The sequence below is a fragment of the Trachypithecus francoisi genome, unplaced genomic scaffold, assembly GCF_009764315.1.
Source record: "Trachypithecus francoisi isolate TF-2019V2 unplaced genomic scaffold, Tfra_2.0 Lachesis_group12, whole genome shotgun sequence".
Taxonomy (NCBI): Eukaryota; Metazoa; Chordata; class Mammalia; order Primates; family Cercopithecidae; genus Trachypithecus; species Trachypithecus francoisi.
Window position 1 is genome coordinate 66164919 of NW_022681457.1, and position 71829 is coordinate 66236747.

At 43.9% G+C, this 71829-nt stretch overlaps 1 protein-coding gene across 5 annotated transcripts; it reads left to right on the forward strand.

Annotated features, from left to right (window-relative positions):
- The first annotated feature begins 886 nt into the window (after positions 1 to 886).
- Positions 887 to 47340, forward strand: ZFP14 (ZFP14 zinc finger protein). 5 transcript variants are annotated; one of them, XM_033225975.1, is made up of 6 exons: positions 888 to 1167; positions 12519 to 12606; positions 19167 to 19293; positions 20862 to 20963; positions 42099 to 43205; positions 46982 to 47340. In XM_033225975.1, the coding sequence occupies exons 2-6, from the start codon at positions 12598 to 12600 to the stop codon at positions 46993 to 46995; spliced, it is 1359 nt and encodes a 452-aa protein (XP_033081866.1). In that variant the 5' UTR covers positions 888 to 1167; positions 12519 to 12597; the 3' UTR covers positions 46996 to 47340. The 5 variants fall into 5 exon arrangements, with proteins under 5 accessions (XP_033081862.1, XP_033081864.1, XP_033081866.1 ...); XM_033225971.1 differs by lacking the exon at positions 46982 to 47340 and having other exon boundaries at positions 887 to 1167; positions 42099 to 45199; XM_033225973.1 differs by lacking the exon at positions 46982 to 47340 and having other exon boundaries at positions 887 to 1167; positions 20865 to 20963; positions 42099 to 45199.
- The last annotated feature ends 24489 nt before the right edge of the window (positions 47341 to 71829 follow it).

The window sequence follows — 71829 nt, forward strand, 5'->3', positions numbered from 1 at the left end:
TAGGCATTTTCAAATACCTTCTAAAGTTTTATATTCTTAAGGAAAGAACAAATTATTTCATGTATTAACTAATATATCAAATAATTTGGGATACAGAAGATGCCTCAGGGTGGTCCCTGGTGGGCTTATCCCATTTCTTTCCTGAAGGAACGCAGGGCAGGACAAATTCAATCTTATCTGAGACCTCTCCAGTTAGTCTTTTTCTTTTGGAACGGAGTTCTGCTCTTGTTGCCCAAGCTTGGGTGCAATGGCGGATCTCAGCTTAATGCAACCTCCGCTACCCGGGTTCAAGCGATTCTCCTGCCTCAGCCTCCCCAGTAGCTGGGATTACAGGCGCGCGCGACCACGCTCGGCTAATTTTTTGTAATTCTAGTAGAACGATACATTCACAATTGCAGGAGATACGAGATAGAGAGAGAGAGAGAGAGAAAGAGAGAAAGGGAGAGCGCAGTGAGCACGAGCGACCTTTCTAGGTCTAGGTCCTGCTCCAGGTTCTGGTGGGCTTTGAGAGTATTTTCATTGCATGCCTGATGTGTGCCCACACCTCGCTTGGGTGTATGCAGTGAGTAACTGCTAGGTGTTTAGTACACGTATTAGGCACCTGCTGGTGCCAAAACTTCTTTCTAAATCCTCCGCAGCTGAGCCTGGTGCCTCACGCCTGTAGTCCCAGCACTTTGGGAGGCTCAGGCGGGAGGATCTTTTAAGCCCAGGAGTTCGACACCGGCTTGAGTAACATCGGGAGCTCTGGTCTCTATAAAAATTTAAAAAATTAGTTGGGCGTGGTGGCGCGCGCCTGCAGTCCCAGCTACTCTGGAGTCTCAGGTGGGAGGGTAGCTTGAGCCGGGGAGGTCGAGGCTGCAGTGAGCTGTAACTAATCACGCCACTGCACTCTACCCTGGGCGACAGAGCGAGACCCTGCCTCAAGAAAAAAATAAATAAATAAGTATTCCTCAGCGACAAAAACAAACGCAAGCCCGAGCTCGCCTCAGCCCCAGGAAGCCTGGAAAGCCCTCCCGCCCAGAACTTCCAAAGTTCCAGCGCCCGCGCATGCGCACTCCGCGCAGCCTGTTGTGGCTGGAACCAGTCCCTCCCATCGGCGGACTACATTTCCCACAGGCCTCCGCGCGCAGTTCTTTCCGGCTTCCCTGCTGGTGTCGGCTCCAAGAGGTGAGTTGGTCGCGTGCACCCAGGCAATGGGCGCGGGGGCGGCGCGGGGGCGGCGCGGACCTCTGTGTGAGCCAGGAGGCCGTAGCTGTGGAGTTTGTGGCGCTGACTGGGCGCCGGGTGCCGTGTTGCGTCCTCTGCCTTACCGCTTCAGAGCCGCGCAGGTCCAGCGGCCCGGAATGGCTCCGAGTTAGATGCAGGAACCCCGGAGTGAATGAAGGCCCCCAAACAAAAAGACGCAGTCTGAAGAAGGAGTGCAGATTGCACAGCTTTTCCCGAGCTCCCTCCCATGGAAACTGCGGGGAACTCGGAGACAGATTCCAGCCCCTTCTTCGTGTACCTGGCCTTTCTCTCTGATACGGGAAAGGGTCAGCTTTATTCCAGGCTCCCTGTTATTTCCATCGGGTTTTGCGCGCAGTAGACGGAGGGAGCAAGTGAGCTAGCGGGGGTGTGTCCTGATCATCCAAGGCCGGCTGCAGGAAAGGCCTGGGGTCTCAAGATTCCCGTCTCCTTTCCCAGTCCTGCTGTTCTTTAGGAAGGCAGCGGGGAGAGGAGGAAATGATTACTGTTGCATATACACAAGTCAACATCCAGATGAGTTTGTGTTTCCTTTTTGTTCCATGAAGTGTAATTTTTATTTTTCTGGGCGTGGGGACGTTTGCTTTCCTCTTCTGTGAAGGGGTGAAAATCAGCTCGGACTGAACAATGAAGCAGCTCTGTCATTAATCAGGCTAGGAAGGAAGAGACAGATAAAGCCAGCTGCAAAATTAATAGAAAACATGATTTCTTCCCAGATGGTGCAGTAGTTGTAAAATGGCATAATGACTCCCTCTTTGAGAGATTACAGTTTTCTTACCAGTGATGTTCTAGACTTGCTTTGCTGTTTTCGTTCTATTACTGGGGATACCCTCCTGATTACACTCATGATTGCATTCAATATCTCATTAATTCCTGCCTCTCATAATCTCACCTTGGAAACAACAGCTATTCCAGATCGCAGCTGTCATTAGATCCTCCTTAGAATCCTTCAGCTGGAACTCAACCGTTTACAAAAAGAGCTTTTCTCCTCTCTCTCGTCCATCCTATTCCAACCCTTCCTGTGGAATTTTCTCCCTTTCTACCAGTCAATAGATATGATTTTGTCGGGCTATGCGGGCTTGTTCCCATTAATCTTCAGCTGGTTAGGCTTTAACTCCTGAAATGTCCTGTCCACTGCCTGGTGCTTTGGCCTTCCTTCCCAGTGAATGATGGGTTGATCAGGGTAGATTCCAACTTCCTACCCCTTTCCAGTAGGTTTTTGTTTTGTTTTGTTTTGTTTTTGAGATGGACTCTGGGTCTTTTTTTTTTTTTTTTTTTGAGACGGAGTCTTGCTCTGTCGCCCGGGCTGGAGTGGAGTGCAGTGGCCGGATCTCAGCTCACTGCAAGCTCCGCCTCCCGGGTTTACGCCATTCTCCTGCCTCAGCCTCCGGAGTAGCTGGGACTACAGGCGCCCGCCACCTCGCCCGGCTAGTTTTTTGTATTTTTAGTAGAGACGGGGTTTCACCGTGTTAGCCAGGATGGTCTCGATCTCCTGACCTCGTGATCCGCCCGTCTCGGCCTCCCAAAGTGCTGGGATTACAGGCTTGAGCCACCGCGCCCGGCCTGGGTCTTTTTTTTGAGACGGAGCCTGGGTGTGTTACTCAGGCTGGAGTGCAGTGACAGGATGGGCTCACTGCAACTTCCGCCTCCTGGGTTCAAGGGATTCTCCTGCCTCAGCCTCTCCAGTAGCTAGGATTACAGGGATGAGTCACCGCGCCCGACTTCCAGTAGGTATTGACGTGAGCATTTGGCAGTTATTTAGTTTCTCTTATGAGCTGCCTCTTTCTAATCATTGGATGGTCTGGAAGTAAACCTCCTGAAGAGAAGCTAACTGCAGAGCTTTATTTTATTACTTAATTTTTTTTTTTTTTTTTTTTTTGGTGGGGGACAGAGTCTCACTCTGTCCCTCAGGCTGGAGTGCAGTGAGGTGATCTCGCTCCCTGCAGCCTGGACCTCCCTGGCTCAAGTGATCCTCCCACCTCAGCCTCCTGAGTAGCTGAGACCACAGGTAGGTGGCCCCACGCCCAATTTTTAAAATTTTTTGTAGAAATGAGGTCTCCCTGTGTTGCACAGGCTGACCTCAAACTCCTGGACTCAAGGAATTCTTCCACCTCAGCCTCCCAAAGTGTTGAGATTACAGGCATGAGCCACCATGCAGAACTTTCATTCGATGGTGATTAGTTGAGGAGTTTACAGTTTAGATGGAATTACACACTAGGTCTCTTTGATCCCCACCGCCCTAAGTTCAAAAGCAGGGAAAGGTAAGGAGGTGGTTTGGCGACAGGATCTTTTCTGCTTTTGAGGCTTTTAAGGAGTGATAATATGATAGGGTTTTTAGTGGCGAGGTCTGTGTTAACAAGGGAAGGGGTTATTAGAAGGGAAGGGAAGACAGTAGAAATTCGGAAAGTGGTTTGAAGTTTTTGACAGGGTGAGTTTGTTTCAGGCCACGTATTTATCAGGTCTCATGAGATGCAGTTTACTATAGTGACAGTCGTATGGGTTATGGAGCTAAAGTAGCAGGGTTCTAGTCCTCAACCTGCCACTTAGAGCTGCCTGAGCTTGGGACAATTTATTTCATCTCTCTGTGCCATAGTTTCATCATCTGCAAAATGAGGATAATGATAGAGCCTACTATATAGGATGGCTCTGAGTAGAGGAATTAATATATGCAAAACCCTTAGCTAATGCTTGGTACATAATAAATGCTCAGTAGATTTGTTGTTTGTTTTTTTTTTTTTTTTGAGATGGAGTCTCGCTCTGTCACCCAGGCTGGAGTGCAGTGGCCGGATCTCAGCTCACTGCAAGCTCCGCCTCCCGGGTTCACGCCATTCTCTTGCCTCAGCCTTCAAGTAGCTGGGACTACAGGTGCGCACCACCACGCCCAGATAATTTTTTGTATTTTTAGTAGAGACGGGGTTTCACCATGTTAGCCAGGATGGTCTTGATCTCCTGACCTCATGATCCGCCCGCCTCAGCCTCCCAAAGTGCTGGGATTACAGGCGTGAGCCACTGCGCCCGGCCAATGCTCAGTAGATTTGTTACCGTTAGGTTGTAATTTAATATTTTTCCTCATCACCCGTATCCAAAAATTAGTATCCTGCCACATTTGTCTTATCTATGTATCCTCCTTTCGTAAACTGTTGATCATCAAGAAGGATTGCCTATCAAGAGCAGGGCTGTGAAGAATGTTTTTTAAAAGTTTGTTTGTTTTTTGAGACAGTTTTGCTCTGTCATCCAGGCTGTAGTGCATTGGCACTATCTTGGCTGACTGCAACCACCACCCCCCAGGTTCAAGCCATTCTCGTGCCTCAGCCTCCCAAGTAGCTGGGATTACAGGTATGCATCACCGTGCCTGGCTAATTTTTGTATTTTTAGTAGAGACAGGGTTTCACCATGTTGACCAGGCTGGTCTTGAACTCCTGACGTAAGTGATCCGCCTGCGTTGGCCTCCCAAAGTGCTGGGAAGAATTCTAAAAATAATTGTGGGAAGAAGCATATGTAGTATTCTTCATCTTTAGTAATATAGCTGACTTATGAAATGCTTATTTACTATTCTAAGTGCCTTATATGTAGTATCTTATTTATTTCTCATAACAATTCTTTCAGGTAGGAACTGTAGTTCTCACCATTTCATATGGGGGAACTGGAAAGTAACCTAATATCATGCAGTTAAAAAAAAAAAGCGCGGCCGGGCGCGGTGGCTCAAGCCTGTAATCCCAGCACTTTGGGAGGCCGAGGCGGGCGGATCACGAGGTCAGGAGATCGAGTCCATCCTGGCTAACATGGTGAAACCCCGTCTCTACTAAAAAATACAAAAAACTAGCCGGGCGATGTGGCGGGCACCTGTAGTCCCAGCTACGTGGGAGGCTGAGGCAGGAGAATGGCGTGAACCCAGGAGGCGGAGCTTGCAGTGAGCTGAGATCCGGCCACTGCACTCCAGCCTGGGCGACAGAGCGAGACTCCGTCTCAAAAAAAAAAAAGCGCATATATTGGTAATTACAAGAGTATACCAAATATCATCATTATACATACTTAAAAAAAAAAATCTGTCTGGGCATGGTGTCTCATGCCTGTAATCCCAGCACTTTGGGAGGCCAAGGCAGGTGCATTACCCGAGGTCAGGAGTTTGAGACCAGCCTGGCCAAAATGGTGAAACCCCATCTCTACTGAAAATACAAAAATGAGCTGGGCATGGTGGCACACGCCTGTGGTCCCAACTACTCGGGAGGCTGAGAATCGCTTGAACCCAGGAGGTGGAAGTTGCAGTGAGCTGAGATCGTGCCACTGCACTCCAGCCTGGGTGACAAAGCGAGACCTTGTCTCAAAAAAAAAAAAAAATTCCTTCCTGCTTTATTCAGCAATCTCATAATGAAGGGAAGAGATATCAATCTAATAGATATCGATCTGATGATGGCACGCACTGTCAAGTTTTGTCCAGATTATACTGAAGCTATAGGGTCTTTATGGAGGTAACTGGATTTCATACAGATGTATACCTTACAGTTTTTATTTTAATGATGTTATATGCAAAGTGAGACCAGTTGGTCAAGGAGACCCAACATCTGCTGGAGGGCTTCATAGGCATCTTAGCCAAAAGAACTGGTTCAGACGGGAAATAAACCTGTTTGTCTGGAAGATGTAAAAGGAAGCAGCATGGGGCTGCCTTCAGTGCTTAGAAGACATCAGTCAGGGACTTTTTGCCATTCTTTTCTAGGCCATACTCCAACACACATGGGCAAATTAAATCATAGAGTTGGTTCATGAATGGGAAGCTGAAGTGAAAAAAAAAGCCACTCAGGAAAAACAGCATCTGTTTTTACAGTATCCTTAGCTTTTTTTCTCAGTTAAAGGGAAGACTGAAAGAAAAACTTGAGCCGGGAAAGTCTTATTTGGAGTATTTGGGTATTTCAGGCTCACACTGTATTTAATGTGGTGATGCGTGTTGCTGGCTGTGACTGTAAACATTTTAACTGGTCCTGCTAGGGAAACATGATTTTTTTTTTTTCTGTCAAAATAGTTTCACACTACACATGCTGGTATTTTCTTTTTTTAACACACTGGCTTAACCCATTCAAAATTAAGGCAACATCATTTTTAATAGTTGCATCCTTTTCAATGGTATGGATAAGCAACAGGTTATTGAATCATTCTGAAATTAGGTTCCTTTCAGCTTTAATTCATTATAAACCATGCCGTCAGCATAGCTCTGCATACATTTTTTTTTCTTTTTTTCTTTTTTTGAGACGGAGTCTCCCTCTGTCAGCCAGGCTGCAGTGCAATGGCACAATCTCAGCTCACTGCAACCTCTGTCTCCTGGGTTCAAGCAATTCTTCTGCCCTAACCTCCCAAGTAGCTGGGATTACAGGCACCTGCCATCATGCCCGGCTAATTTTTGTATTTTTGTAGAGACAGGGTTTCACCATGTTGGCCAGGCTGGTCTTGAACTCCTGACCTCAGGTGATCCGCCCACCTCAGCCTTCCAAAGTGCTGGGATTACAGGCATGAGCCAGTGCCTCTGGCCATAGCTCTGCATAATCTTTATGTACAGATACAAACAGTCCCTTTAGTGTCGGAAGTGGAGCTTCTGATTCAGAGTTTACAGGGTTGAAATGCTGCTTCACATAGCTCTAAATGTGGACTGACCTAGTGTCGGCGTCCCCATGACCTTGCTAATATAGGGCATCATCCGTCTTTGAGGTCTCCCAATGCAGTCCTTGTAAAAAGGTACATTTTGTTTGCTTTAACACTCATTTTTTTCTTTTCTTTTCTTTTTTCTTTTCTTTTCTTTTCCTTTCCTTTCTTTTCCTTTCTCTCTTTCTCTCTTTCTTTCTTTCTTTCACAGGCTCTTACTCTGTTGCCCAGGCTTGAGTGCAGTGGCATGATCTCAGCTCACTGCAACCTCTGCTTCCCAGGCTCAAGCCATCCTCCTGCCTCAACCTCCTGAGTAACTGAGACTACAGGTGTATACGCTACCATGCCTGGCTAATTTTTAAATTTTTTTTTGTAGAGACGAGGTCTCGTCATGTTGCCCAGATTCTGATAACTACCATTCTACTCTCTACCTCTATGAGATCAAGTTTGTTTGTTTGTTTGTTTGTTTATTTATTTTGAGACAGAGTTTTGCTCTTGTTGCCCAGACTGGAGTGCAGTGGTGTTATCTCAGCTCACTACAACCTCCTCCACCTCCCGGGTTTAAGTGATTCTCCTGCCTTAGCCTCCCAAGTAACTGGATTACAGGTGTACACCACCATGCTCGGCTAATTTTGTATTTTTAGTAGAGATGGGGTTTCTCCATGTTGGTAAGGCTGGTCTTGAACTGCCAACCTCAGGTGATCCGCCCACCTCGGCCTCCCAAAGTGCTGGGATTACAGGCGTGAGCTACCACCCCTGGCCGAGATCAACTTTTTAAGATTCCATTTATGAGTGAGATCATGTGGTGTTTATCTTTCTGTTTCTGGCTTATTTCTCTTAACATAATGTCCTTCCAGGTTCATCCATGTTGTCACAAATGACAGGTTTTGTTTCTTCATCATAGCTAAATAGTATTACATTTTATATACATAGCACATTTTCTTTGTCTTTTATCCATTGATGGACACTTAGGTTGATTCCATGTGTTGGCCATTGTAATAATGCTATAATAAATGTGAGAGTGCAGAGATCTCTTTGACATTCTAATTTCATTTCCTTTGGATATATATAGTAGCGTGATTGCTAGATCATATGGTAGTTCTATTTTTAATTTTTTGAGGCCTTTCCATACTGTTTGTCATAATGACTGGCTTCCCAAAGTGTTGGGGTTACAGGCATGAGCCACCATGCCCAGCCTGTTCAGATTTTTTATTTCTTCATAATTCAATCTTGGTAGGTTGTATGTGTCAGGGAATTAATCATTATTCTAGGTTATCCAATTTCCTGGTGTATATTTGTTCGTAATAGTCTCTTGTATTTTTGTTGTATCAGTTGTAATGTCTCCTTTTTCATTTCTGGTTTTATTTGAATATTTTCTTTTCTTTTTTTTTGAATATTTTCTTTTTTTTTTTTTTCGAGACGGAGTTTCGCTCTGTCGCCCAGGCTGGAGTGCAGTGGCCGGATCTCAGCTCACTGCAAGCTCCGCCTCCCGGGTTTACGCCATTCTCCTGCCTCAGCCTCCCGAGTAGCTGGGACTACAGGCGCCCGCCACCTCGCCCGGCTAGTTTTTTGTATTTTTTAGTAGAGACGGGGTTTCACCATGTTAGCCAGGATGGTCTCGATCTCCTGACCTTGTGATCCGCCCGTCTCGGCCTCCCAAAGTGCTGGGATTACAGGCTTGAGCCACCGCACCCGGTCTGAATATTTTCAATATTTTCTGTTTTCTCTTGGTTAGTATAGCTTAGTTAGGTTTGTCAATTTTGTGGGGTTTTTTTTTCTTTTTTCAAAAAGAAAAAAAAACCTTTATTTTATTGATGCTTTCTAATGGCTTTCTAGTCTGTGTCATTTATTTCTGCCCTAATCTTTATTATTTTCTTCCTTCTAACTTGGGGCTATACCCGGATATTTACCTTTCGTCAGGTTTGGAAAGTTTTTTTGCTACTCTTTTTTTCTCTTTCCTTTCTTTTTTTTCCTTCCTTCCTTCCTTCCTTCCTTCCTTCCTTCCCTCCTTCCCTCCTTCCCTCCTTCCCTCCTTCCCTCCTTCCCTCCCAACCTCCCTCCCTCCCTCCCTCCTTCCTTCTTATCTCCCTTCCTTTCCTTTCATCTCACTCTGTTGCCCAGGCTGGAGTGTAGTGGCATGATCATAGCTCACTGCAACCTTGAACTTCTGGGCCCAAGTGATCCTCCTGCCTCAGCCTCCTGAGTAGCTGGGACTACAGGCACCCACCACGACGCCACCTATTTTTTTTGTATTTTCTAGTAGAGACGGGGTTTCACCACGTTAGCCAGGATGGTCTCGATCTCCTGACCTCGTGATCCACCTGCCTCGGCCTCCCAAAGTGCCGGGATTACAAGCGTGAGCTACCGCGCCTGGCCTATTTGAATTCTTTATCAGGCAGTTCAGACACCTCCATTTTTTTAGAGTCAATCAGTGGCACTTTATGTTGTCCTATTGGTGATGTCACGTTTCCCTGATTGTTGTTGATCCTTGTGACCGTGCGTTGATGTCTGCACACTTGAAAGGACTGTGTACTTATTCCAGTCTTTGCAGAATGAGTTTCATCTAGGATAGCCCATCAGTAGTCAGCCCATCCAGTGATTCTGGGGAGCCTGTCTGGTTTGGTTCTTAAGGCCGGGGCTGCTATGGTGGGTATAGTGCTGGGATGCTCCAAAAGGCTGGAACCACATTCTCTGATGTTGCACATAGCATGCCCCAAGGCCAGGGCCAATCTGGCCAGTGCAGTGCTGGGGCACGCTCAAAGCCTGAGACCACTGTGACTGGTGCCATACTGTTATGTGCCTGATTGCAGAGGCCACTGAGGCTTGCCTGTTGCTGAGGGCTGTTGGAGCCCAGGGCCTCTGATGTCAGCCTGATGGTGGTGGCAGCCTGGAGGTGGAGTTCATCATGATAGCCTGAAGCCTGGGCGGCATGATCTTTCCTGATGCCAGAGCAGGTCTAGAGGGTTAGTCTGTGGCTACTGGCCTGGAGTCTGGGGTTGGAAGTCTCCCTGTTGCTGGGCGGGTCGGGCCTGGTGTTAGGGAACAGGCAAAAGTTCTGTGTTCACTTCCCTGACTTTCCCAAATGGGCAATACCTTTGTCTACACTGTGCTGCCTTGAGTTGGGGAGGCGTGACATGGGTAATGTTGAACTGTCCTTCCTGCATTCTTCAGTGCTTCTTTTCTTATTATTGTGCTACAACCCAGTACTGCAATCTCTCACCTGGTTGCCTTAGCTATTGTGAAGGCATTTTTGCTCATGGATAATTGCTCAAACTGATGTTTCTGCAGGTGGACCATAGATGGAGAGAACTATTTTGCTATCTTCTGAGATTTAATATTTTTTGAAAGATTATTAGCTGGGCATGGTGGTGCCCACCTATAGTCCCAGTTACTTGGGAATCTGAGGTGGGAGGCTGCTATGAGCCAAGATCATGCCTCTGCAGTCCAGCCTGGGTAACAGAGTGAGACCCTGTTTCTGAAAAACAAAACAAAATCTACTGTTAGTTATTCCTCTTTTTTTTTAGTGAATTGCTGATGGTCAGATTTCTCCTGGTGAAGTAGAAATCCTTGCTTCAGAAACAAATACCTGAGTTGAAAGAGAAACTGGCTTTTAGGCTGGGTGTGGTGGCTCACGCCTGTAATCCCAGCATTTTAGGAGGCTGAGGCGGGCGGATCAGTTGAGATCAGGAGTTCGAGACCAGCCTGGGCAACATGGTGAAACCCTGTCTTTACTATAAATACAAAAATTAGCCGAGCATAGTGGCAGGCGCCTATAATCCCAGCTACTCGGGAGACTGAGGCAGGAGAATTGCTTGAACCCTGGAGGCAGAGGTTACAGTGAGCCATGGTCATGCCACTGCAGTTCAGCCTGGGTGACAGAACAAGACTCCGTCTGCAACTTAACTGATTTTACCCTTGAGCATTAGTTTCCTGAGCTATTAAAAGGAGAGCAGTACATTGCAGAGCAGTGCTGAGGACAACTGACAGTGTGTATAAAGTACCTAACACATAGAGGTTCTCAGTGAATGTTGTTGACCAACTGCAGGAATCATGAATCCCTTCCGTCCCCAGCTTGGATACTAAAAGGAAAGTGGGACCATGCGCGGTGGCTCACGCCTGTAATCCCAGCCCTTTGGGAGGCTGAGGCAGGAGGATCACCTGAGGTCAGGAGTTCAAGACAAGCCTGGTCAACATGGCGAAACTCCGTCTCTACTAAAAATATAAAAATTAGCTGGGCGTGGTGGCATGTACCTGTAATCCCAGCTACTCAGGAGACTAAGGCAGGAGAATCACTTGAACCCGGGAGCTGGAGGTTGCAGTGAGCTGAGATCATGCCATTGCCCTCCAGCCTGGGTGACAGAGTGAAATTCCATCTTAAAAAAAAAAAATCAATAAAAGAGAAGGAGTGGTGAAGGATGTCATGGTATGGGAGGCCCTGATTGGAAAACTGGAGTGGTGAGCTTCCTGGCTGGAGAAGGCAAGGGTAGCCTCACATTGGTGGAAGCTGCCAGGTTCAATCTGTGTGGTCTTTTAGGTGTTGTGTTTAGGCAGTTCAGGCAGGATTCTAGGGGCAGGATTCAGGGCCCATCTCAGTCCTGAAAAGTTGTCTTACCGTGAGGAGGAGCTGCTTAGAACAAATCTGAGTAATCCAGTGCCTGGACCAGATCCACATTGCCAGAGGGCGACATGGTCAGAAATCCTCTTGCAGAAGTAGCTAGCCTTCTACACCAAGTTCATCATTTGTCACCTATTTCTTTTTTTTTTTTTTTTTTTTTTTTTGAGACGGAGTCTTGCTCTGCCACCCAGGCTGGAGTGCAGTGGCCGGATCTCAGCTCACTGCAAGCTCCGCCTCCCGGGTTTATGCCATTCTCCTGCCTCAGCCTCCCGAGTAGCTGGGACTACAGGCGCCCGCCTCGTCGCCCAGCTAGTTTTTTGTATTTTTAAGTAGAGACAGGGTTTCACCGTATTAGCCAGGATGGTCTCGATCTCCTGACCTCGTGATCCGCCCGTCTCGGCCTCCCAAAGTGCTGGGATTACAGGCTTGAGCCACCACGCCCGGCCTTTGTCACCTATTTCTTCAGAGCTTTTCTTTCTCTTTTCTCCCGTTCCCCTTCCCCTTCCCCTTCCCCTTCCCCTTCCCCTTCCCCTTCCCCTTCCCCTCCTGCTCTTGTTGCCCAGGCTGGAGTACAATGGCATAATCTCGGCTCACTGCAACCTCTGCCTCCTGGGTTCAAGCAATTCTCCTGCCTCAGCCTCCCGAGTAGCTGGAATTACAAGCATGTGCCACCACGCCCGGCTAATTTTGTATTTTTAGTAGAGGTGGGGTTTCTCCATGTTCGTCAGGCTGGTGTCGAACTCCTGACCTCAGGTGATCCGGCTGCCTCGGCCTCCCAAAGTGCTGAGATTACAGGCGAGAGCCACTGCACCTGGCGAGAGCTTATATTTCTTTAGACTCCCTATACTTTTCCCCAGTTTATGTGGGTATAGCATAGGATGGGCATAGTAGTAGGTAGTAGTTTGGAAGAGCCAATGGAAGTAGTTTGGGAGAAGGAATGGAAGAGAAAAAAGTTTTCATATTTATGATGTACATCATTTTGGGAGCTCTGTGGCGCAGCTTATTTCATGGTTTCTTTTTTTTCTTTCAGCTCTGGCTTATCAGGATTCCGTAGTTCTCCAACAGAGAAATCTTGAAAAGGACTGACCAGTTTTTGCACTTCTAAAACCATGGCCCATGTAAGTTAACGTTTCTCTGTCCTTTTCGAAATACTGTCAATTTCTGTATCATGTACATAGATTCTTTTTTTATTCTGAAACTTCCTGCTTACCAGAGCTTCATCCAAGAACCTGCTCCATGGCTAGGCATGGTGACTCACGCCTGTAATCCCAGCACTTTGGGAGGCCGAGGTGGGCGGATCACTTGAGGTCAGGAGTTCGAGACTAGCCTGGCCAAGATGGCGAAACCCCGTCTCTACTAAAAATACAAAAATTAGCCGGTGTGGTGGCAGGCGCCCAGGAGGCTGAGGCAGGAGAATCGCTGGAACCTGGGAGGTAGTTGCTGCAGTGAGCTGAGATCACGCCACCGCACTCCAGCTGGGGCGACAGAACCTGCTCCAGTCCTTTTCCCTCCTGGGAGGACTGGGGACAGATAGCCCAGTGTTCCCATAGCCCAGTGTTCTATGTGGCTATGCCTTCTCCCACTAGTGTTGAGCATCTCCTACCTACAAAATCTTCTGTCAATAGCTGTGAGAGAGCGGAAATGAGATGTCTTGAGAAAACTGAAGGCATTCTCTGCAGAATGTCCTCCTGTTAACATCTTCCAGTGGAACCGCTTTTCATTTTAAAACTTAAACTCCAGAAAAAAAATATTTTTCTCAGTACAGTGATTTTTGGCTTAGTTTTACATAGGAAAAATGGGTGTCCCCAATACATAATATGACTTTTTTTTTTTGAGACAGAGTTTCACTCTTATCGCCTAGGCTGGAGTGCAGTGGCATGATCTTGGCTCACTGCAACCTCCACCTTCCAGGTTCAAGCAATTCTCCTGCCTCAGCCTGCCAAGTAGCTGGGATTACAGGTGCCCACCACCAAGCCTGGCTAATTTTTGTATTTTTAGTAGAGATGGGGTTTCACCATGTTGGCCAGACTCGTCTTGAACTCCTCACCTCAGGTGATCCACCTGCCTCGGCCTCCCAAAGGGCTGAGATTACAGGTGTGAGCCACTGCGCCCGGCCACAAGATGATATTTTTAAAACGTTTTTCAAATTTTTTGTGGATATATGACATATATACAAAAAAATACACAAACCATAAGTATATGGCTGAATGAATTTTCATAAATTGAGTACATCTATGCTATCAGGTCAAGAAAGGAAAGCACCTCAGATGCTTTCAGTCACTCCCCACCCACCCACTGCCCAGGGTAACCACTATCCTGATGTCAAACACTATAATGTAATTTTGCTTATTTTTGGAACCTTGTTCAAGTGTGGCAAGTGTGTTAGTTCATGCCTATAATCCCAGCACTTGGGGAGGCTGAGGTGGGTGGATTGCTTAAGCTCAGGAGTTCCAGACCATCCTGAGCAACAAAGCAAATCCATATCTCTACAAACAATACAAAACCTAGCTGGGCATGGTGGCACACCTGTAGACACAGCTACTCAGGAGGCTGAGGTGGGAGAATAACTAGAGCTCGGGAGGTGGAGGTTACAGTGAACCGAGATCGTAGCATTGCACTCCAGCCTGGATGAAAGAGCCAATCTCGGGCCGGGCGCGGTGGCTCAAGCCTGTAATCCCAGCACTTTGGGAGGCCGAGACGGGCGGATCACGAAGTCAGGAGATCAAGACCATCCTGGCTAACACGGTGAAACCCCGTCTCTACTAAAAAAATACAAAAATCTAGCCGGGCGAGGTGGCGGGCGCCTGTAGTCCCAGCTACTCAGGAGGCTGAGGCAGGAGAATGGCGTAACCCGGGAGGCGGAGCTTGCAGTGAGCTGAGATCCGGCCACTGCACTCCAGCCTGGGCGATAGAGTGAGACTCCGTCTCAAAAAAAAAAAAAAAAAAAGGCCGGGCGCGGTGGCTCAAGCCTGTAATCCCAGCACTTTGGGAGGCCGAGACGGCGGATCACGAGGTCAGGAGATCGAGACCATCCTGGCTAACATGGTGAAACCCCGTCTCTACTAAAAAAATACAAAAAACTAGCCGGGCGACATGGCGGGCGCCTGTAGTCCCAGCTGCTTGGGAGGCTGAGGCAGGAGAATGGCGTGAACCCAGGAGGCGGAGCTTGCAGTGAGCTGAGACCCGGCCACTGCACTCCAGCCTGGGCGGCAGAGCGAGACTCCGTCTCAAAAAAAAAAAAAAAAAAAAAAAAAAAAAAAAAAAAAGAAAGAGCCTATCTCAAAAAGTCAAAACAAAACAAGAACTTTGTTCAAGTGGAATCATCATATAGTTCAATATAATTTCTTTTTTTTTTTTTTTTTGAGATGGAGTCTGGCTCTGTCACCCAGGCTGGAGTGCAGTGGTGTGATCTCACTGCAATCTCTACCCCCCAGGTTCAAGCGATTCTTGTGCCTCAGCTTCCCAAGTAGCTGGGATTACAGGTGGCCGCCACCATGCCCAGCTAATTTTTTTTTTTTTTTTTTTTTTTGTAGAGATGGGGTTTTACCATGTTGGCCAGGCTAGTCTCGAACTCCTGACTTCAAGTGATCCACCTGCCTTGACCTCCCAAAGTGCTGGGATTACAGGCATGAGACACCATCCACCATGACACCCAGCCTTTTTTTTTTTTCTTTTCTTTTTTTTTTTTTTTGACACAAGGTCTCACTTGGTCACCCAGGCTGGAATGCAGTGGCATGATCCCAACTAACTGCAGCCCCAACCTCCCAGGCTCAGGTGATCCTCCCACCTCAGCCTCCTGAGTACTGGGGACTACAGGCACATGCCGCCACTCCTGGCTAATTTCTAAAATTTGTTGTAGAGATGGGGTCCCACTATGTTGCCTGCTGAACTTGAACTCCTGGGCTCAAGTGATTCTCCCACTTCAGCCCCCCAAAATATTGGCATTATAGGTGTGATCCACCGTCCTGATCCAATGCTTTTTTTTTTTGTTTAAACAAAAATAACATCCAGGAAGAATCTTGTTATATCCCAAATACAGTTGTTAGACCAATGGAACCATCTGCAGATGTTTTGAAATGTGTGTAACTGTCATTCAAGGGCATATGTGTACCTTGTGCTGCTAGTGACTGAGGAGGTAACAGAGCACCATCCTGAGTGTCAGCTGTTCCTGCTGTTACGTTCTTGTTGGAAACAATTTTCCACACTGTGCTTCATATGTAGCCCTCGTTTTTGTCTAGTGTAAAATGAGTTCCTAAAAGGTTGGAAAAGTATTGAAGAAAATTGTGGAGAAAGAAACAAAGCAAGTGAGAAAAATGAATTTAGTAAAAGAGATGATTAAAATACTAAAAGCAGGCTGGGCATGGTGGCTCATGCCTGTAATCCCAGCACTTTGGGAGGCTGAGGTGAGCGGATCACAAGGTCAGGAGATCGAGACCATCCTGGCTAACATGGTGAAACCCCGTCTCTACTTAAAAAATAAAAAAAATTAGCCGGGCGTGGTGGCGGGTGCCTGTAGTCCCAGCTACTTGGGAGGCTGAGGCAGGAGAATGACGTGAACCCGGGAGGTGGAGCTTGCAGTGAGCTGAGATCCTGCCACTGCACTCCAGCCTGGGTGACAGAGCGAGACTCCATCTCAAAAAAAAAAAAAAATACTAAAAGCAAAGATGTTGTGTGTGCACTGACCCACTGTGTCCCATAGTTCTATATTGGCGGAAAATGTGCGAAGCTAGTTGGAGGGATGGAATTGACATACAACACATTATAATGCTCTGATTTAGCATAATGGGAGGCCATGTGTAGTGGCTCACGCCTGTAATCCCTTCTTTGGGAGGCCATTGCTTGAGGCCAGGAATTCAAGGTTGCAGTGAGCTGTGATCACACTACTGCACTCCAGCCTAGGCAACAGCCTGGGCAGCAGAGTGAGACCTTGTCAAAAAAAAAAAAAAGAAAAGAAAAGAAAGAAAAGGGAAGGAAGGAAGAAAAGAAAGAAAATAGAAAATACATTATGGAAAAATAGGTACCTGGTTAATCATTAAAATGTCTGATTTTCAGGAATTGATTACTGATATTAAGTGGGAGGTCCCTATTTTGAGCTTTCCTTAAGATCTGTGATTTGATGACAAAGAGAATTTGGTCTTATCTGATTGCTTATGGGGAAAACTCTAAACTTCTCCACGGATCTGAGTTTTTCAAGTATATAAGATAGGATTTAGTGTTGACTGACCTTAGTTTTTATGTGTGTTGAGACCCTGTGCTATGTAAGGCTTTTAGGGTTAGCTGGATTGGGTAGGGATGTAATTGGGCCTTATAAGGTAAGGCCTAAACTTTCATGTGTGTCTTGACAGCTTTGTCAAGACCCTAAAGGCCTAACCATGAGTTTCCCTGCTCTTACCCGACATGCCCACACCCAGCGGGAAAGGCTTCCTACTCAGCTAGTTCCCCTATGAGCTGGACAAGTTACACCCCTCGGGGTCCTCAACCTGATGGGTTTCACCTCCCTCCTAGCCTATGGAATTATTCAAACAAGCCAATCACATACCACTACAGGAACCAGGGAACACCTCACCTTGTTATTACTGTAAAGCCTGCCTCCCACACCCCTGCTTGTTCATGCTGTTCTTGAATGCAACCCCTTTGTGCCCCTGCGTGATGTATGATGTCCTCTCTCAGGCTCTGAATATATGCATCTAACAAATTGCTGTCAATCTCATCTGTTGGGCGTGGGCTATTTGATTGTCTTGTACTTTTTAGGGCAGGGATCCCTCCTTCACCAATAGGGTGAATAGGATGTGATCAGAATAGGACTGCAAATAGATACATCAATCAATGGAGATTTCCTCCTGTGGAGAAGAATGCCAGGAACGAGGTCCATTGTGTATTTTTACAGGATGTGCTGGTCTAAAGCAGGATTTCTCAACCTTGGAACTATTGACTTTTTTTTTTTTTTTTGAGACCAAGTCTTACTCTGTTGCCTAGGCTGGAGTGCAGTGGTCTCAGCTCACTGCAACCTCCGTCTCCTGGGTTCAAGTGATTCTACTGCGTCAGCCTCCTGTAGCTGAGATTACAGGCTCCCACCATCACACCCAGCTGATTTTTGTATCTTTAGTAGAGACAGGGCTTCACCATGTTGACTAGGTTGGTCTCAAACTCCTGACCTCAAGTGATCTGCCCACCTTGGCCTCCCAAAGTGTTGGGATTACAGGCATGAGTCACTGCACCTAGCCTGAACTATTAACATTTTGCTGGAGAGTCTTGTATTGTAGGAGGCTGTTCTGTGCATTGTAGGATGTCTAACAGTGTCCTTGGCCTCTACCCATTAGATGCCTATAACACTCACACCCTTTCCTCCAATTGTGACAACCAAAGTTGTCTCCAGATATGGCCAGATAGCTTTTGGGGAGCAAAATGACTCTTCATGAAAATGACTGATACAGGGGGCCAGGCGTGGTAGCTCACGTCTGTAATCCCAGCACTTTGGGAAGCCGAGGCGGGTGCATCACGAGGTCAGGAGATTGAGACCATCCTGACTAACATGGTAAAACCCTGTCTCTACTAAAAATACAAAAAAATTTAGCCGGGCATGGGAGTGGGCGCCTGTAGTCCCAGCTACTCGGGAGACTGAGGCAGGAGAATGGTGTGAACCTGGGAGGCGGAGCTTGCAGTGAGCTGAGATCAAGCCACTGCACTTCTGCCTGGGCGACAGAGCGAGACTCTGTCTCAAAAAAAAAAAAAGAAAGAAAGAAAATGATTGATACTGGTGTCCGGATGATATCTTTATAATATCTTCATGATTCAGTATCCTGTAACTCAGCAACAAAAAAACGATGTTCGAGAGATGATAGATGGTGACAAGCAAGATGATTCACATCCGTAAGGATTAGATATTGTAGACATTGAGAATTGGGGAAGACTTTCAAGATTTTATTGAATTAAAATATCTATAGAAAAAAGAATCTAATATATTAAAAACGTAGACTGCCATCGAACAAATTTTTGAAAGTTTGCTAAAGAATTGGTTATAAAAGGGAAAGTGTTTATAATAAAACCCGAGTTTGTGATGAATTTGAATCTATCTTCTTAGAGATTTTGTAGCACATGTGAGATAATTTTTATCAATGTTTTTAAATGATCATTAAAGGGAAAAAGAGAGCCCAAGACCTCATATTTCTTTTTTTAAAATTTTTAAATTTTTAAATTTCTTTTTTTGTAGAGACAGGGTCTTGCTAATGTTGATCAAGCTGGTCTTGAACTTCTGGGCTCAAGTGATTCTCTCATCTGGGCCTCCCAGAGTGCTAGGATTATAGGCATGAGTCTCTGTACTTTGCCTCAAGACCTCATATTTTTAAAGAATTTATGGTGGAGGCACATAGTATTCAAAAGGCTTGTGTGCGATATTTCATTTAATTAGGATTTTTTGGGTTACGTACTCATTTCTAGATATGTTTGGATGAAAATGTCATCATATCTGTAGCCACAGGACTATTTAAGAACATGTAGGCTCAATGCTTCAGAAAAACTGATTTTCTTACTGGCCCCTCCTTGTGTCACAAGTTTTCAGCCCAGTGCTGTTTGCATGCCATATTACCCCTCTCTGCAATGCAATCCTCAATCTCCCCTCTTTCCATTGTAAAAGTATTTAATTTATTTTCACAAATAATAACTGAGTTTGTTTTTTCAGGGTTCAGTGACATTCAGGGATGTGGCCATAGACTTTTCACAGGAAGAATGGGAATTCCTGGATCCTGCTCAGAGGGACTTATATAGGGATGTAATGTGGGAGAACTACAACAACTTCATTTCACTAGGTAAGGTTATTTATCCCAAATGATGTTAGCTTTCTCTGCTGTCAATTTCAGGGCTATATTTAGAAAAACGATCTAAAACTTCTACTTTCTGTTCCCAAAGGAATGATTTAAGCTTTGTTAGGTTGGAACTAAGCCTCTCCATTTCATCATGTCCAGTCAGCTATGCCCTTCAGGCTTCCTTCAGACTCTGTAATTCCTGATTTCCTTAGTATCCAAGGGGATGGATTTGAATATGAAAAAAGCATTGTTCAAGAAACCAGACTTCACCATATATTGGAGCTCGGAATTGACATAAATGCTTCACACCACTTTCTAGTCCATCTGCAAGTAGAATACCTAGACTTAGGGGTTCTGAGTTTCTCTAAAAATCAAAGGAGTCTGTAGAACATAAAGAGTGTGAGATGGATCCAGAAAGGTTGTTTAGAACTCATAGCCGGGAATGGCGCCTGTAATCCCAGCTACTTGGGAGGCTGAGGTAGGAGAATCACTTAAACCCAGGAGGCGGAGGTTGCAGTGAGCTGAGATCATGCCACTGCATTCCAGCCTGGGTGACAGAGCAAGACTCCATTCCAAAAACAACCCCTCAAGGCCAGGCATGGTGGCTCATGCCTGTAATCCCAGCACTTTGTGACTTGAGGTCAGGAGCTCGAGACCAGCCTGGCCAATGTGGTGAAACCCCATCTCTACTAAAAATACAAAAATTAGCCAGGCATGGTGGTGTGTGCCTGTAATCCCAGCTACTTGGGAGGTTGAGGCAGGGAGAATTGCTTGAAGCTGGGAGGCTGAGGTTGCAGTGAGTTGAGATCGCGCCACTGCACTCCAGCCTGGGTGACAGAGCGAGACTCCGTCTCAAACAGAAAAAACCCTGAAACACATTCTGTTTCCTATAACAGACGTATTCAGTTCTATCTACTTCATAATTGAAAATTGAAATCTAAAAGCCTGGCATTTAACATTGAATAAATATCCTAGAAAAGATTGAGAATGTCTTAGTATACCTTTTATTATGCACTCATCAAAATGATAACAGTAAATAGCTAATAGCTAATACATATATTATGTGTATATGTTAATAAACATCACCATATATTTGGGCTTAAACATTATTCTAAGCATTGTTCATTATTAATTAATCCTCACAACTCTATGAAAAGATACTATTATCTTCATTTTATTTGAGGAAACATAGACACAAAAGGTTAATAATTTGCTAGGTAACACAGAAACAAAGGCAGGATGTAAAGCCAGACAGTCTGGACCCAGTCTGTGTTCTTCCTTCTATACAATACTGCCTTTCAGCAGAGCCTGTGTGAGGTTAAATTATATTAAGGCCTGTTCTTGACCAGATGGCTAATATAATAGCCTTAGTATAATTAATTTAACCTCACATAGGCTATTCCTTGTGACCCTCAAGTTACCTTAATATGAGCATTCTTCAACTGCCTTGCAATTCTTTGCTCTTAGGCTTTATAAAGTGTCATATTGAGTTATAGTTAATTATAAATTTAACCAAATCTGAATCTAAAGATTTTCGGGTGTATAATTTCATGTCACATTTTTCTTTTAAGCAGGACCTTCCATTTCTAAACCAGATGTGATTACCTTATTGGATGAAGAAGGGAAGGAACCCGGGATGGTTGTAAGGGAAGGGACAAGAAGATGCTGCCCTGGTGAGTGAGGGCTGAGCAGGCATTGAGAAATCATTACTGCAGGTAATAGCTAAACTGACTAGGGTGGAGGCACACCCTTGAGATGTTGGGATCTCTCTTCAAAAAGTCCCTGGCCTATGGAGGAAGGGCTTGGGACTTGAAGCAAATTAAGATCTTTTAAGCCTGGACTAGCAAAGGAACTTTCTATTGACCTTGATTGCAACACTGTTTCTCATCTTTCATACTTCTGTCTCACTTTAAAGAGAAGAACTATTCCTGATAGAAGAAAAAAATAATTAAATATAAGAGCAGAAATCAGCAAAATAGAAAAGAAATAAAATTAATAAAGCCAAAAATTGATTTCTTGAAAAGATCAACAAAGATGGTTAACACCTAGTAATTTATGTTCTCTCTTTTTAAAGAACATAAATTACTAATATCAGGAATGAAAGAGGGATTTTCACTTTAGAACCAATAGCCATTAAAAGAATAATAAGAGGCCGGGTGTGGTGGCTCATACCTGTAATCCCAGCATTTTGGGAGGCTGAGGCAGGCTGGACACTTGAGGTCAGGGGTTCCAAACCAGTCTGGCCAACACAGCAAAACACTGTCTCTACTAAAAATACAAAAATTAGCTGGGCATGGTGACAGGCGCCTGTAGTCCCAGCTACTCTGGAAGTTGAGACACAAGAGTCGCTTGAACCTGGGAGGCAGAGGTTGCAGTGAGCCAAGATCGCGCCATTGCACTCCAGCCTGAGTGACAGAGTGAGACTCTACCCCTACTCCAAAAAAAAGAATAATTTAAGAGAATGCCGTGAATTACTTTATGCCAGTAAATTTGATAACTTAAATTTTAAAATTTCTGGAAAAATACAACTTACCGGAACTGACACAAGATATAAAAGAAATTGAATACCCTTATGCTATTAAAGTAATTGAATTCATTATCAGAAATCTCCACAAAGAAAATGCCAGCCCCAGATGGTTTCACTGGTGAATTCCATTAAATATCTAAGGAAGAAGTAGCAGCAGTATTGTACAAACTCCTTCAGAAAAGGAATGCATTTTATGAGGCCGACATAACTCATACCATAACCCGAAAAAGAAATTACAAAAAAAGCATAAACCCATATCTTTTCCATACATAGATAAAAAAATTTTAACCAAATATTAACAAATCAGGCCGGGCGCGGTGGCTCAAGCCTGTAATCCCAGCACTTTGGGAGGCCGAGATGGGCGGATCACGAGGTCAGGAGATCGAGACCATCCTGGCTAACACGGTGAAACCCCGTCTCTACTAAAAATACAAAAACTAGCCGGGCGAGGTGGCGGGCGCCTGTAGTCCCAGCTACTCAGGAGGCTGAGGCAGGAGAATGGCGTAAACCTGGGAGACAGAGCTTGCAGTGAGCTGAGATCCGGCCACTGCACTCCAGTCCAGGCGACAGAGCGAGACTCCACCTCAAAAAAAAAAAAAAAAAAAAAAAAAACAAATCAAATATAATGATATACAAAATGATGATTAAGTAGGATTTCTTTCTACCTGTTAATTCACCATATTAACAGAAAAAGTGAAAAAACATATGATCATTATCTTAGTTCATTTTCTGTTGCTTATAACAGAATACCTTGAAATTCAGTAATGTATAAGGAAAAGGAATTTATTTCTTACAGTTTTGGAGGCTGAGAAGTCCAGCATCAAGGGGCTGTGTCTAGTGAGGGCCTTCTTGCTGTTGGGGACTCTGCTGAGTTCCGAGGCTTTGCAGGGCATCACATGGCAAGGGGGCTGAACATGCAGATGTGCTAGTTCAGGCCTCCCTTCTTGTACAGTCATCAGTCCCAATCCTGTGATAACCCATTAATCGATTAACTCACCAATCCATGAATAGGTTCATCCATTCATGAGAGCAGAGCCCTCATGGCCCAGTCACCTCTTAAAAACCCCACTCTCAATAAAAAACCTAATATTGCCATTAGGAATTAATTTTCAACATGAGTTTTGGAGGCAACAAACATTCAAACCATAGCAGTCATCTTCATATATGTAAAAATAGCATATGACAAAATCCACCATCCATTCATGATAAAAAGCTCTCAGCAAACAAGAAATTGAAGGGAACGCTGGGCGCGGTGGCTCAAGCCTGTAATCCCAGCACTTTGGGAGGCCGAGACGGGCGGATCACGAGGTCAGGAGATCGAGACCATCCTGGCTAACACGGTGAAACCCCGTCTCTACTAAAAAATACAAAAAATGGCCGGGCGCGGTGGCTCAAGCCTGTAATCCCAGCACTTTGGGAGGCCGAGACGGGTGGATCACGAGGTCAGGAGATCGAGACCATCCTGGCTAACACGGTGAAACCCCGTCTCTACTAAAAAATACAAAAAAATTAGCCGGGCGAGATGGCGGGCGCCTGTAGTCCCAGCTACTCGGGAGGCTGAGGCAGGAGAATGGCGTCAACCCGGGAGGCGGAGCTTGCAGTGAGCCGAGATCGCGCCACTGCACTCCAGCCTGGGTGACAGAGCGAGACTCCGTCTCAAAAAAAAAAAAAAAAAAAACAAAAAAACAAAAAAAAAACTAGCTGGGCGCGGTGGCGGGCGCCTGTAGTCCCAGCTACTCCGGAGGCGGAGGCAGGAGAATGGCGTAAACCCGGGAGGCGGAGCTTGCAGTGAGCTGAGATCCAGCCACTGCACTCCAGCCTGGGCCACAGAGCAAGACTCCGTCTCAAAAAAAAAAAAAAAAAAAATACACTATAAACTATAAAAATCCATTATCAATAAGAAAAAGAAATGAGACATAAAGATCAAAAAAGGAAGACGTCAGTCTGCATTTGGAGATGACATGATTGTATACATAGAAAGTCCTAAGGAATCAAGACAACAACTATTCGAAATAATAATTGAAAAATCACAATAAGGCCACAGGCTGTAAGGTTAATGTTAAAAAATCAGGCCGGGTGCAGTGGCTCACACATATAATCCCAGCACTTTCGGAGGTCAAGGCAGGCAGATCACTTGAGGTCAGGAGTTCAAGACCAGCCTGACCAACATGGTGAAACCCCATCTCTACTAAAAATACAAAAATTAACTGGATATAGTGGCGCATGCCTGTAATCCCAGCTACTCAGGAGCTGAGGTGGGAGAATTGGTTGAACTCGGGAGGCAGAGTTTGCAGTGAGCCAAGATCATGCCACTGCACTTCAGCTCAGACGATAGAGCAAGACTCCATCTCCAAAAATAAAATAGATAGATAGATAGATAGATAGATAGATCGATCGATCGATCAGGGCTGGGCATGATGGCTCATGCCTGGAATTCCTGCACTGTGGGAGGCCGAGGTGGGTGGATCACCTGAGGTCAGGAGTTCAAGACCTGCCTGGTCAGCATGGTGAAACCCCATCTCTACTAAAAATATAAAAATTAGCCAGGCATAGTGGTACGAGCCTGTAGTCCCAGCTACTGGGGAGGGTGAGGCATGAGAATCGCTTGAACCTGGGAAGTGGAGGTTGCAGTGAGCTAAGATCACACCACTGCACTCTACCCTAGGTGACAGAGTGAGTGAGACTCTGAGTCATAAATAAATAAATAACAAAATCAATTGTGTTTTTATATACTAGAAGCAAAAAAAAAAAAAAAAAACAGAAAAGTAAATAACAATTTATGGGAGTGTCAAAAAACATAAAATACTAAGAAATGAGTTTGATAAAACATATGCAAGACATCTACGCTAAAAACCATAGACCATTGCTGAGAGAAATTAAATAAGGCCTAAATAAATAGAAATAATCATTTTTGGAATGGGAAGACTCAGTATTATTAAAATTTCAATTTTATTAATTCAAAATAATTCCAGTCATAATCCTAGCAGGATTTTTTTTTTTTTGGTAGAAATTAGCAAGCAGATTCTAAGATTTATACAAAATAACAAATGACTTAGCATATCCCAAGCAACTTGAAAACATAAGAGCATATTATAGGACTTAGATGACATGACATCAAGATATTTCAGGATTTAAAATTACCCGGGTGTTGGCGTGGCACATGCCTGTAGTCCCAGTTACTCAAGAGGCCGAGGAAGGAGAATTGCGTGAATCTGGGAGGCGGAGGTTGCAGGGAGCCAAGATCGCGCCACTGCACTCCAGCCTGGGTGACAGAGTGAGACTCTATCTCAAAAAAAAAAAAAAAAAAAAAAAAAACTTCAGGATTTATTAAAACTACAATGATCAAGACGGTATGTTATTGGCAAAGATCACCGAACAAAACAGAACAGAGGTCCTAGAAACATACCCTGCCACACACACACTTAAAGGGTCATTTGTTGTTTGACAAAGATGCCAAAACATTCCAATGGGGAGAAGAAAGTCTTTTCAACAAATAGTACTGGAATAACTGGGGAAACAAATAAACCTCTCAACCTTTACCTCATACCAAAATTAATTTGAGATGGTTTTTAGACCTACATATAAACGCTAAAATCATAAAGTTTTTCGAGGGAAACAGGACAGTGATGAGTATCCCAACTTATGACTTGGGAGTAAGCAAAGGTTTCTTGAGTGAAAACAATAACCATAAAAATAAAAAAATCAGGCCGGGCGAGGTGGCTTACACCTGTAATCGTAGTACTTTGGGAGGCCAAGGCGGACAGATTGCCTGATATTGGGAGTTTGAGACCAGCCTGGCCAACATGGCGAAACCTGATCTCTACTGAAAATATAAAAATTAGCAGGGCGTGGTGGCATGCCTGTAATCCCAGCTACTTGGGAGGCAGGACAGTCACTTGAACCCAGGAGGTGGAGGTTCCAGTGAGCCAAGATTGCACCACTGCACACCAGCTTGGGTGACAGAGCGGGACTCTGTCTCAAAATAAATAAAAAATCAATACATTAGACTTTATCCAAATTGAAAACTTTGTCTCATCAGAATATACCAATAAGCAGATGAATGGGTAAGTCATAGACTGGGAGAGTAATAGTGGTAAAACATATCTGACAAGGGACCAGTCTCTAGTGTATATACAACTCAGTGCTAAAATGATAAGTAGCCCAGTTAAAACTGAGTGAAAGGCACACCAATACCATGAATAGACTGATCAACAGCAAGGAATAAACTCTTGATACATGCAACAACTTGGGTGAATTTCAAGGAAATTATGCTGAGTGACAAAATCAATCACAAATGGTTATGCACCACATGACTTTACATATGTAATATTTGCAAAATAACATAGAGATGGAAAAACAAATTAGTGGTTTCCAAGGATAGGGATGTAGGGAGGAGAGGATGGTTTGGGTTAGAAAGGGGTAATACAAGGTAGTCTTGCAGTCATGGTACGGGTGAGTATCTTGATTGTGGTGGTGGTTTTGCCAGGCTACCTGTGATAAAATTGCATAGAGCTATGCACGTAAACACACATGAGTGCACACAGAACTGGTGAAGTCTAAGTAAGCCTTATGGAATATACCAACATTAATTTCTTTCTTTATCTTTATTTTTTTGAGACACAGTCTCACTCTGTCGCCCAGGCTAAAGTACAGTGGTGGGATCTCTGCTCACTGCAACCTCCACCTCCCGGGTTTATGTGATTCTCCCACCTCAGCCTCTCAAGTAGCTGGGATTACAGGCATGTGCCACCGCACCTGGCTAATTTTGTATTTTTAGTGGAAAAGGAGTTTAACCATGTTGGCCAGTCTGGTTTCGAACTCCTGACCTCAGGTGATCCACCCGTCTTGGCCTCCCAAAGTGCTGGGATTAGAGGCATGAGCCACCGCGCCCGGCCCCATGAATTTCTTGATTTGAATATTGTACTATACTTGCCTAAGATGTTAACACTGGGAGGGGCTGGGTGAAGTCTACACAAGACTTTTCTGTACATTTCTGTGCAACTTCCATTTGCTCTGTAATTATTTTAAAATAAAAAAGTTTTTTTTTAAGGATGTTGTTGAGGGGAAAGGGGAAAAGATTTGACAAAGAGAGGGGCTACTCTTTTTTTGGATCGGTGACTACAGTTTCATCTCTATCTAAATCTGTATTAGTCATCTTGAGCTGCCATAACAGAATACCGTAGTCTGGGTGGCTTAAACACCAGATATGTATTTTCTCACAATTCTAGAGGCTGGAAGTCCGAAATCAGGGTGCCAGGTTCTGGTGAAGTCTCTTTTCCTGGCTTGCAGGCAGCTGCCTTCTTGCTGTGTGGCACAGAGAGAGAAAGAGGCCACTCTCTTCCTTTTTTTTTTTCCTTTTTTTTTTTTTTTTTTGAGACAAGGCTTCACTCTGTTGCCCAGGCTGGAGTGCAATGGTACCATCACAGCTCACTGCAGTCTCGAACTCCTGGGCCCAAGCAATCCTCCTGTCTCAGCCTTCTGAGTAGCTAGGTTTACTGGCACATACCTCCACACTTAGCTATTTTTAAAAAACATTTTTTGTAGAGACAGAGATCTCACTGTATTCCCTAGGCTGGTCTTGAACTCCTGGGCTCAAGTGATGCTCCCACCTCAGCCTCCCAAGATGCTGGGATGACAGGTGTGGGCCACTGCACCTGGCCTTCTTCCTCTCCTTAAAGGCCAGTAATTCTAGTGGATTAGGACCCCACCTTTAGGCCTCATTTAACCTCAATTACCTCCTAAAAGCCCCATCTCCAAATACAGTTAGGGCTTCAACATTCAAATTTTGGGGAACACAGCTCAGTCCATATTTAGGACCCAGTTTCTTCCCAGCTTCTATTATGATTAGGTTGATATGTCTTTCATTGGCTATAAATATATTCCTTCATTTATTTGGCAAGTACTTGAGTGCCTAGTGGGAACTAAGTGTTGTGCTGGAAGCTAGTGAATGAGACCAATGAATGTGATTGATGTGAATGAGACCAATGGGTCCCAGCAATCATGTTGTTTCCATCTTAATAGGAGTAAGGACATTAAGTAAACAAGTACACCAATACGTAACACTAGGTAGCAACAAGGATTAAGAAAAGTAAGAAGGGCCAGGCGCAGTGGCTCACACCTGTAATCCCAGCACTTTGAGAGGCTGAGACGGGAGGATCACTTGAGGCCAGGAGTTCGAGACCAGCCTGGCCAACATTGTGAAACCTGTCTCTACTGAAAATACGAAAATTAGCTGGGTGTGGTGGCACACGCCTGTAGTCCCAACTACTCAGCAGGCTGAGGCAGAAGTATCGCTTGAACCTGGGAGGTGGAGGTTGCAGTGAGCCGAGATCACGCTGCTGCATTCCAGCCTGGGCAAGAATGGAAGTCGGCAAGTAGAGAGGGATATTTTAAATAGGGTGGTCAGGACATTTTGAGGAGGTGATACTTGAGTAGTGACATGAAAAAAGAGCCCAGGCCATATGAATATCTAAAGCAACGACATTCCTGGCAGAGAATAGCAAATACAAAGGCTTTGGGTGGGGAGAGGGGAGCTTTGTATGTTTGAGGAACTGCAAGAAGCCCAAGATGATTAAGATGCTTATTCAAAAGGTAAGTGAAAGGTGTAGAAACAAGATAATGTTAGGCAAGAGCAAGATCATGTAATGGTTTGTATATCATAGGAGAAGGCATTTGACTTTTTTTTTTTTTTGTGATGGAATCTCGCTCTGTTGCCCAGGCTGGAGTGCAGTTGCGCGATCTTGGCTCATTGCAACCTCCACCTCCCGGGTTCAAGCGATTCTCCCACCTCAGCCTCCAGAGTAGCTGGGATTTTAGGTGCCCGCCACCGCGCCTGGCTAATTTTTGTATTTTTAGTAGAGACAGGGTTTCACCAGGTTGGCCAGGCTGGTCTTGAACTCCTGACCTTGTGATCCACCCACCTTGGCCTCAGCCTCCCAAGTAGCTGGGACTACAGGCGCATGTGCATGCCACCACCCATGGAAAATTTTTGCATTTTTTTGTAGAGACGGCGGTTTTGCTATGTTGCCCAGACTGGTCTTGAACTCCTAAGCTCAAGTGATTCTCCCACCTTAGTCTCCCAAAGTGCTGGGATTACAGGCATGAGCCACTGCACTCAGCTGCATCTGACATTTTTTATTTTAAGTGTGGTAGAAAGCTGCTGGAGATTTTTGAGCAGGGGAGTAACATGAGCTGTTTTTGTTTGTTTGTTTGTTTGTTTTCTTTTTTTTGAGATGGAGTCTTGCTCTGTCATCCAGGCTGTAGTGCAGTGGAGTGAGCTCGACTCACTGCTGAGCTGGGTTCAAGTAATTCTCCTGCTTCAGCCTCCCGAGTAGCTAGGATTACAGGCACACACTACCACACTCAGCTAATTTTTGTATTTTTAGTAGAGATGGGGTTTCACCATGTTGGTCAGGCTGGTCTTGAACGCCTGATCTCGTGATCCACCTTCCTCAGCCTCCCAAAGTGCTGGAATTACAGTCATGAGCCACCACACCCGGCCTACATGAGCTGATTTTTAAATATCACTCTACAAGCTGGGCGCGGTGGCTCAAGCCTGTAATCCCAGTACTTTGGGAGGCCGAGACGGGCAGATCGTGAGGTCAGGAGATCGAGACCATCCTGGCTAACACGGTGAAACCCCATCTCTACTAAAAAGTACAAAAAACTAGCCGGGCGTGGTGGCGGGTGCCTGTAGTCCCAGCTACTTGGGAGGCTGAGGCAGGAGAATGGCGTGAACCTGGGAGGTGGAGCTTGCAGTGAGCTGAGATCCGGCCACTGCACTCCAGCCTGGGCAACAGAGCAAGACTCCGTCTTTAAAAAAAAAAAAATCACTCTACAGAAAATAGATTGAATAAGGGCATGATGGATCATTGGAAGACCCACTAGGAGGCTATTTCATTTGTTCAAATTGAAGATGATAGTGGTTTTGCTGAGAATGGTACTAGTGGGAGGTTGAGAGAAAATGTTAGATTCCTGATAGGTTTGCCTGGTACATGCTGGGCTGCTCTTCTCTGAATACTTCCCTTACCACGCTTGGACTGCAACAGCCTGCACCAGGCTGCCCCCATCAATGGAAACAGCATCCTATCCGCAGTGTTGGTAAGGAAGATCTTTTTCTTTTTCTTTTTCTTTTTTTTTTTGGGGAGATAGGGTCTTCTCTGTTGCCTCAGGCTGGAGGGCAGTTACATGAACATGTCTCACTGCAGCCTTAACTTCCTGGGCTCAAGTGATCCTCCCACCTCAGCCTCCTGAGTAGCTGGGACTACAGGTGCACACCACCACACATGGCTGATTTTTAAGCAGTTTTTGTAGACACAGTGTCTCACTGTGTTGCTAGGTTGGTCTAAACCTCCTGGCCTCAAGGGATGCTCCCACCTTGGCCTCCCAAAGTGCTGGTATTACAGGTGTGAGCCACTGTGCCCAGCCATTTTTGTCTATTAATTGATGTATTTTATCCATCTACATTTCATTAATTTTCTTATGTATTTGGATTTAAATCTGCTGTCTTCCCAGTATTTTTCTGTTTGCTCAATATGTTCTTCCTTTTTTCATTCTCCTGCCTTTTTTGGATTAATCAAGCATTTTTATTCTAGTTTTTCCTTTTATAACATGATCGTTATACATACATTTAGTTCTCTTCCTGTGGTTGCCTTAGAGATTAACAAATACATTATTTACTTATTGTATTGAACCTGCAATTAGCTTCTTTATATCTTTCTCAAACTTGTAGGGATCTTAATAGATTTTTTTTTTTTTTTTTTTGAGACAGAGTCTGGCTCTGTTGCCCTGACTGGAGTGCAGTGGCACGATTCAGCTCACTGCAAGCTCCACCTCCCGGGTTCATGCCATTCTCCTGCCTCAGCCTCCTGAGTAGCTGGGACTATAGGCGCCCACCACTATAGGCGCCCACCACCATGCCCAGCTTTTTTTTTTTTTTTTGTATTTTTAGTAGAGACGGTATTTCACCGTGTTGGCCAGGATGGTCTCGATATCCTGACCTTGTGATCCAGCAGCCTTGGCCTCCCAAAGTGCTGGGATTACAGGCATGAGCCACTGCACCTGGCCGGATCTTAATAGAATTTAAAAAAATTTATTCATTTATTTATAGAGACAGGGTCTCACTCCATCACCGAGGCTGGAGTGCAGTAGTGTGATCATAGCTCACTGCAACCTCAAACTCGTGGGCTCAAGCAATTTACCCACTTCAGCCTCTTGGGTAGGTAGGACTACGGGTACACACCACCATGCCTGGCTAATTTGTTTTATTTTGGAGATGGGGGTCTCACTGTGTTGGCCAGGCTGGTCTTGAACTCTTGGGCTCAAATGATCCTCCTGTCTCGGCCTCCCAAAGTACTGTGATTACAGGCATGAGCCACTGTACCCAACCCTTAATAGTAGTTTAATTCCTTTTATGTGTCCTCAGTTTTTTGTGCATTTGTTGTCATATATCTTTGTGTGTGTGTGTGTGATATACAGTCTCACTCTATTGCCTAGGCTGGAGTGAAGTGGTGGGATTCTGGCTCACTGCAACCTCTGCCAACTGGGTTCAAGTGATTCTCCCACCTCAGCCTCTTGAGTAGCAGGGACTACAGGCATGCACCACCATGCCGGCTAATTTTTGTATTTTTTAGTAGAGACAAGGGTTTCGCCATGTTGGCCAGGCTGGTCTTGAACTCCTGATCCCAGGTGATCCCCCCCACCTCAGCCTCCCAAAGTGCTGGGATTACAGGCGTGAGCCACTGTACCCAGCCACGTTGTCATGTATCTTAATTCCACATTTTAATCCCCACAGGGCATTAATTTCTAATTGTAATATGTAGTGAATGTTTGTTTACATTTGCCCACATATTTACCTTTTACAGTGCGCCTTATTATTTTCTGCATTGCATTGCTTTTGTCTGGAACCATTTTCTGTGTACCCAAATAACTTACTTAGTATTTATTTTATTGTGCCCACTGGCAATACATTCTCTTAGGTTTTATTAGAAAATATATTTATTTCGTCTTAATTTTTTTTTTTGAGACAGAGTCTTGTGCTCTGTCCCCCAGGCTGGAGTGCAATGGCACTATCTTGGCTCACTGCAAGCTCTGCCTCCCGGGTTCACGCCATTCTCCTGCCTCAGCCTCCTGAGTAGCTAGGACTACAGGCGCCCGCCACCACGCCCGGCTAAATTTTTTGTATTTTTAGTAGAGATGGGGTTTTACCACGTTAGCCAGGATGGTCTTGATCTCCTGACCTCACGATCCGCCTGCCTCAGCCTCCCAAAGTGCTGGGATTACAGGCGTGAGCCACCGTGCCTGGCCGTTCATCTTAATTTTTGCAGGGTACAAAATTTTGTCTTTATTTTTGTGGAGAATAGAATTCTGAGTTGGCAGTTATTTTCTCTTAGCGAATATCTTCTCCTTGTCTTCTGTCTTTTATTTCCATTGAGTAGTAGTTTGTCACTTACATTGTAACTCCTTCAGAGATAATTGTTTTAGAGGTATTTTTTCCCTTTAGCTGCTTTTAGGATTTTTTTTTTTAACAGATTGGTGTGCCTACTTTTATATTGCAGTGAAATGTAAAAATCCCAATTATATTGTGGTGTAGTTTTATAGTGTGGTGGATATTGTGGTGTTATCTGCTGGAAGTATTTAGGAAGTTTTTTTTCTGTTTGTTTGTTTGTTTTAAAGACAGGGTCGGCCGGGCGCGGTGGCTCAAGCCTGTAATCCCAGCACTTTGGGAGGCCGAGACGGGCGGATCATGAGGTCAGGAGATCGAGACCATCCTGGCTAACACGGTGAAACCCCGTCTCTACTAAAAAAAAAAATACAAAAACTAGCCGGGCGTGGTGGCGACGCCTGTAGTCCCAGCTACTCGGGAGGCTGAGGCAGGAGAATGGCGTAAACCCGGGAGGCAGAGCTTGCAGTGAGCTGAGATCTGGCCACTGCACTCCAGTCCGGGCGACAGAGCGAGACTCCGCCTCAAAAAAAAAAAAAAAAAAAAAATAAAGACAGGGTCTTGCTTGGATGCCCAGGTTGGAGTGCAGTGATATGATTTTAGCTCACAGCAGCCTCACCCTCTTGGGCTCAAGTGATCCTCCTACCTCAGTCTCCCAAGTAGCTTGGACCACAGGTGTACACCACCACACCCAGTGAACTTTTGTATTTTTTTAGAGATGGGGTCTCCCTATGTTGCCCAGGATGGTCTCAAACTCCTAACCTCAAGTAGTTTTCCCTCCTTGGCTTCTCAAATTGTTGAGATTACAGGCCTGAGTCACTAGGCTCAGCTAGGAATTTTTTTAAATCTTGGGTTTGATGTCTTTTGTCAGTTTGGGAAGATTCTGGTTACTATATCTTCAGATAGTGTTTGTTTCTCATTTTTGTTCTTTTCTCTGTGTGAGTTACACATATGTTAGACACTTTAATGTTGTTCCATGTATCTTTTGCGTTCTTTTCTGTTTTTTTTGTGTGTGCTTTTTTTTGTTTGTTAAGATGGAGTCTCGCTCTGTCGCCCAGGCTGGAGTGCAGTGGCTGGATCTCAGCTCACTGCAAGCTCCGCCTCCCGGGTTCACGCCATTCTCCTGCCTCAGCCTCCCGAGTAGCTGGGACTACAGGCGCCTGCCACCGCGCCCGGCTAGTTTTTTGTATTTTTTAGTAGAGACGGGGTTTCACCGTGTTAGCCAGGATGGTCTTGATCTTGTGACCTTGTGATCCTCCCGTCTCGGCCTCCCAAAGTGCTGGGATTACAGGCTTGAGCCACCGCGCCCGGCCCTGTTTTTTTTTTTTTTTTTGAGACAGGGTGTGACTCTGTTGTCCAGACTGGGGTACAGTGGCACAATCTCAGCTCACTGCAGCCTCCACTTCCCCGGCTCAAGCACCACCAAACCCAGCTACTTTTTTTTTTTTTTTTTTTGTATTTTTAGTAGAGGCAGGGTTTCACCATGTTGCCATGTTGGCCATGCTGGTCTCAAGCTTGTGGAGTTTGAGTTCAAAGCAGTCTGCCCGCCTTGGCCTCCTAAAGTGCTGGGATTACAGGTGTGAGCCACTGCGCTCAGCCTATCTGTTGTTCTTTTTTATTCCTTTCAACCTTGATATTTTCTTCAAATCCATGCCTCTATTCACTAGTCTTCTCGTGTGCTAAGTCTAACCTGTTGTTAAAGCTACCTGTTAGATTTTTAATTTTCATTTCAACATTTGTATTTATATATAATATATAATATAAAAATCATATATTTTATATATATATATATATTTTTTGAGACAGAGTCTTGCTCTGCCACCCAGATTGGAGTGCAATCATGTCATCTTGGCTCACTGCAACCTCTGCCTCCTGAGGTTCAAGTGATCCTCCTGCCTCAGCCTTCCGAGTAGCTGGGATTACAGGTGCACACCACCATGCCTGGCTAATGTTTAGTAGAGATGGGGTTTTGCCATGTTGCTCAGGCTGGTCTCAAACTCCTGAGCTGAGGTGATCTACCTGCCTCGGCCTCCCAAAGTGCTGGGATTACAGGCGTGAGCCACTGTGCCTAGTCTGTAAGTTCACATTTTCAAAGAGCATTAAAGAAATTAATTAAACTGGTATATTATTCTGATAAAATACAACTTTTTTTAGTTCTAGAGGAGAATAAATTATGTTCTTCCTCTTTTTTTTTTGAAACAGAGTTCCCCTCTTATAGCCCAGGCTGGAATGCAATGGCGTAATCTTGGCTCACTGCAACCACTGCCTCCTGGGTTCAAGTGATTCTCCTGCCTCAGCCTCCCAAGTAGCTGGAACTACAGGCACGTGGCACCACACCCGGCTAATTTTTTGTATTTTTAGTAGAGATGGGATTTCACCGTGTTGCCCAGGCTGGTGTTGAACTACTGACCTCAGGTGATCCACCCACCTCGGCCTCCCAAAGTGCTGGGATTACAGGTGTGAGCCACCATGCCCGACCCTCTTCTTGTTGAATAGAATTTTCCACTGAGATACAGAGTCAGAGCATTGATAAAAAAAAAAAAAATACAAGCCAGCTTAAGTTCCACCTCTTGTTTCTGGGATATCCTGGGGAGGAACCAGTTGCTGTTATTTCCTCTGAGGCTGCTTCTTCCAAAGCAGGTACAGCACTTCCTACGGGAGGTCCCAGAAGGTTGCAGCACAGGTGGGGTCAAATCCTGACTCTGGAGTTCAAGACCAGCCTGGCTAACATGATGAAACCCTGTCTCTACTAAAAATACAAAAATTAGCAGGGCATGGTGGTGCATACCTCTAATCCCAGCTACTTGGGAGGCTGACGAAGGAGAATCACTTGAACCCAGGAGGCGGAGGTTGCAGTGAGCCGAGATTGCACCACTGCACTCCAGCCTGGGTGACAGAGTGAGACTTCATCTCCAAACAAACAAACAAATAAAGAAACAAACAAAAAATCCTAACCTCCCTGACTGTCCTGATAAGACATTCTCCAGAACCTACATATCAGGGAGTCAGCTGGTGTTACCCTGATAATTAGGAGCTGGGCATTCTGATCTCATGAAGGCCAACTTGGACTAAAGGGGTCAGCTTCCCAGGTTTATCAGTGACAGCTATATATTTGTGTATTTGTGGCTTGAACATGGCAAACAGAAGTATCGACTCAAGTACCTACCCAGTCCTTTAAAAATGTACTTAAAAGCCAGTTACACAATTTCATTTAAAATGACATGTCGATCCTTAATTCCAATCCCTGTAGTATTATTGCATGGCACCCAACTACTTATATTTCTGTTCTGTAGGCTTTGCCTATTCTAGGTGACTGGTGACCAAAGAAAGCCATTAGAAATTGACTTTTCGAAGGGAATATGTGTGGGCAAAGAGAAAGAAGACTTTTTTTTTTTTTTTTTTTAATCACTCTGTTGCCCAGGCTGGAGTGCAGTGACACAATATTGGCTCACCTCAACCTCCACCTCCGGGTTCAAGTGATTCTCCTGCCTCAGCCTCCCGAATAGCTGGGGTTACAGGTGCATGCCACCACACCCAGCTAATTTTTGTATTTTTAGTATGACAGAGTTTCACCATGTTGGCCGACCTCAGGTGATCTGCCCACCTCAGCCTCCCAAAGTGCTGGGATGACAGGCGTGAGCCACTGCGCACAGCCTGATTTCATTTTTATACTCAAAGATAATTTGGAGTTTTAGGTTTTATAAAATGTTCTGGGCCACTTTAAATATAATTGAGTGCTTTCTCAAATTTTGATAATCTTCAAAATAATTTTTGGAGTGAGTCTTTCTTTTTCTTTTTCTTTCTTTCTTTTTTTCTTTTTTTGTGAGATGGAGCCTCGCTCTGTTGCCCAGGCTGGAGTGCAGTAGCACAATCTCGGCTCATTGCAACCTCTGCCTCCCAGTTTCAAGTGATTTCCTGCTCCAGCCTCCCAAGTAACTGGGACTATAGGCACCTGCTATCACACCTGGCTAATTTTTGTACTTTTAGTAGAGACAGGGTTTCACCATGTTGGCCAGGCTGGTCTTGAACTCCTGACCTCAAGCAGTCTACCCGCCTCGGCCTCCCAAAGTGTTGGGATTACAGGCGTGAGCCATTGTGCCCAGCCTTGATTACTTTTTCTATACTTTGTTAGTAATCAGCCTTGGTTGTCATAGTAGTCCGTTATGATTTTCAAAATATTCTGTTTTGTTATTTACTGGTGTCCAGAACTATATTATTTCTTTTTTTTTTTTTTGAGGTGGAGTCTCGCTCTGTCGCCCAGGCTGGAGTGCAGTGGCCAGATCTCGGCTCACTGCAAACTCCGCCTCCTGGGTTCACGCCATTCTCCTGCCTCAGCCTCCCGAGTAGCTGGGACTACAGGCGCTCGCCACCTCGTCCGGCTAGTTTTTTTGTATTTTTTTAGTAGAGACGGGGTTTCACTGTGTTAGCCAGGATGGTCTCGATCTGCTGACCTCGTGATCCGCCCGTCTCAGCCTCCCAAAGTGCTGGGATTACAGGCTTGAGCCACCGCGCCCGGCCAGAACTATATTATTTCTACAACTTCACCCTACTTGCAAGCTGACAAGTTAGCTTGCCATAGTGTCATGGATGCTGGCAGGAAACACACACTGTCAGTCAAAGACAAAGGATTTGATTGTTGTCAGCACAGCCAGCAGTTCCTCCTTGCTTGCAAGTCACATGAGGCTGATACGGATGGGTCTAGATAGTTCCTGAGCATGCAGTGAGCTGCCTTATAGAAAAGGAACACTGAGCTTAGAGAACCCAAATCATTCATCATGGGCAATAAGTGTACGTAGCCTTAGCTTGGAAGGAGACATTACCTTTATTATCCTGAACAAGCAAGCAAACCTGCCTATTGATCCAGAGAGAGACATTATCTCTACCTTGCAAGGCTGTTTGTTATAGTATAGAAATATTCTTGAAAAGATATCCCAGAACAAAGGTAGGTAGTGCTTCTGCCAACAAGATGTACAAAAAACGTGAGAGTGGCTGGGCGCAGTGGCTCATGCCTGTAATCCCAGCACTTTGGGAGGCTGAGGCAGGTGGATCACGAGGTCAAGAGATCAAGACCATCCTGGCCAACATGGTGAAACCCCATTTCTACTAAAAATACAATAAAATTAGCTGGGCATGGTAGCCTGCGCCTGTAGTCCCACCTACTCGGGAGGCTGAGGCAGGAGGATCGCTTGAACCTGGGAGGCAGAGGTTGCAGTGAGCCGAGACTGTGCCACTGCACTCCAGCCTGGTGACAGAGCGAGACTGTCTTAAAAAAAAAAAAAAAGAGCTCTATGGTGAGTTGTCACTGAACAGCTAGTGGCCATTTTTTATTTTGTTTGAATGCTTTCCTTTTTCTCTTGTTATCTTAGCTAATGGTTGTGTTCCACTGATTGTTTTTGTTTTTGTTTTCCAAACAACCTGGGTTTTTTGTTTGTTTGTTTTGAGATAGGTTGTCGCTCTGTCACCCAGGCTGGAGTGCAGTGGCATAATCATGGCTCGTTGCAATGTCTGCCTGCTGGGCTCAGATGATCCTCTTTTTCTGAGCCTTCCGAGTAGCTGGGACTATAAGCAAGCACCACCATGCCTGGCTAATTTTTTGTAGAGATAGGGTTTTACCATGTTGCCCAGACTGGTCTTGAACTCCTGGGCTCAAGCAATCCTCCGGCCTCAGCCTCCCAAAGTACTGGGTTTACAGGCATAAGTCATCATGCCTGGCCAACCTGGATTTTTTTATATGTGACTTTCATTTCTGTTATCTAATTAATGAAATTCTGCTTTCATTTTAATCTATTTCTTCATTCTTTGTTCCTCAGTATACTTTGTTGTTCTTTTTGTAACTTTTGAGTGGGATACTCATATTTTCCTTCATTTCTATTACTCTAAGAATTTAAAAGTATCTATGAATGTTCTTCTAAGATCTGTAGCTATTTTCATAGGTTCTCTATAATGTAGTATTTTTCAGTATTACTGTTCTATATTTAGGAAAGAGTTTTAAAATCTGAAGTGAAGATGTCTTTTGGTTTCATCATTTTGTTTTTTCCTATTTTGTTTCACAGTGACCACAAACTATTCTTTGGGTCATTTCACCAGTTTTACACATTTATACTATAGTCACAGAAAAAAATTCTCCTCTCCTATACCATCTCAACCCATGTCTTTGCTTACTTCATTCAGCATTTTAGATTTTCTTCGTGAAAGTACCCCATCTGGATCATGATCTTCGAGCCCACATCCAACATAGCCTTTATTTTTACTCTCACGCATTCAGGTGACCCCAGACGTCCTTCCATTTTTGATAGTCATTCTGCTGTACTTGATGTTTACCATGACTTTTTGCTCAGGATTTCATAAGCCTTTCAATGTTAGCATGATTGAAAAAAAAAAAACCTTAACTTGCGTTGGCTACATGGGAATGGATAGCACCACACAAGGGAAGGATGTGAAGGAACAAAAATTTTGTTTTGTTTTGTTTTGTTTTGTTTGAGATGGAGTTTCACTCTTACTGCCCATACTGGAGTGCAATGGCACGATCTTGGTTTACCTCAACCTCCGCCTCCTGGGTTCAAGCGATTCTCCTGCCTCAGCCTCCCGAGTAGCTGAGATTACAGGCATTTGCCACCACGCTTGGCTAATTTTGTATTTTTAGTAGAGACGGGCTTTCTCCAAGTTGGTCAGGCTGGTCTCGAACTCCCAACCTCAGGTGATCTGCCCCCCTCAGCCTCCCAAAGTGTTGGGATTATAGGTGTGAGCCACTGTACCTGGTCAACAGAAGTTTGAGTAAGTGTAGAATTGATAAGTAATAGTATAAATTCTAGCGGAGGTAAGTAAATCATTATAATATGGTATAAAGCAGCAGTCCCTACCTTTTTCACATCAGGGACCGGTTTTATGGAAGACAATGTTTCCATGGACTGGGGTGGGAGAAAATGGTAGGTGGTTTTGGGATGAAACTGTTCCACCTTAGATAATCAGGCATTAGATTCTCATACGGAGTGTGCAACCTAGATCCCTCGCATACACAGTTCACAATAAGGTTCACGCTCCTATGACAATCTAAAGTCACTGCTGATCTGACAGGAGGTGGAGCTCAGGCGGTCATACTCGCTCACTGGCTGCTCACCTTCTGCTGTGCAGCCTGGTTCCCAACAGACCATGGACTGGTCTGTGGCCCAGGGGTTGGGGACCTCTGGTATTAAGATTAGAGGCAGATAAATATATTAATGACTATATAATTATGAGAATTAAACTGGTAATATGTATTTGGGATTTGTTAATTAATGGTGATAATAGAGATTGTTTCTGCCCCAGGGGTAACTCAAGGATAACACTTAACAGACTAACTAGGCTAACAGAATAATATGAGAAAATTAATAAACATATTCAAAAATTGGAGAAAGAGTTATAAATATGAAAAAGAATGTGCATGGCCGGGTACAGTGTCTCACACTGTAATCCCAGCACTTTGGGAGGCCGAGGCGGGCAGATCATCTGAGGTCAGGAGTTCGAGACCAGTCTGGCCAACATGGTGAAACCCTGTCTCTACTAAAAATACAGAAAAATTAGCCAAGCCTGGTGGTGGGTGCCTATAATCCCAGCTACTGGGGAGGTTGAGGCAGGAGAATTACTTGAACCTGGGAGGCAGAAGTTGCAGTGAGCTGAGATTGTACCATCGCACTCCAGCCTGGGCAACAAGAAAGAAACTCCATCTCAAAAAAAACAAGAAAAGAAAAGAGAGTTTGCTGAGAGTGTTGCTATGGTTTGAATGTTTGTCTCCTCCAAAACTCATGTTGAAACTTAATCCCCATGGGTGGGACCTATAAGGGGTGAATGGGTCACAGGGCTTTCATGGCTTAATGGATTAATGAGTTATTATGGCAGTGGGACACATGGCTTCGTAAGAAGCAAAAGAGACACCTGAACTAGCACACTCAGCCCCCATTACCCATTGATGGTCTGTGCACTGCGTTGGGACTCTTCCGGGTCCTCACCAGCAAGAAGGCCCTCACCAGATGCAGTCCCTCAACTTTGGAGTTCTCAGCCCCCATAATTGTTAATAAATAAACTTCTTAATCTGTCAGAGTAGAGTAGAAATAATAATAATACATTCCTTTTCTTTATAAATTACCCATTTTCAGATACTTCGTTATAAGCAACAGAAAATGGACTAAGACAAGCATAAAGTGCATAGACTTAAATAGGGCCAGCAGGACTAGCCTTTGTGAAGAAGTGATTTTGATTTGAGGCTGAGAATGAAAACCAGCTAACCATGCAGTGTCAGAGGATTCCTCAAAGAAGGAGCAGCCTGTGAAGAGTCCTATTTATTTGGAACAGTTGTGGGGCATTTTGTGCGTTGAAAGAGGCCCAGTATGCTATGGACAGAGAGAATAAATGGGAGAAGAGATTTGTTGACAAGCAGCAGCTTTATTATTTATGCTCAGGTATTTATATTTTATTCTAATGGTAAAGAGATAGCATTGAAAACATTTAAATAGAAAGACTCAAATATTGATCAGCATCCCAATGATTTCTTGAAGAATGTAAACAAGAACAAAACAATTACTTGCCCAGGACTTTGTCCTATAGATGGTTTCAGTCAGTGAAAAACACATCTGCATAGTTTAAACAAATCTCTAGGTGATTCTTATCCACACTTAAATCAGGGCTTCACTGATTTGACTTGCTTTCCTAATCACTAGCGCTACCTGCACTCCTGGACTCTATTTGCTATGTTTGCCTTGCCCTTTTTCAAAATGATGAGAGTGCAATCTGTCCCATGGTACACATTAGCAGAATAGTGACAAAAGAATTGTGTATAATGTAGAAGATGATTAGCTCATGAGTAATTGTCCTAGTCCAGTGGAGCTAGCTTAGTAGAGGTATATTTATAATGTTCAGTAGGAAAAACAAAGGCCTTCCATATGATGCTTTATTATCAGGAGCCATTTCACCTCTGTTTTAAGAAAATTAATAATAAATGTCTGCACCCAGGGCTCCCTCCCCAGAGGAATGTACCATCAACCTTGCATGGCCTCTTATCTAAAGACAGGCTTCAATTTACCTTACTCCCACCTTAATGACGTCCTCACTGGCTCTGGCCTTTATTTTCAAGTGCAGTGTCTCAGGACCTGAAGTCTAGCATTGCTTCTTTATTTTTGTGCATTTTAATACACATGAAGTGGATTGTAGCCATGCTGAGCTGCCTTTTAGTTTATCCCTTTAGATGTCAACTAGTGTTCTACTGATTAAAGATGCATAGAATTGGCTGGGCATGGTGGCTCACACCTGTAATCCCAGTACTTTGGAAGGCTGAGGCAGGCGGATCACCTGAGATCAGTAGTTCGAGACCAGCCTAGCTAACATGGTGAAACCCCATCTCTGCTAAAAATACACACAGAAAAATTAGCCTGGCTTGGTGGTGTGTGCCTGTAATCCCAGCTACTAGGAAGGCTGAGGCAGGATAATTGCTTGAACCTGGGAGTCGGAGGTTGTAGTGAGCCGATTGTGCCACTGCACTCTAGCCTAGGTGACAGAGCAAGAGTCCGTCTCAAAAAAAAAAAAAAAGATGCATAGAATTAAGTGTTCCTGCTCCGGGCCTATTTTTCCTCTGAACACAGTAATTTTTTAGTGTATACTTTTGTAGAAGATAAAGTTTTTTAGGTACACATATGTAAGATTGTGGCAGAAATGTGTATGTTTGAGATCTGTCTCATCCATTCAGCTTGTAACAGGCATTATTTTAGTGCCTTTTATTTCTTTACAGAAGTTTTTTTGTTTGTTTGTTCTTTGTTTTTTCTTTTCTGGAACAGGAAAACAGTATGTATTTGCTTTCTTGTTTTCTTTCAGATTTGGAGTCCAGATACAAGACCAATACTTTATCTCCAGAAAAGGACATTTATGAAATATATTCATTTCAATGGGATATAATGGAAAGAATTAAAAGCTATAGCCTTCAGGGTTCTGTTTTTAGGAATGATTGGGAATGCAAAAGCAAGATTGAGGGGGAAAAGCAACAACAAGAGGAATATTTTGGGCAAGTGAAAATTACCTCTGAAAAAATGACCACTTACAAAAGGCACAATTTTCTTACGGAGTATCAGATTGTTCATAATGGAGAAAAGGTGTATGAGTGTAAGGAGTGTAGGAAGACCTTTATTCGTCGCTCAACACTCAGTCAACACCTGAGAATTCATACTGGTGAGAAACCTTATAAGTGTAAGGAATGTGGGCAGGCCTTTAGACAGCGTGCACATCTTATTCGACATCACAAACTTCACACCGGTGAGAAACCCTATGAATGTAAGGAGTGTGGGAAGGCCTTTACAGTGCTCCAAGAACTTACTCAACATCAGAGACTTCATACGGGTGAAAAGCCCTATGAATGTAAGGAATGTGGAAAGGCCTTTAGAGTACATCAGCAACTGGCTCGACATCAGAGAATTCACACTGGTGAGAAACCCTACGAATGTAAGGACTGTGGAAAGACCTTTAGACAGTGTACACACCTTACACGCCATCAGAGACTTCATACTGCTGAAAAGCTCTATGAATGTAAGGAATGTGGGAAAGCCTTCGTATGTGGTCCAGACCTTAGAGTACATCAGAAAATTCATTTTGGTGAGAAACCCTATGAATGTAAGGAATGTGGGAAGGCTTTTAGAATATGCCAACAACTTACTGTTCATCAGAGTATTCATACTGGTGAGAAACCCTACGAATGTAAGGAATGTGGGAAGACTTTTAGATTAAGACAACAACTTGTTCGCCATCAGAGAATACATACTCGTGAGAAACCCTATGAATGTATGGAATGTTGGAAGACCTTTAGTAGTTACTCACAGCTAATTTCACACCAGAGCATTCATATTGGTGAGAGACCCTATGAATGTGAAGAGTGTGGAAAGGCCTTTAGATTGCTCTCACAACTTACTCAGCATCAAAGTATTCACACTGGTGAGAAACCTTATGAATGTAAGGAATGTAGAAAACCTTTTAGACTGCTCTCACAACTTACCCAACATCAGAGTATTCACACTGGTGAGAAACCTTATGAATGTAAGGAATGTGGTAAGGCTTTTAGACTTTATTCATTTCTTACTCAACACCAGAGAATTCATACTGGTGAGAAACCCTACAAGTGTAAGGAGTGTAAGAAGGCCTTTAGACAGCATTCACACCTTACTCAACATCAGAAGATTCATAATGGAATTTAATAGAAGAAAGCCTTCAAATGTATATGATGTTACAGAACATCAGAAAATTCATTTTTGAGAAAATGTGTTCCATGCTCAATTCCAAACATAATAAATTTTATATTAGAGAAAGAATATGTTGATTTAAAAGCCTTCCAACACCATTTAAACATGGTTTATCTTCAGCAAATTCCTATGAGAATAATGTAATGAATGTAGGAAAATCTTTAGCCTTATCTGTCATTATCTTCCTTTCTCCACTTTATTACCAGTGTGATTTATTGGACAAGATACTAAGCTTCTGTGCCTCATTTTGCTGACTTGTAAAATGGTAATAATAGTACTTATATGTATTAGTTATTTATTGCTGTGTAATACATTACCACAAATGTAGTAGCTTAAAATAACATACATTTATATCTTACAATTTGGATCACAAGTATAGGCATGACTTAATTGGGTCCTCTGCTTCAGGGTCTCTTGCAAGGCTACAGATTTCAGCCAGGGCTGAGGTCTCATCTGAAGGCTCAACTGGGGAAGGATCCACACCCATACTAACATCGTTGTTACCTAAATGTATTTCCATGAGGCCTGTTGCATTGAGATTCTTAGTTTCTAGCTGGCTGTTGGCTGAACACTGACTGCAGTTCCTGGCCACAATAGTCTTATCAACATGGCTGCTTGCTTCATCAAGGCATGCAAGCCAAAAGCGGGGAGAGTCTGCTGGCAAGATGGAAGTTACAATCATGTGTTATCTAATCGTGGAAGTAACATTCCCTAACCTTCTACTGGTAGAAGTAAGTTACTAGGATAGCCCACACTCAAGAGAAGGGGATGATACAAGAGTGTGAACAGGTCCTGGAGACAGGACCATTGGGGGGCCTTTTTAGAGTCAGCCTGTCACACTGTGGAATAGGATTGTTGCAAGGAGTAAGTAGTTAATACTTGGAGGAATCACAGTCATATAGCATGTATTCTGTAAATATTATCTATAATTGTTGTCATTAATATTAGTGAATTCACATAAAAGGAAGATCTATAGATATAATAAATGTAGATATGCCTCCTGTCACCTCTCAGAAATTATTAAACATAATTTATTCTAGGTAAAATCTAGATTGTAGTGAATGTAGGAAGTTCTTCAGCACTTGAGCTGCATTAGAAATTTCATGCCAAAAAGAAACCCTGTGAATTTCGTGAATGTGAGGTCATTAGTAGTACAGCTGTTGAATTAGAGAGAAACAGGAAATGATTTTCCCATAATTCCAAAAAGCAAAAGGCTTACAATCCCTCTTGTCTGACCACAGTTCAAAATTAATTAGAAACTATCAAAAACGTGGCTTAAAAGAAATGAACCACCTAGGAATTTCATATTATTGTGTATATTTATGTGTGTGTATAAAACTGCTGTGGAAAAGAAAGAAAACATCATTCTATAAGTATCTTCAACCAGTAGGAGTTGTTTCAAGTTGAGTTTTTGATGTGATCCCACCAGTAATTTGATAGTTTACTTGATTGTGGCTGCATAATTTGGTCACCTATGAAAGATGCTAGAGCACCAATTTATATATATATTTTTTGAGATAGGGTGTCACTTTGTCCCCCAGGCTGGAGTGCAGTGGCACAAGCATAGTTCACTATACCCTGTTCCTCCTGAGCCCACCTCAACCTCCTGAGTAGCTAGGACTACAGGTGTGCACCACTGTGCCTGGCTAATTAATTCATTTTTTTTTTCTTTTTTTTTTTTTTAGAGAAAGGATCTCACTGTGTTGCCCAGGCTGGTCTTGAACTTCTGGGCTCAAGTGATCCTCCCTCCTTGGCCTCCAAGGGTGCTGGGGTTACAGGCACGAGCCACCACACCCAGCCCAATTCATTATTCTTGAAATCAGTAAATCAGAGGAAAAATTGTCATTTCGTTTCCTTTTTCCACGTGAACCAAATTTCAGGGTCACCAGAAGTTCATCAGATTCAAATGGATTTGGCCTGGCACAGGGGCTCATGCCTGTAATCCCAGCTCTTTGGGAGGACAAGGTGGGTGGATCACTTGAGGCCAGGAGTTCAAGACCAACCTGGTCAACATGGTGAAACCCTGTCTGTACTAAAAATACAAAAATTGGCCGGGCGCGGTGGCTCAAGCCTGTAATCCCAGCACTTTGGGAGGCCGAGACGGGTGGATCACGAGGTCAGGAGATCGAGACCATCCTGGCTAACACGGTGAAACCCCATCTCTACTAAAAAATACAAAAAACTAGCCGGGCGAGGTGGCGGGCGCCTGTGGTCCCAGCTACTTGGGAGGCTGAGGCAGGAGAATGGCATAAACCCGGGAGGCGGAGCTTGCAGTGAGCTGAGATCCGGCCACTGCACTCTAGCCTGGGCGACTGAGCGAGACTCAGCCTCAAAAAAAATAAATAAATAAATAAAAAATAAAAAATAAAAAATAAAAATACAAAAATTAGCCAGGCATGGTGGCACGCGCCTGTAGTCCCAGCTACTTGGGAGGCTGAGGTGGGAGGATCGCTTGAACCCAAGAGGCAGAGTTTGCAGTGAGCTGAGATCGTGCCACTGCACTCCAGCCTAGGTGACAGAGTGAGACCCTGTCTCAAAAAAAAAAAAAAAAAATTGAATGGGTTTTTCTTTTTTAAAGAAGTCTAATAAGTCCAGAAGGAATTATAGGATTAGAAAAATCACCATTTTCTAGACCTTAATGGAATAATGGATCCAGAAGACACAATCTTCAATGGGTACTACAACTAATAGGTGAAACTTCTTTTTTTTTTTTTTTTTGAAACGGAGTGTCGCTCTGTCGCCCAGGCTGGAGTGCAGTGGCCGGATCTCAGCTCACTGCAAGCTCCGCCTCCCGGGTTTACGCCCTTCTCCTGCCTCAGCCTCCGGAGTAGCTGGGACTACAGGCGCCCGCCACCTCGCCTGGCTAGTTTTTTTGCATTTTTTAGTAGAGACGGGTTTTCACCGTGTTAGCCAGGATGGTCTCGATCTCCTGACCTCGTGATCCGCCTGTCTCGGCCTCCCAAAGTGCTGGGATTACAGGCTTGAGCCACCACGCCCGGCCAGGTGAAACATTTTATAGCGAGATTTTTATGGTGGATTTATCAAGCTGGCCACCTCTAAACCCTTTGATCTATTTTAACCTTAATAAAAATAGGTCTATCAGACAACACACACACTTCCTGACATAGTGCAATAAGAAGTCTACACCACCATCTACAAAGCCTTATTGCTGGAATAATGAACTGAAAGAAGGGGACTAGATAGAACAGTGTATGGTCATCCCTTGGTATCCATGGGGAATTGGTTCCAGGATCCTCCAGTGATGGTAAAATCTGAGGATGCTCAAGTCCGTTGTATAAAATGGCATCGTATGTATTTGCATATTACCTACTCACATCCTCCTGTATACTTTAAATAATCTTTGGATGACTTATACCTAACACAATGTAAATACGATGTAAATAGTTGTTATACTGTATTTTGTTTGCAATTTGTATTATTTTTATTGGTTTTTTTTTTTTTTTTTTTGAGTATTTTCTATTTGAGGTTGGTTGAATCTGCACATATAGAGGGCTGGCTATAAAGGGCACCACAAGGAAGAAGCCAAACAGATCCAGAATGTGTGAAATTCTACAGAGCAAATTACCTGATTTCTTCAACTAATACGTGGCATGAAAATACAAGGGGAAGGGCAACCATTAACAGATTAAAAGAGACTTAAAGAGACATGTCAACTAAATTCAGTATGTTGGCATTACTTGCAGCCGGTTTGAACAAAACATAAAAAGCCATTTTGGAGACAGTGGGGGAAGTGTGGACATGGATTAATATTAAATGATATTTACATATATTAATTTGGTTAGGGATGATGTCAATGTGATTATAAAAAATAAAAGATCCTATGTGTTAGAGATACATACTATGAAATGACGATTGACACATTTGGATTAAAATATTCCAGCAAAAGAAAAATAATTGGCAAAGAGAGCTGGGAACTAAATTGGCAACATGTTGATAATTTAAGTGGAGTGGTTTGTTCATGGAGATTTATTGCTCTAATATTTCTACTTTTGTATGTGTTTGAAATTTCAATAATAAAATGTTTAAAATGAAAACCAAAATTATAGACTATGTAGAAATGAATGACAGTGAGATGCCTGCACATCTAACCTTATCAGATATCATCAAAGTTCTGTTCAGTGAGAAATTAATACCCTGTAATGTGGTAAGGAAATCTTATTTGTGGATACAGTCTTCGTCTTCTTCACTTACCCACAGCAGCAACACCAGGCCTGTCACACAGATGAATGTGTTGAGGGAATGAATAAGCATTTCCGTCAAGAAAAAGGAAACAACAAAATAAAACCAACCCAAGTAAAGAACAGCCAAGTGGCCAGGCACGATGGCTCATGCCTGTAATCCCAGCACTTTGGGAAGCCACAGTGGGCGGATTACCTGAGGTCGGGAGTTTGAGACCAGCGTGACCAACATTGAGAAACCCCGTCTCTACTAAAAATACAAAATTAGCCAGGCGTGGTGGCACATACCTGTAATTCCAGCTACTTGGGAGGCTGAGGCAGGAGAATCACTTGAACCCGGGAGGCGGAGGTTGCGGTGAGCTGAGATCGTGCCACCGCACTCCAGCCTGGGTAACAGAGCAGGAGTCTGTTTAAAAAAAAAAAAAAAAAAAAAAAAGGAACCGTCAAGTACAGTAGAAAGTAGAAATTAAGAGAATAGAGGCCGGGCGCGGTGGCTCAAGCCTGTAATCCCAGCACTTTGGGAGGCCGAGACGGGCGGATCACGAGGTCAGGAGATCGAGACCATCCTGGCTAACACGGTGAAACCCCGTCTCTACTAAGAAATACAAAAACCTAGCCGGGCGACGAGGCGGGCGCCTGTAGTCCCAGCTACTCGGGAGGCTGAGACAGGAGAATGGCGTGAACCCGGGAGGCGGAGCTTGCAGTGAGCTGAGAGCCGGCCATTGCACTCCAGCCTGGGCGACAGAGCGAGACTCCGTCTCAAAAAAAAAAAAAAGAGAATAGAGAATATTAGACTTGATTCAATGTTAATAGTGATTAGATTTTGGCATTATAATCAAGGAAGAGAAAATGAAAATACATGAATATTGATGATAAAAGAGACACAATTCTAGATTATATCAGGGAGATGTTTTAAATTATAAGGCAAAACTAGGCTGGGCACAGTGTCTTACGCCTGTAATCCCAGCACTTTAGGAGGCCGAGGTGGGTGTATCACTTGAAGTCAGGAGTTCGAGACCAGCCTGGCCAACATAGCAAAACCCCATCTCTACTAAAAATACAAAAATTAGCCTGTCATGGTGGCGGGCACCTGTAATCTAAGCTACTGGGGAGGCTGAGGCAGGAGAATCGCTTGAACTCAGGAGGCACAGGTTGCAGTGAGCCAAGATCGCACCCCTGTACTCCAGCCTGGGTGACAAAGTGAGACCCAGTCTCAAAAATAAATAAACATAATATGGTAAAACTATACATGCACACATGCACAAACATGTATATTCATTCCAATACAAGTAAAAATGTAGAAGGATTACATTTTTCCCCCAAAGGAATATGTTATTATAATTAACTGACTGTAGAACCCAAATAGATTAACAAAAAATGTGTGTGTGTGTGAACTCCCTGTTTAAGTAAAAAATCTGATACTTATAAAAACTTTAAGGAATATCCTAAAAATTTTACCAATTAATTCTGCACAGCTAAAATAATCCTAATAAAAATTAGATGAAGATAGCTTCTGAAAGCAAAATCTAGACCACCTTCATTATGAAGATTCTGTTTTTCACAATTCTAAATAAAGTTTATTTAGAATTTATTACAAAATCTATCTTTGCTAATAGGTCAGTGTTTCTTTTCCCAAGCACCAAATACCTCCAGAAGGCCTGTGTTTGACCCCTAAATTCAACATTCTCCAGAAGTTTGCTTCAAGGAATACTAATTCTTGATGGTATTTGAAAAAAAGATTTCTTGGGAAAATAGGCAAATGAAGCAAAATATAAAATATCTACTTTTGGCCAGGCGTGGTGGCTCACGCCTGTAATCCCAACACTTTGGGAGGCCAAGGCAAGCAGATCACCTGAGGTCAGCAGTTCGAGACCAGCCTGACCAGCATAGTGAAACCCCATCTCTACTAAAAGTACATAATTAGCTGGGCATGGTGGCGGGTGCCTGTAATCCCAGCTACTCAGGAGGCTGAGGCAGGAGAATTGTTTGAACCCAGGAAACGGAGGTTGCAGTGAGCTGAGATGGTGCCACTGCACAATTGCCTGGGCAACAAGAGTGAAACTCAGTCTCAAAAAAAAAAAAGAAAAAGAAAAAAAAAGAAAAAAAATCTACTTTTGAGGAATTCAAAGTATATATGCTCAGTTTGTCAAAGATTTAGTAAAGACATTTTTATTTAACTAAGTGTATCTCAAATTTATTGTGGAATTCTCAGTCCCAATATCTGGAATAGGAACTGCTTTGGTAGATGCTGCCATCACCATAATAAATGTCTTCAAGGGTATAATTTTAGACATTATGGTGAGTGGTTGTATTGGGGGGTAGTAAGTCAGGGCAACTTTTTGCCGCTCACATCATGCTCTGAAAGTAGCTACCTGCTTTAATGGATGGTTAGTGCTTTTCTATAGAATGGAAAAGATTCCAGCCTGATCCTTGATGTTTGTATTAAACATGCTTATATATAATATTAAACAATGATTAAGGACATAAACGAGTTTCTGTGGTAATAAAGATGCTATATTGAATATCATTTTGTGTATTTTCTGATTTCCCTAAAGAGTAAAGAATCTAAGGTGTTACCTAGAAATGAAATTGTTCGTTATAGGCTGTATACACGTTCAGCTTCACTGCTTATTGCCAAATTGTGGCTCCACCATTGTTCCAGTTTTGAATCCCTTTGATCATTGAATATGAGTGTTCATATTTCCCTGCCTCTGCTATAAGTTTCAATATTTATTACACTGAGCCAGGCACGTTGGCTCACACCTGTAATCCCAGCACTTTGGAAGGCCAAGGCAAGAGGATTGCTTGAGCCCAGAAGTAGGAGACCAGGCTGGGCAACATGGCAAAACCCCGTATCTACAAAAAATATAAACATTAGCTGGGTGACATGCGCCTGCGGTCTCAGCTACTTGGGAGGCTGAGGTGGATGGATCACTTGAGTCTGGAAAATCGGGACTGCAGTAAGCCGTGATTATGCCACTGCACTCCAGCCTGAGTGTTGGAGTGAGACCCTCTTTCAAAAAAAAAAAAAAAATTATTACCTTGATTACAAGTGAGTCAAGCATCTTTTCGTATGTGTTTATTGGCCAATTGTGTTTTCTTTACTGTGCTTTTTAATGATGCCTTTGCTGTATTTTTTTTTTTTTTTTGCATTCTCATTTATTGATTTTCAGGATTCTTAAAATATTTCAGGTATTGGCCGGGTGTGGTGGCTCACGCCTGTAATCCCAGCACTTTGGGAAACCGAGGTGGACGGATAATCTGAGGTCAGGAGTTCGAGACCAGCCTGGCCAACATGGTGAAACCCCGTTTGTACTAAAAATACAAAAATTAGCCGGGCGTAGTGACGGGCGCCCGTAATTCCAGCTACTGGAAGGCTGAAGCATGAGAATCACTTGAATCTGGGAGGGGGAGGTTGTAGTGAGCCGAGATCGCGCCATTGGGCTCCAGCCTGGAGAACAGAGTGAGACTCCGTCTGAAAACATAAACAAAAACAAAACAAAGCAAAAGTAAGCCTATTCCAAAACAAAAATAATGAAAGTATTTATTCGGATGTTTTTAAATAAATTTTTTAATCTTATGTATTCGTGTCCAAAGGTGAAGAACATAATGTACTGAAGAATGTGATGGGACTTAAGTCACTTCTGTAGGACGTGAGTCCATTTACCTAACATTTTTCTTTTACCTGGGTCAGGTTCCACCCAGACTCGCCTCCTCCTGGCCCTGAGAATGCACTGACTCCATCCTCCGCATCAAGTCAGGTGCCCCAGCATTTGGCCGATCTGCTCATGCGTACTCCTAGGTCAGGAGGCCACTCCCAGAAGTCTCCGGGGCTCGGGCGGTGGGCGGAGCGCGCGGTACTCGTGGTCACTGCTGTATTTCTTGTTCGTTTTAGGACTCCACTAAAACCACAGGCACTCCACTTTTCAGGGGTGCCTGCGGTCCTGACTGTTCCGTCTTGCAGTACAGATTCCACGGGCGACAGAGAAATCTCGGACCTCTGGCTCCGTTTCCCTGACCTCTGCGCTGCGGGTGACCTGGTCCCATCTGAGGAAGAAGGCGGTCGCTGAGGAAGAAGGCCGGTCGCTGCCGGAGCCTCTGCAGCCTCAGCTCGCCTCCCGCAGCCCGCGTGGGACCCTATGTGGCGGTGAGAGTCGAGCTGCAGGAGGCGCTCAGAGCGAGGACGCCTCGGTCGCGGGCAGGGCTTGTCTCCCGCCTCCTGAGGCCCGGGGGTGCTGGAACTGCGGAGGAGGGGGCTCATCTCTAGGGAGACAGTTGGGGAACGTCTCCTTTGTGACGTACGGACTGAGAAGGGTGCGTGAAAGTCTTTGTGAGTGGGACAAAGAGTGAGTGTCCTTTGCAAAGCGTGCTTTGCTGTAGCTTTCTGGTGTCACTGACCCGTGGGTCCAGGGTCTCGGTTTCCCGGTCTCCTCTCAGTCTAGTATGACTGCCACAGAGATAAGATGCAAGCGGGAAATCAGATACTGAGCCTTAGATGAAGGTTTCCAGGGAGAAGAAACAGGATGGGAAGCTTAGAGCAGGAATTGCCCTTAAGACAGTGTGATAGACTCTGTTAGAGAAAACAAATATTCAGTCAAACTTCTTAAAGCATGCAAAGGAAGACTTTATTCAGGATCATCGTGATAGGTATTGGAAGTACAGCAGTGAGATTTTGCAGTGGGTGAAAGAGATTGGGTTCAACTCCAAATTCAGCATGAACGAGTGGGACTTTATAATCAAGGAGCAGGTTAGGGATCACTGGATGACAAAATACTAAAAGGAAATGTCTGGGATAAGTAGGATTCTGGCTAAACACACCTGTTGGGATTCTTTCTGAAGAGAGAGACCCGGGTGATGACATCATCACCTGGGGGATGGTGGAGGGTGAAGATACGGGGGCAGAGGGTTCCTGCTAAACTGACTTAGAAGGGGTCTTTGCTATTATTGGATTTTATAATGAAGTGTACTGATGGGCCCATTAGAAGGAGTAAGAGCCTGAGTAAAGTTTGATCAGGCATAGTTCGTGTAGGATTCCTTCCTGGAAGGGTTATACACTCCGTCTCCATCTCCCGGTTCTTGGAGTTTCATTTACATGTTTAAGAAACCGGCCTTCTTGAATTCTGACCCTAAGAACCTTCAGTGAAGGATAATTGGAGAGTCCACCCACCATACTTCTTTCTGGTTATGTGTATGAAATTATGCACCTATAGCCTTGGAGGGGGAAACAGAAACACTATTTTGAGGCGTTTTTGGATTGTTCCGTTTTGGACTTCTGTAGATCGAAAGCAACAGGAATATGAACTCAGTTGTGATGTGTCCTTGCAAATGAAGAAAGTGAGCCAGAATGTAAGTGTCCCAAAATAGGAATTCCTAGTCATTGGGTCCATTGTCTGTTTTTTGGGGCATACAGGGCACCACAATCCCCCTAAAACTCTATATACATGTTTGTTAATTTGCATTTTTCCAGGGTTCTATCATCCAAATTATTTAGACTTGAGCTTTAGATCTGGAATCAGAGTGTTATACCTTTGAATGGTTTTGCAGAAAACTAATGATCAGGATTATGAGAATGGTTAAGAAAATCATACAACATTCATGAGATTGGACATTATACTGATAATAAAATTTATGCTTATAAAGAATTTGTGAATAGCTGCATACTAGGTATCAGGAAAACAAAACATAGTAAGAATTTGTCATTTACGGAAAAATGACTATGATCTAACCTTAAATAGGATTTATAGTTACAGGTCGCAGTTCTCATATATGGTTATATATGCAGGCCATTTTTAAAAAATGGAAGTTTGCAAAATCTTTTGAAAGGATTGTATCTAATATGACCATTCAATTGGTTTTTCAGAAAAGAATAGAAGGGGAGAGGCCACATTTATTGAACATCTAATATGTACCCAAAATCATGTGGTCTGTTTTCTGTGTCTTTGTCATTAAATGTGCAAAGGCCATTTCCCTGTTCATTAAGGGAAGAATCTTTATAGTGAAATGTTTCTAATTATATAGAAGTGGCACAGCTAAAGGCTATTCAAGAAGACACAATGTTACATGGTTCTGTCACGCTGATATTTTTTAATTCTAGGCCTACTATTTAGGTTTCTTATAATGACAGAAATGTACCCTTTTGCCATAATGATCATTTAAAGTTTAATACTTTGAAATGTATTGATGTTCTATTTGTAATGATGAAATTAAGACAGGTTCATTGCAAAAATTTCATTACTTAAGGAAGTTATGAAGAAGAAAGAATAACCCCAAATGCCCCCTGCCCAGAGAAAATCACTAACATTTTTGGTGTATGTGTTTCTAATTTTCATGTGTGAACATTTGTTTGTAGTTTTGTCATTGCAGAAGTAAACCTTTTAACTAAAGTTTAGACAGAAGCAGATATCCAGATTAAACAAATAAAAATGGATAAGTTATTGACTTTCATAGCCTTTTGGCATATTTCTTTCCTTTTGGTTTTATTTTATTTTTATTTTTATTTTTATTTTTTTTTGAGATGGAGTCTCGCTCTGTCGCCCCGGCTGGAGTGCAGTGGCCGGATCTCAGCTCACTGCAAGCTCCGCCTCCCGGGTTTACGCCATTCTCCTGCCTCAGCCTCCGAGTAGCTGGGACTACAGGCGCCCGCCACCTCGCCCGGCTAGTTTTTTGTATTTTTTAGTAGAGACGGGGTTTCACCGTGTTAGCCAGGATGGTCTCGATCTCCTGACCTCGTGATCCGCCCGTCTCGGTCTCCCAAAGTGCTGGGATTACAGGCTTGAGCCACCGCGCCCGGGCCCCTTTTGGTTTTAAAAATACTAAAGACTAATTGGATTTGTCTTTCGAGTTTGTAATTCTGAAATTAATATTTTATTTTCACTATAGTCTTCAAGTCTAACACTTCAATTTTTAGTTTTTATAATTCTGATTTATGTTCTATCACATCTCAAAGTACTTTATTGTAGCGTATTTTTGAGTAGTGTGGTATCGTGTTTTTCTGGCTTGTGGCATTTGTTTGATGTGTATTTAAATTGTCTCTATGTCTGTCATTCACTATTTCTTTTATACTCTTTTGGATGGGGTTTGAACTTGAGTCTCCTTTTTGGACATTTATATCTCAGATAAGTTTTTCTTAACGTTGGGCAAGGTATCGTAGTTCTGGGTATTCTAAGTTTGTGATTTTAGTGTGCCCTACTCTCTTATTTTATTGTGTTCAAATTATCATGGTTGAGAGGTGAATGTAGGTATAGAGCACAGTTTTCTGTAGTATTGTAATTGAATTGGTAGGTGATAGAGCCTACTTGAGGATATTTAGGTGACCTATCTGGTGATGTCACATAGCAGATTATACTGAGTCTATGGGATCTGTATGGTGATAAACAGGTTTTATACTCTATTTTTTATACGTTGTAGTTGTCACTCTAATGATATTGGATGGAAAACTAAATTAATTGCAGGAGGAAATTCAACTGCTGTCTGGAGGGTATCCTGACCAACCAGCCAGGTTTAGAAACAAAATAAACCGGTCTGTCAAGATCTGAAATAAAACTATATTGAGACCATCATTAATTCATAGAGGAAATTACTCAGGGCCAATTTGCCGTATTGTTGAAGACACAATTCCAGCATCCCTGAGAACAAGTGATAAAGTGAGTTGAGGTTTTGGGATCCAAAGGAACTCACAAAAGATAAGCCATTCAGTAAAATGAGTTTAAATTTAGAGAAAAAAGAGTTTTATTGAAATCCTCACATGAAGTAACTTGAAACAAACACACATATTTCAAGTTACTATGTGCATGGTTACAAAATTACGAAAGAAATGTTAAGAAAAGTCAACATCCAATTAAAAATCTAGGAAATGCTGATTATCAGCCTCTGATTTTGGAGAAGCTGCTAATCAAAGGCTTATTTTACTTCTCCTTTAGCTTTATTTAGTTGTTTCATTTGTTTCATGTATTGACCAAAAACTGAATATACAGCAATTTATGTATTTACTTATTTAAATTTTTTTTTAAATTTACAGACGTGATGTCACTATGTTGCTTAGGATGGTCTTGAACTCCTAGATTCAAGCAGTCCTCCTACTTTGGCCTCTCAAAGTGCTGGGATTACAGGTATGAGCCACTGTGCCTGGCTGACAGTGATAGATGTATAATCAGCAAAACTAAAACCAAACAAAAACTGTAAACACTGTTATAACATGGTCATATACTTTCCAGACTTTTTCTGTCTCCTGTTTGATGATTTTCTGTTTGTCATCCTCTGTGTATGAATGTATGTACATTTATATATCTTACAAAAATAAATGTATTGGTCAGTCTGATTTTTCCATTGAATTTATTTTAGAATATTGTCCATATCCTTATATATTTTTCTCAACTTCACATTTAATGACTCCTTTGCATTCTATGACAGTGATAGTCTATTCTACATTTACCTAGGAATTTGCATGAGGAAATTCAGCAGCTGTCTGGAGGATATCCTGACCAATCTGCCAGGTTTAGAAACAAAATAAACCCTTCTGTCAAGATCTGAAATGAAACTATACTGAAAAAAAATAGGAATCTTTGCTAGAGTCACAATGTTGAGCACTTGCCATCCATCTCCTCTATCTTGACCAATTTCACCCAGTCTCAAGACTAAAAAGAGGTTTTGGTGTGGGTGATGTGCTCCGTCTTTGGCCTTGAAGGTGGGAAGGGAAGTAGGTGCCTCTGCTCAGTGCAGGACAGAGCTCCCTTGTCTTAGGTCCACATCTGCCTCACCAGAATAGTGTATTGGCCAGATCATTTCCTACTGAATTCTCTGGGTCTGGCTTCAGTGATGATAAGTTTCTGTTCTGTGACTCTCTGTAGGTGAGACCCCTGGGAGTTTGGGGAAAAAATGAGCTTTTCCAGAATTCTAACTTTCCCAAATTGTGTGTAATGGGAGGCGGTTTGGAACCTAGAATGGCAGCGCAGGACAGTACTGTTACCCTGAGTCCTTTGGGGAACACTGAAGTCCTGCAGGGAACACTAAAGATCTCAAGATCTTCTCTTCTTTCAGGTCAGGATTCTCCCAAATCTGCTTCTCTGGTCGAAAAAACCCTGAGCACTGATTGGCTCTTGCTTGTCTAAAACCATGGCCTGTGTAAGTCAGTATTTCTCTCCGTGTTGATGTGTATATGTGATTTTTTAGGTCATGCAAGTCTTGTCATCATCTTCCCTGAAGTTGTTTACGGTGAGAGAGTGCTCAGTTAACCTATTCCTCAGTTCTTGCTCTTCCTGTCAAATGTGTGCCATATCACCTGGCATCTTCCCTATGTGGGCTACTGTAAATTCACCAGCATTCCTGTCATTATTGACCAAATTACTCAATGTCCTCTAGGTGCCCATTTTTCTACTTTGGGCAGTGATACAGAGGAAAGGATCAAGTTCTTTGAAGTACAGATATGTGCATTTCAGGTCAGTTTTGTCATTTGTTGAGGCCGAGGCAGTGGTTCCATTTGACCATTCATGAGAAGTCTTTGAAATGTTCCAGATACCTGAGTGTTTCAGCTAGGTAAGGTGGAAATTGGCATTGAAGGATCTCAGTCTTCATGTAGGGTAAAATCACATGCTTTGTGGGAATTAGTCTATTGGATTGGAACATATAAATACAGAGGTCATGGATTTGGATAGAAAGCCCTGAAAAATAAATACCAGAAAATAATGATGTTATGTGCCCAAGAATCCTTCTGTTTTGTCAAAATAAATAAAATGCTTATGGTAAGATCTGACATAATATTTGATCCTTGAAGACATTATTAATTTTATGGGTAGTTTTCTATTGAGACTGGATACTATATTTTGGATAAAATATGACTAAAGTTTTAAATTCCTTTCCAAGTGAAAATATTCTCAATTAGCACATATTGATTGAGAATTTATGAGGCAGATACCTTTTGGGTATTATGTATTTAATAATGATTTAACAGAAGAACTTATATTTTGTCATTTTCAAAAGGGTCAGATATTTAAGAGGTGTCCCAAAGCACAGGCAGAAAGTTTTTTCTGTGTTGTGGTCTTCTTCAAAAATATGTAGGCATTCTGCTGAATTCCCCTCCCCGATAGCGAGGATTTCTAGTGTATGTGCTGGTTATATTGCTCTTCTGCTGCAATGTAGTTCTTCATTTTCTAAGTCTTTTCTTTAATTTCCCCAGTAATATGTGTGTTTGCTGTTTCAGGAATTTGTAACATTCAGGGACATGGCTATAGACTTCTCCCATCAGGAATGGGAATACCTTAACCTGGTTCAGAAGACCTTGAACCAGGAGGTGATGGAAAAGAACTATGGTAACTTGGTCTCATTGCATGTGTTTATCATCTGTAGGAAGTATACTTTTTCCATTGTGATTTTCAGGACTGCCTTTTAAGAAGGTAGTTAGCTTTCTTCCTTTTTTTTTTTTTTTTTTTTTTACGAGAGGGTGTCTCACTATGTTTCCCAGGCTGGTCTCAAATTCCTGGGCTCAAGCAATCCGCCCACCTCAGCCTCTGAGAGTGCTGAGATTACAGGTGTGAGCCACCACACCAGGCCTAAATTTGTTTTCCTTGTATTTATTGAAGTGGTTTGAGCTTTATTGAGTCAGGAATGGCAGCAGCATTAAACACTTTCTCTTTTTTTTTTGAGACGGAGTCTTGCTCTGTCGCCCAGGCTGGAGTGCCGTGGCCGGATCTCAGCTCACTGCAAGCTCCGCCTCCCGGGTTCACGCTATTCTCCTGCCTCAGCCTCCGGAGTAGCTGGGACTACAGGCGCCCGCCACCTCGCCCGGCTAGTTTTTTTGTGTTTTTTAGTAGAGACAGGGTTTCACCGTGTTAGCCAGGATGGTCTCGATCTCCTGACCTCGTGATCCGCCCGTCTCGGCCTCCCAAAGTGCTGGGATTACAGGCTTGAGCCACCGCGCCCGGCCTCAAACACTTTCATTGGTCACAAAGTTCCCTTCTCAGCAAGGAGGCTTGTGATGTGGAGAAGAAATGGGTATCTCAGCATGAGACAGCCAGTGAACTGTGTGTTTCCTTCGGTACCTACTCACCATGTTATTTTTCTTTTATTTCCCTCCCAAGGACAAGCACTGTCCTTCCAGGATGCAGTCATTTTATGTGGATTTTGGATTCAAATCCACATATTACAATCCATAATTGCACATTAATTCATATATATGGCTCAATTCCCTAAAATACGCTTGTTTTTTTAATATGGCAAATACTTGAATACCCTGAGCCTGGCGGCATGCTTGGCACAATCAGTGTGGCAATACTGAGTAATGTTACTGTCTTTATGAGATTAGAGTATGTTAAGGAAGACATAAAATTCACATGAAAAATAAACAGATAAATCACATCAGGCATGAAATACAAAGGTCAGTAAACAAGATTAGGGCACCTTCACACAGTGTAGGGTGTTCAGGGATTCTTTTCCGTGTGGATAACATTTGTCCAGAGACATAAAGGCCTTAGGTCATTGGAGTATTTGAGGAAGGGCATTCCAACAAGAGTGAACAACACGTGCAAGGGTCCTAAATGGGGAACAAGGTTTGTGTGTTTGAGGAGCAGCTGGTACAGCAGAGCAGAGTTAGTGAGGGGTGATTTATAGGCTATGAAGTCAGTATGTTAGGAAGGATCAAGTCCTATAAGATTTTTTGTTTCATTATTAAGAATTAGGATTGTCTGTGAAATGTAATTAGTTGCCATTAACTGATGATACAGAATTTTCATTAATTTTTAAAAGATGTAAACCTTTTAACTAAAGTTTAGACAGAAGCAGATATCCAGATTAAACAAATAAAAATGGATAAGTTATTGACTTTCATAGCCTTTTGGCATATTTCTTTCCTTTTGGTTTTAAAAATACTAAAGACTAATTGGATTTGTCTTTCTTTCGAGTTTGTAATTCTGAAATTAATATTTTTATTTTCACTATAGTCTTCAAGTCTAACACTTCAATTTTTAGTTTTTATAGTTCTGATTTATGTTCTATCACATCTCAAAGTACTTTATTGTAGCGTATTTTTGAGTAGTGTGGTATCGTGTTTTTCTAGCTTGTGGCATTTGTTTGATGTGTATTTATTTATTTATTTATTTATTTTTTTTTTTTTTTTGAGACGGAGTCTCGCTCTGTCACCCAGGCTGGAGTGCAGTGGCGCGATCTCGGCTCACTGCAAGCTCTGCCTCCCGGGTTCACGCCATTCTCCTGCCTCAGCCTCCGAGTAGCTGGGACTACAGGCGCCCGCCACCTCGCCTGGCTGGTTTTTTGTATTTTTTAGTAGAGACAGGGTTTCACCGCGTTAGCCAGGATGGTCTAGATCTCCTGACCTCGTGATCCGCCCGCCTTGGCCTCCCAAAGTGCTGGGATTACAGGCTTGAGCCACCGCGCCCGGCCTGATGTGTATTTAAATTGTCTCTATGTCTGTCATTCACTGTTTCTTTTATACTCTTTTGGATGGGGTTTGAACTTGAGTCTCCTTTTTGGACATTTATATCTCAGATAAGTTTTTCTTAACGTTGGGCAAGGTATCATAGTTCTGGGTATTCTAAGTTTGTGATTTTAGTGTGCCCTACTCTCTTATTTTGTTGTGTTCAAATTATCATGGTTGAGAGGTGAATGTAGGTATAGAGCACAGTTTTCTGTAGTATTGTAAATGAATTGGTATTAATCCAGTTTAAAATTGTTACAAATTAAGATGTTAATCCCCAGGGAATCCATTAACACAATAACTGAAAAAAATACATTGCAGAAAAAACAACAAGGGAATTAAAAAGCTACCCTGGAAAATATCTATTTAACAGCAAATTATGCAGTAATAGAAGAATAGAGGAATAACGGAGATGTTTTTATTTTTTATTTTTTATTTTTTTTTAATTTTTATTTTTGGAGACGGAGTCTCGCTCTGTCGCCCGGCTGGAGTGCAGTGGCCAGATCTCAGCTCACTGCAAGCTCCGCCTCCCGGTTTATGTGCCATTCTCCTGCCTCAGCCTCCGAGTAGCTGGGACTACAGGCGCCCGCCACCTCGCCCGGCTAGTTTTTGTATTTTTTAGTAGAGACGGGGTTTCACCATGTTAGCCAGGATGGTCTCGATCTCCTGACCTCGTGATCCGCCCGTCTCGGCCTCCCAAAGTGCTGGGATTACAGGCTTGAGCCACCGCGCCCGGCCGGAATAACGGAGATGTAAGACATGTAGAAAATAGCAGAATGTCAGACATACTGTGCTATATGATTGCATGTATAGAGGTAGCTAGGGCAGTCAGATTCATAGACAGAAAGTACAGTGGTGATTGCAGGTGGCTGGGTGGAAGGGAAATGGGGAGGCACTATTCAATGAGCACAAGGTTTCTTTAATCAAGATTAATAAGCTCTCGAGACCTGTTGTACCATGTCTTACCTACAGTCAAAAATGTATTGTATGCTTAAAAATTTAAATGGCTAGATACCATCTTAAAGGTTTCCTACTGTAATTTAAAAAAATGAACTCACTAGAAAAAATGTTGAATAAGTAGAAATGTTAAAAGGTGTTGTTCTTCCCAGGGATTACCTCATGTCTCTCCGTTTTCTTATTACATTTTCTATAAATCACAATTTGTCTGAACCTCAAAAACTGTTACTGTAAAGTGTTCCATGAAATAACAAAAGTAAAGGGATTCTTTTAATCCTTAAAAACAATAACAGTGGATGGGCACGGTGGCTCAGGACTGTAATCCCAGCACTTTGGAAGGCCGAGCCAGGCAGATCACCTGAGGTCAGGAGGCTGAGACCAGCCTGGCCAACATGGTTAAAACTCTGTCTGTACTAAAAATACAAAAAATTAGCTAGGCATGGTGGCACATGCCTGTAATCCCAGCTGCTCGGGAGGTTGAGGCAGGAGAATCACTTGAACCTGGGAGGCGGAGGTTGCAGTGAGCCGAGATCACGCCATTGCACTCCAGCCTGGGTGACGAGTGAAACTCCATCTCAAAAAAAAACCAAAAACCAAAAAACAAAAACAGTAACAGAAATTCGGGAAATTTTATAATAGGTAGAAAGTAAACAACACAAGCCTAAACATTCAAATGGACAGAGAAGAAATGAAAAGGAAAACTAGAGAATACTTTGCGTTGGATAAAAAAACAAAACATACTGAAATTTATGGCATATAGCTAAAACAGTGCTAAGACAGAATTTATAGCCATAAATGCCCACATTGAGAAAGAGTAAAGATCTCAAATCAGTAACCTAACTTTCTAAAACCCAACTTTTCTTAAAAACAAGGAAAGAGCAAATGAAACCCAAAATAACTAGAACTAAGGAAATGGTAAACATTAGAACAGAGGTAAATGAAATAGAGAATAAAAGGAGAATAGAGAAAATCAACAAGTCAAAAGGTTGTTCTTTGAAAAATACAGAAAATTGATAAACTTTAGATACACTGACCAAAATGAAAGAAGATCCAAATTAGTAAAATCATGAATGAAAAGGGAAGCATATCTATTGAATTTAGATAAATAAAAAGAATTATGAGGGAAAGTTAAGAATAATTGAATGCCAACAAATTAGAAAACTTAGATGAATGTTGAACTTCAAACAAAAATACAAACTACCAAATTTTACTTAAGAAGAAATAGAAAATCTGAAAAAGAAAAAAAAAAATCTTGGTCGAGCGCAGTGGCTCACGCCTGTAATCCTAGCACTTTGGGAGGCCAAGGCATGTGAATCATGAGATCAGGAGTTCAAAACCAGCCTGACCAACATGGTGAAACCCTGTGTCTATTAAAAATACAAAAATTAGCTGGGCATTGTGGCATGCACCTGTAGTCCCAGCTAGTCAGGAGACTGAGGAGGACAATCGCTTGAACCTGGGAGGTGGAGGTTGCAGTGAGCCGAGATTGCACCACTGCACTCCAGCCTGGGTGACAGAGCAAGACTCCGTCCCATACCCCCTGTCCCCCACCCCCCTAAAAAACACAAACAAGGTCTGGATGCTAAAAAAAAAAAAAAAAAGAAAGAGAAAATCTGTCTTCCTTTCTTTCTGTCTCCCAGCACTTACTCACCTCCCCTCTCTTTACTTATAAAGAGATTAAATCAGTAACCCAAAAACCTCCTATAAAAATAGGTGGAGGCTGGCTGGGTGCGGTGGCTCACGCCTGTAATCCCAGCACTTTGGGAGGCCGAGGCGAGTGGATCACGAGGTCAGGAGATCGAGACCATCCTGGCTAACACAATGAAACCCCGTCTCTACAAAAAATACGAAATTAGCCAGGCATGGTGGCAGGAGCCTGTAGTCCCAGCTACTCTGGAGGCTGAGGCAGGAGAATGGCATGAACCCGGGAGGCAGAGCTTGCAGTGAGCTGAGATCGCGCCACTGCGCTCCAGCCTGGGGGAAAAAGTGAGACTCCATCTCGAAAAAAAAAAAAAAAATAGGTGGAGGCCAGGTGCAGTGGCTCATGCCTGTCATCCCAGTGCTTTAGGAGACCAAGGCAGGAGGATTGCCTGAGGTCAGGAGTTCAAGACCAGCTTGGCCAACATAGCAAGACCCCTTCTTTACAAAAAATTTTTTAGAAAATTTGCCAGGCATGGTAGTGTGCAGTCAACTATGATCACACCACTGCACTCTAGCCTGGGTGACAGAGAGAACCTGTCTCAAATAAAACAAAACAAAAAGCGCCGGGCGCAGTGGCTCATGTCTGTAATCCCAGCACTTTGGGAGGCTGAGGTGGGCGGATCACAAGGTCAGGAGATCGAGACCATCTTGGCTAACACGGTGAAACCCCATCTCTGCTAAAAATACAAAAAATATTAGCCGGGCGCGGTGGCAGACGCCTGTAGTCCCAGCTACTAGGGAGGCTGAGACGGGAGAATGGCATGAACCCAGAAGGCGGAGCTTGCAGTGAGCTGAGATCGTGCCACTGCACTCCAGCCTGGGCGATGAACAAGACTCCATCTCAAAAACAAAAACAAAAACAAAACAAAAAGGTTGGGCCTAGATGGTTTTCCTGGTTGATTCTACCAAACATTTGTCTAAGAATTGACAGAGGTTCACAAACTTTTCCAAAAATAGCTGATGAGGGAACACTTCTGAAGATACTCTTTAAGAGCAGTATTTCAATGATAGCAATATGAGACCAACTCAAAAAATTATAGACGAATGTTTCTTGTGCACATAGGTGCAGAAACAACTAGAAAACCAAATGCAGCAACATATAAAAGGGATTATACATTGTAACCAAGAGGCACTTATCTCTGGAGTGCAAGGTTAGCTCAATAAAGGAAAATCAAGGGAGTGCATTCTGTCCCTAGAATAAAGGACAACTACTTCATGATCATCCTAATAGATGCAGAAAAACGTTTCCTGAAAATGCAACAGCCTTTCATGATGAGAACAATAAAATAGGAATAGAAAAAGTAGGAGTAGAAAGCAGTTTTCTTAACCTGACCAGCCCATCTACAAAAGCCCAGAGGTAACATAGTTAATGGGGAAAGGCTTAAAGCCTTTATTTATTGATTGATTTTTTTTTGAGACGGAGTCTTGCTCTGTTGCCCAGGCTGGAGTGCAGTGGCCGGATCTCAGCTCACTGCAAGCTCCGCCTCCCGGGTTCATGCCATTCTCCTGCCTCAGCCTTCTGAGTAGCTGGGACTACAGGCGCCCGCCACCATGCCCGGCTAGTTTTTTGTATTTTTTAGTAGAGACGGGGTTTCACGGTGTTAGCCAGGATGGTCTCGATATCCTGACCTCATGATCCGCCCATCTCGGCCTCCAAGTGCTGGGATTACAGGCTTGAGCCACCGCGCCCGGCCAAAGCCTTTATTTTTAAATTTATTTTATTTATTTTATTTTTTTGAGACAGAGTTTTGCTCTTATTTCCCAGGCTGGAGTGCAGTGGCGCAATCTTGGCTCACTGCAAGCTCTGCCTCCCAGGTTCCCACCATTCTCCTGCCTCAGCCTCCCAAGTCGCTGGGATTACAGTCACCCACCACCATGCCCAGCTAAGTTTTTTGTATTTTTACTAGAGACGGGGTTTCACCACCTTGGTCAGGCTGGTCTTGAACTGCTGACCTCATGATTCACCCTCCTTGGCCTCCCAAGGTGCTGGGATTATAGGCATGAGCCACCGCACCCTGCCTGGCTTAAAGCTTTTCTCCAAAGATGAGAAACAAGATGTCCACTCTTTACATCTCTATTTAGCTTTGTAGTGGAGGCTGTTCCCCAATCATTTAAGCAAGAAAATGAAATAAAAGGCACGCCGACTGGAACGGAAGAACAAACAGTACCTCTGTTAGGCAATGACAGGATCTTGACTATAGAAAATACTCAGGGCTGAGTGCAGTGGCTCATGCCTTTAATCTTAGCAATTTGGAAAGTGAGGTAGAACGATTTGAGCCTAGGAATTCAAGACCAGCCTGGGCAACATAGTGAGGCCCAGTCTCTACCTAACAAGGAAAAAAAAAAAAAATAGCTGGGAGTGGTGGCATGAGTCTGTGGTCCCACCTACTCAGGAGGTGGGAGGATGGCTTGAACCTGGGTGGTCTGGGCTGCAGTGAGCTGTGTTTGTACCACTGTGCTCCAGCCTGGGCAATGGATTGAGACTGTCTTAGGAAAAAAAAAAAATGGCTGAGCATGGTGGCTCACACCTGTAATCCTAGCGCTTTGGGAGGCCGAGATGGGTGGATCACTTGAGGCCAGGAATTTGAGACCAGCCTGAGCAACATGGCAAAAACTTTGTCTCTACCAAAAATATAAAAATTAGCTGGGCATGGTGGCATGCACCTGTGGTCCCAGCTACCCAGGAGGCTGAGCACTTGAGCCCAGGAGGTGGAAGTTGCAGTGAGCTGAGATTGTACCACTGTGCTGCAGCCTGGGCAACAGAATGAGAACCCGTCTCAAAAAAAAAAAAAAAAAAGAAAATACCAAGAACACACACACACACATACACAGTACACTGTATTACGGTGAATAAATTTGTTCACCAATATAGAATTAGTGATCATGGTAAAAAAAAATGTATTTATGTAGGTATGCAATCAACACAGAATCAAAATTAAGGAAATCAATTTACAATAGTATCAATAAAAATAATATTAATGAGGCTGGGCACGGTGGCTAACTCCTGTAATCCCTGCGCCCAGCGCTTCAGGAGCTCCCAGTCACTTCATTGACCCAATTGCTGTCAATGAGAGTGCATAGGCCGGGCGCGGTGGCTCAAGCCTGTAATCCCAGCACTTTGGGAGGCCGAGACGGGCGGATCACGAGGTCAGGAGATCGAGACCATCCCGGCTAACGCGGTGAAACCCCGTCTCTACTAAAAAATACAAAAATCTAGCCGGGCGAGGTGGCGGACGCCTGTAGTCCCAGCTACTCGGGAGGCTGAGGCAGGAGAATGGCGTAAACCCGGGGGGCGGAGCTTGCAGTGAGCTGAGATCCGGCCACTGCACTCCAGCCTGGGCGACAGAGCGAGACTCTGTCTCAAAAAAAAAAAAAAAAAAAAAAAAAAAAGAGAGTGCATTTCTGTTTATGATTTCCATACACGAATTTAATGCCTTTTTCATCTTAACTAAGCACTTATCACACACATGGCTGTACTTTTTAGAGCTTGGGGTGCAACAAACAAGACTAACAAATTTCTTTTTCCTTCTTACACTTTCACCTCTAGAGGATTTGTTCTTACCATAAATTTTAGCAACCTGAGCACAGGACTTTCTTTTCTTTTCCTTTCTTTTCCTTTCTTTTCTTTCTTTTCTTTCTTTCCTTTTTTGAGACGGAGTCTCGCTCTGTCGCCCGGGCTGGAGTGCAGTGGCCGGATCTCAGCTCACTGCAAGCTCCGCCTCCCGGGTTTACGCCATTCTCCTGCCTCAGCCTCCCGAGTAGCTGGGACTACAGGCGCCAGCCACCTCGCCCGGCTAGCTTTTTGTATTTTTTAGTAGAGACGGGATTTCACCGTGTTAGCCAGGATGGTCTCGAACTCCTGACCTTGTGATCCGCCCGTCTCAGCCTCCCAAAGTGCTGGGATTACAGGCTTGAGCCACCGCGCCCAGCCCCTCCCTCCCTCCCTACTTCCTCCCTCTTCCCTCCCTCCCTCTCTCCCTCCCTCTCTCCTTCCTTTCTTTCTCTCTCTTTTTTTTTCCTCTTTCTTTCTCTTTATTTTATTTATTTACTTATTTATTGAGATGGAATCTAACTCTGCCACCCAGGTGGGAGTGCAGTAATGTGATATCGGCTCACTGCACCTTCGCCTCCCGGGTTCAAGCGATTCTCGTGCCTCTGCCTCCCAAGTAGCTGGGATTAAGGCGCCTGCCACCACACCCAAATAATTTTTGTATTTTTTGTAGCGATGGGATTTCACTATGTGGGCCAGGCTAGTCTTGAACTCCTGACCTCAAATGATCCACCCGTTTCAGTCTCCCAAAATGCTGGGATTACAGGTGTGAGCCACCGCGCCTGGCCTGTATATGCAGTTGTATGCTTGCAAATATTTATATGAATCTTGGAGAACATCATGGAAAGATGTTCGTCATCTTGTTAACTGGTTATTTCAAGAGTGGAACTGGAGGGGAAATACTGCCTTTCCTGTATATTTATTTCTAATGTTTCATTTTCATTATGAACATGTATTATTTTAATATGTTTAAATATTTAAAAAGGCCGGGCGCGGTGTCTCAAGCCTGTAATCCCAGCACTTTGGGAGGCCGAGATGGGCGGATCACGAGGTCAGGAGATCGAGACCATCCTGGCTAACGCAGTTAAACCCTGTCTCTACTAAAAAATACAAAAAAACTAGCTGGGCGAGGTGGCGGGCGCCTGTAGTCCCAGCTACTCGGGAGGCTGAGGCAGGAGAATGGCGTCAACCCGGGAGGTGGAGCTTGCAATGAGCCGAGATCGTGCCACTGCACTCCAGCCTGGGCGACAGAGCAAGACTCCGTCTCAAAAAAAAAAAAAAAAAAAAAAAGCTATTATTCGATCAGACTTTAGGGTCTGAGAAGACCCAGGCGGGGTCTTAACGGGTTTGTTTTCGCATTCTATCCTTGATACTCAGGCACCAGTTTCTCCATTTCTTTGACGTTTAACTTATGCATTCATCAAAATTACAGTCAAGGGTTAGTGGAAACTGTTCTGGTTGCTAAAGGAAACCTGGCCTGCTACACTGCGACCAGAACTAAAGCCCACTATAGAACACTGAAAATACCTGCAAACACTGACTTTACTGACAAGTCAATTAAATTACAGAAAATCAAATTCATGCTTCCTCCCAGCTCTGTCCTCCGGTATTGCTAGTTAGAAACCTGCACATTGTCCTAGGTTCAGTTTTGCAAAGACGGAGCCCGTCAGCGAAAGCATTTGTTTGATTTCATGCATTAATGTTTCCTTTGTCCATTTCCATTTAATTAATTTATTTATTTGAGATGGAGTTTCGATCCTCTCGCCCAGGCTGGAGAGCAATGTCGCGGTCTTGGCTAACTGCAACCTCCGCCTCCCGGGTTCAAACGATTCTCCTGCCTCAGCCTCCCAAGTAGTTAGGATTACAGGCATGCGCCACCACGCCCGGCTGACTTTTGTAGTTTTCGTAGAGACCGGGTTTCACCATGTTGCCCAGGATGGTCTCGAACTCCTGAGCTCAGGCAATCCACCCACCTCGGTCTCCCTAAGTATTGGGATTACAGGCGTGAGCCACTGCGCACGGCCTATTTTATTTATTTTATTTTATTTTATTTTTATTTATTTATTTATTTATTTTTTTTTGAGACGGAGTCTTGCTCTTTCGCCCGGGCTGGAGTGCAGTGGCCGGATCTCAGCTCACTGCAAGCTCCGCCTCCCGGGTTTTACGCCATTCTCCTGCCTCAGCCTTCGGAGTAGCTGGGACTGTATACAGGCGCCCGCCACCTCGCCCGGCTAGTTTTTTTTTGTATTTTTAGTAGAGACGGGGTTTCACCATGTTAGCCAGGATGGTCTCGATCTCCTGACCTCGTGATCCGCCCGTCTCGGCCTCCAAAGTGCTGGGATTACAGGCTTGAGCCGCCGCGCCCGGCATTTATTTTATTTTTATTTATTTATTTATTTTATTTTTTTTTGAGACGGAGTCTTGCTCTTTCGCCCGGGCTGGAGTGCAGTGGCCGGATCTCAGCTCACTGCAAGCTCCGCCTCCCGGGTTTTACGCCATTCTCCTGCCTCAGCCTTCGGAGTAGCTGGGACTGTATACAGGCGCCCGCCACCTCGCCCGGCTAGTTTTTTTTTGTATTTTTAGTAGAGACGGGGTTTCACCATGTTAGCCAGGATGGTCTCGATCTCCTGACCTCGTGATCCGCCCGTCTCGGCCTCCCAAAGTGCTGGGATTACAGGCTTGAGCCGCCGCGCCCGGCATTTATTTTATTTTATTTTAAGACGGAGTCTCACTCTGTCGCCCAGGCTGGAGCGCAGAGTAGCGATCTCGGCTCACTGCAACCTCCGCCTCCCGGTGCAAACGATTCTTGTGCCTATTCCTCCTGAGTAGCTGGGATTACAGGCGCCCGCCACCACGCCTGGCTAATTTTAGTATTTTTAGTACAGACGGGGGTTTCATCATGTTGGCGGCCGGACTAGTCTCGAACTCCTAACCTCAAGTGATCCGCCCGCCTCAGCCTCCCAAAGTGCTGGAACTACACGCGTGAGCCACCGCGCCTGGCCCCATTTCCTTTCTTTTATTTTACTGTTTTCAGACAGAGTTTCGCTGTTGCCGCCCAGGCTGGAGGGCAGTGGTGCGGTCTCGGCTCACTGCAACCTCCACCTCCTGGGTTCAAGCGATTCTCCTGCATCAGCCTCCGGAGTAGCTGGGATTACAGGCACATGCCACCACGCCCGGCTACATTTCCTTTAGTTTATTTTTTATAATGTTCTAGCCTGTTTGTTGATAACAAGACTGGTGGTGCACAAGATTGGGTCTTGGTGTTCACCGGGCGGCGGGCATGGGCCAGGTGGGAGGGTCTCCACCACCTGGTGCAAATCTCCAAGAAAATGCAGGAAACAGCATCAAGGGTGATTGTAGAGTTCTGGTTTGGCGCGGCGGGTAGGCGTTCCAGCGCAGAAATGAGCACGAAAGCTTTTGCTGTGGTTGTAGGCAGGTCGGCCCCAAGCGCTTCTTATTGGCTAATGTGGAGGGAACTTGCACACCCATTGGCTGAAATCACCGTCTAATTGAGGCTGACTGAGAGCTTCTCTTCCTACTGTGTTGCCTGGAAGCGGACTGTCCGCCTAGTAACATCTGATCGCGTTTCCAATTGGTCACCGTTTACGGAAGCCCGCCCTCCCTTTTCCTGAAGCCGGGTGGACGCTGGGTCTTCCGGTTGGAGTCCAGGTGCACAGTGGGCAGTGTGATTCCGCAGTGTTGGGTTGTTCGGCCACGCGCCCGCCGGACAAGGGACCCTGGAGGGTTAGTGGCGTGAAGTCCTCGCCTTCGGCGTCCGTGGCTGGGAAATGGGCTATCGCCACGGCGGGAACTGGGACTCTGGCTGCGTCCCGGCCCTTCCTCATAGTCCACCGGACTCGTGGGCGCGCGCACTGGCGCTGATGTAGTTTCCTGACCTCTGACCCGTACTGTCTGGAGATTAAAGGTAAAAACGGGGCTTTTTTAGCTCACTGGGGTAAAACGCCCTTTTATTTCTAGGCAGGTGTTTTGTTGCAGAACGCCTCGAGGGGAGGGAGTGACGGGCAGGTTGAGGTTTATTAAATAAAATACATGCCTGGTTTATATTATGTTTATAATAAAGCACCCCAACCTTTAACAAATCTTACTTTTTGCTGTTTGTATTCTTTAGTGGACTGTCTCTGATAAGGACAGCCAGTTAAAATGGCATTTTGTTGTTGTTGCTAATTAAACCAATTTTTAGTTTTGGTGGTTGTCCTAACAGCAGCAACTTGTCAGGCTTTATAAAATCATATTTCTTGTTTTTTTTTTTTTTTTTTTTTTTTTTTTTTGAGACGGAGTCTCGCTCTGCTGCTCAGGCTGGAGTGCAGTGGCCGGATCTCAGCTCACTGCAAGCTCCGCCTCCCGGGTTTACGCCATTCTCCTGCCTCAGCCTCCCGAGTGGCTGGGACTACAGACGCCCGCCACCTCGCCCAGCTAGTTTTTTTGTATTTTTTAGTAGAGACGGGGTTTCACCGCGTTAGCCAAGATGGTCTCGATCTCCTGACCTCGTGATCCACCCATCTCGGCCTCCCAAAGTGCTGGGATTACAGGCTTGAGCCACCGCGCCCGGCCTTATAAAATCATATTTCTTGTGGGAAATTTCTGTGAAAGTCACAGCGAGTTACTTTGGAATTGTTTCAAAGGAAGTAAGTTCCTGGTTTTGATATCTTAGTAGTAGTATTTTCCTCAGTGTCTTTGAAATCTTATTTTTGGGGCACGTATGTAGAGTAACTTTTATGAAAGAAACAACCAGTTAAGCAAGTTTTCGGATTTCCTTTTTGAACTATAATACTGATTTTGATTATTTATTTATTTATTTTGAGACGGAGTTTTGCTCTTGTTGCCCAGACTGGAAGGCAATGGTGCAATCTCGGCTCACTGCAACCTCCGCCTCCCCAGTTCAAGTGATTCTCCTGCCTCAGCCTCGTGAGTAGCTGGGGTTATAGGCATGCGCCACCACGCCCGGCTAATTTTGTATTTTTAGTAGAGATGAGGTTTCTTCATGTTGGCCAGGCTGGTCTCAAACTCCCGACCTCAGGTGATCTGCCCGCCTCGGCCTCCCAAAGTGCTAGGATTACAGGTGTGAGCCACCGCACCTGGCCGATTTATATATATATAAATCACATTCCTCTAACCAAAATGTAGTGTTTCCTTCCATCTTGAATATAGGCCGTAGACCCCTCGTGTATGCGGCATTGTTAGCAGTGAGACCACAGCAGTTTTTATGTCATCTGACAGCATCTCCAAATAGCTTTCATGGTTGTCACTGCTTCCGAAGACAATTCCAAGGAACAGTTGCCAGTGATGACTTGCTATTTGCTATTGTTACTTAATGTGTTAAGGTGACTGTTACAGGCACTATTACTATGTCAGAAATTACACCAGAATTTAGTGGCTCAATCATTTTATTATGTTTGTGGATTCTCATGCTTATGGTCAGGATTTCAGACAGGGCACAAGGGTAGCCCCCTTGTCTCTATTGGGTGATGTC

Coding starts and splice junctions, on each gene's coding strand:
- ZFP14 (XM_033225971.1), top strand. Junction 19,294..20,861: donor CAACAACTTCATTTCACTAG/GTAAGGTTATTT, acceptor TTTTCTTTTAAG/CAGGACCTTCCATTTCTAAA. Junction 20,964..42,098: donor GACAAGAAGATGCTGCCCTG/GTGAGTGAGGGC, acceptor GTTTTCTTTCAG/ATTTGGAGTCCAGATACAAG.